The sequence below is a fragment of the Apium graveolens genome, chromosome 1 (genome assembly GCF_009905375.1).
Source record: "Apium graveolens cultivar Ventura chromosome 1, ASM990537v1, whole genome shotgun sequence".
Classification (NCBI taxonomy): Eukaryota; Viridiplantae; Streptophyta; class Magnoliopsida; order Apiales; family Apiaceae; genus Apium; species Apium graveolens.
This window is the reverse complement of record NC_133647.1, coordinates 175,504,893-175,576,981: the sequence shown is the minus strand read 5'-3', so window position 1 is coordinate 175,576,981 and position 72,089 is coordinate 175,504,893. Positions and strand designations below refer to the sequence as shown.

The following is a 72,089-nucleotide window of genomic DNA, read 5'->3' as shown; positions in this document are numbered from 1 at the left end:
ATGATATCATCTTTGGTTCTACAAATGACAGACTTTGCAAGAAGTTTGCCAAACTGATGCAGTCAAGATATCAAATGAGTATGATGGGGGAACTTAGCTATTTTCTGGGCCTTCAAGTCAAGCAGAATGAAGAAGGCACCTTTATTTGTCAAACCAAGTACACCAGAAATTTGCTGAAGAAATTTGGAATGCAAGATTGTTCTAGTGCATCCACTCCCATGACCACTGCAATAAAACTGGATAAGGATACTGGTAAATCAGTAGATATTACTGATTACAGAGGTATGATTGGCTCGTTACTCTATCTAACTGCTAGTAGACCTGATATCATGTATGCTACCTGTCTTTGTGCAAGATTTCAAGCAGATCCAGGAGAACCTCACTTAACAGCTGTGAAAAGAATTTTCAAGTATCTTAAAGGAACAGCTGATATGGGATTGTAGTATCCTAGAGAATCAGATTTTAAACTAATAGGTTACTCAGATGCAGATTTTGCAGGTTACAAAATTGACAGGAAAAGTACAAGTGGAAGCTGCCAATTTCTTGGAGGCAGATTGGTTTCTTGGTTTAGCAAGAAACAAAAGTCAATTTCTATATCAACTGCAGAAGTAGAATACATTGCTGCAGGAAGATGTTGTGCACAGATTCTTTGGATGAAGAATCAGTTACTAGATTATGGGTTAACATATTTTAAAATCCCTATTTACTGTGATAATCAAAGTACTATTGCTATGACAGGTAATCCAGTTCAACACTCAATGACAAAGCACATCAGCATTATGTACCATTTCATAAGGGAACATGTGGATGAAGGTACAGTGGAATTGTACTTTGTTCCAACAGATCAATAACTAGCAGATATCTTCACAAAACCACTGTGTGAAGCTACTTTTACAAGATTGGTAAATGAACTTGGAATGGTTTCAGGTCTTTCTCTAAATCTGCTTAGCTTTTGTTCTGATGCATCAGACTTTATGATCAGTATTTACAGAAATTACTCTCTTTGTGTATTCTGTGCTTAATTGAAAATTGCTTAAGTATTGATTGTTGTTTGATGTGAATTTCTAAACTCTGATAGTGAACTGACTGTTTCTGTGACTATTCAATCCTATGAGGATAACTGTGCTAGATGCTGACCTAGTAGTCTTTAACATACTAGAGATCCCATGTTAGAAGTAATTATTTATGTGGAAATCTATTGACATAAGCAAATTCTGATATTGAGCTTAGTCACGTTTACTTTATCTATCTTATTACTAAGTCAAAAACTAGAATAATGCTTCTCATCTGTTAAGTTCTGATGTTAGTAAATCTGATGGATGTACTAAGTGCTGATAAACCTCACTCTTCAAAAGAAAAAGTAAAAGAAAAGGGAATAAAAATTAGGTACTCCTTTGAGATCTAGAGTAAAGATATGGAAGGGACGACCCAAGTGCATTGCTGGTATTAAGTAATATGCATCAGAAAAGCAAATAATTATTTTTCTTGGTGACTTTTCACACTCTACGATTACTGGAGAAATACTCTGATAATAGCATAAATTCTGATAAGCAGTCGTGACTCACTTACACTAAGAAGCCACTGTAAAATGGAATTTCAAAAGATGCATAAAATAAGCACAAAACAGTTGAGGTGGACTCTTGCATGAACTCATTCAAAAGTAAACTTCAGAATAATGACAGATTTTTAGTAAAGTTCTTAGTTATGCCTTATTTCTAAGATGTACTGAAGTGAATCAAACTTTACTCTTTGTCTGATATTTTGCTTAATGCACGCACTTACACTCCATATGAATGATGAAAATTACTGTGGCGTTCAATGTTGTTTTAGATGAATAGTTTATGTGTCAGATTGCATAAATTATGCTGCATTTTTAAATCCTGATATATCCATATTCTGATGACCACTTTAATTACTGAGATAAATTAAGTTCTGATTTTAAAATATCAGTACTTGTTTACTTGATTTATTTATTTTTGGTCATTCTCACACTTGAATATTTTTACAGAATATTGGTTTTGCAGTGAAAATGATTAAATAAGTGGGAACAGTTTAAATTTTGAATTAAAACTGACTTACCTCAATTAATGAGATTACTTGATAAATGGAACAGTTTTTCCGTGAAAAACTGCAGGTGATAAGTAATGATTACTATTTTCCCGTGCCCATTAACTATTCATTATTGCTGCATGTCTGACAGGTGTCCAACGGTTATTTTTTTTACCATGTATAAGTAAGAGAGAGAGAAGATTATACAATCTTTCATTTACTTTTACACTTTATCTCTCTTTCTTTACTTTTACTCTCTCTCATCTCCTGACGTTGGTTTTCATACAGACATTTTATCAAATACCTTACAGGTAACCTTAATTCTCAATTTTTTATTCTCATGGCACCTAAGGATTTGATCATAGATGGAGCCAAATTCGTTCCCAACAACTATGCTGCAATCCTAAATCATGATGAAGCTCCATCTGAGTTGCATTTTGTGCAAGATCTTCTTGCCCACAATGAAATTGGGTATGCATTGACCCAGCCTTTAGTCTTTTCAAGCCAACAAGTTCTGACGTTTTGGCGGACTGGGCATTTTGATAATGGTAGTGCAACTGGTACTCCAAGCATTGTTTTCGAAGTAAATGATGATGAGCATGTAGTAACTCCTGGAACAGTTCGCAAAGCTTTATATTTACCAGAAGGCCGCACTTTCTCAACACCGGAGGAACCAGTTCTACAGCAGCTCATGGCCAGTTTGGGGTATGAGAAGAGTTTGGCTAAGCTTGGACAGTTGAAACGAGCACATATCAGAAAGGAATGGAGCTTTTTCTTCGACTGTATCACTAAAGCCTTCGGGAATAAGTGTTCCAACTTTGATGCCATTCCAATAATGAGTCAGCACATCGGGTATGCTATTATTAACCAAACTCACTTTGATTTTGCAAGTGCTGTGATAGGTTTTATAGGGGATAGGATGACAGAGTATAGGAATGTTATCTACTTTGCTAGATTCTGTCAGCTTATATATAATTTATGTTCTGCTGATGAACCCTAACCTACCACTGACTTATTTCCACCCTTTAAACTTGCAAAACGGGCTTTTAATGACTTGGTAAATGTAACACCCCCAAATTCGGGGTCAGGGATTCGGGTTGTCACGAGTTCCATTTCCCTTATCAATACTTAATCTTAACAGTCAACCAACTACTGCATACTGTGACCCCACAATATGCACACACACACCACAAGTTATAGTCTCAGAGATGAATACCAAAAAAAACACAAGTCATTTTATTCCACAATTATAAGTCATTACACCTCAAAAGGGTTTCTGAATAAATTTACATATTTTTTTGCCATTATTACAATTCATAAATATACATAAGTCTGGTACATCAAAAGTTGAAAGCCTAGCCTATTGGTAGACCCTACCTCAGCTACAACGGCATCAACGCCTACAGAAAACTGCGGAACATTTCCTATCTGCTCGCGAATTGGGAGCTTGATCCTGTTCATTATGTCTATCTGTTATTGTGTGATGAAAGAAGAAAGCAAGGGTGAGCAACAAGCCCACCGAAATAATATGTATAATAATTAACAATATATGAGCATTCTCATAGTACTCATGAAAGTCTTGGTCAAGAAGAAATGAACCAAGTTTGATATCTTAACGCGACCAAGTCTCAAAATATTAAGTATATATATATACTTTTCAAAATCTTCAAAATACTCTGCCATGCATAATATACACAGATTTCCAGTTTATAACTGTATAAAATATCGTTGCAAGGTGATCTCGTATATCTAACCTTGTCTCAACATTTTTATGAAAATCTTTGTCATGCATAAGATAATCATTAAATAGATATAAGTTGAGAAGATGAAGTTACAATATACTCCAATATACTTATATCTTTTCCGAATACTACTTGAACTACCACCATTCAAGTTATAATTAGTTTCAAAAGTTCATCACATAGATGAGACTACAAGACAAGATTTAAATAGATTCAATCTTTGAAATATTATTATAAATAATGAAGTTACGAGATACTTCATTAAGTCCCGATATATATATACACCTATATATATACATTTCATTCACTCCTTTAAAAACCTCTGTTATAAAAATTATAAACAGAGTTGCAATATCCAATGAATTTGGAAAGGAGAAAACCATGGCATAAACCTGATATCTTGCTGATCAGGCAAAGATACCAATAAGTAACCTTTTCTACTAGTAGATGGATGAATCCCCCAACGGTCATCACCCTGGCCACATAAGGACCTTGTGTTGGACCGCCACCCGACCTCTTACGCGTTGATGGACTGCCACCCAGCCACTTACACTTTGATAGACCGTACCCCGGCCTGTCGCTTATGCCGACTCAATTAGATGGACTTACTTCCCGAACGTTGGGCAAGTAATCAAATTGTTTTCTCAAAACAGCAACCACGTTGCGAATGTAAAATACACCACAGAGCCGGATCCCCCAGGTTTTGAGCGAGTATTTAAATCCCCTTTGAAAGGAAGATCTTAAATATAAAAATGAGTTTTGGGGTCCACTCTAACTTTAAAAATCATTTTGAAGACTCGAAAACATTTTTAAGAATGTTTGGAGTACTGTTGATTTATTAAAATAAATCAGTCCCGATATATTAGAAATATCTGAATATTATTATTTAAATAATATTCCCATAAGGATAATCCTTATAAAAATAATTGAAGTAAAAGTTTTAAAACTCATACTTGAAATGAATAATAAATAACCAAAGATATACTTATACGAAAGTATGATCTTTATTTTAATAATAAAAAATAAGTTTGAAATATCGAAACATTATTCTTTAATAAAATAAAGAATATTATTTAATAAAATAAGCGGAGTCATAAGTCCTCGAATGAATATTCAAAATAATATTCATTAAATAAAATAAGCGGAGTCATAAGTCCTCAAATGAATATTCAAAATAATATTCATTTATAATATAAAACTATCGAATAAACATTATTCGATTAATAGTTTTGAAAAATATTAATATATATATATATATAATATACTCGGGAACATCGCCTCCCGGTTTAGAAAATGTTCGCCTTCGGGTCCCCTATACTAAGGGTATACGCAACTACTGCTTATCTCTAGCATAGGTATTATGCAGTTTATAAGCATTTGAATCACCAATTAGATATCAATATTATGACACAGACATGCATATATACCATATCAACATGTTCCAATATATCTCAAGATTTGCTAATAACAACCATGCACTTATCTCAAGATAATGCATCAATATATTTACATCACAACAACAGTATAGCGGGTAGAAAACTTGTCTGAGTGCTCCCGGATGGACTTAAGCTTAGAGTGGGTCCGATAACCTATGAACAACAACATAAGTCGGAATTAAACCCCGGTCGCTTAAGAAACTAGACTTTAACCATTTAGAGTCCTAACGTTCGCTTTCACGCTTAATGATTCACTTAAGTCGCTCGAGTATCCTCGGCTCCACCATTTTTAATAAATTAAGCATTAATGGTTTTAAGGCGATTCTTTCGTGAGTACCTTACCAACTGCCTAATACACTTTACATAATTGTTTCATATTCCAATTAGTCATTTAAGGGCCTTAACCAAGGTTTCAAAGTAAGGCGAGGGGTAATGGTTCGGTCGTGAAACGCCATTACTTAAAACGGTCGTTTCTCCTAAACCGTACATCGGATTTAAGCGAACCACATATCAAAACGAAGTTCGTAACATGAACTATATAATCATGGCAATGGTCAAAACCTAAAAGTGAGTTCAAGGGTCCTTATGTTATGAACAAAACAGTCTAGGATAAATCGGGCATTACGACGGCTATGTTTACGCGATTACCAATTTTTTCACTACACCAAAACCTCACCAAACAACCCCCAATCATTAACACATCAAAAACTCAACTAAATAATACTATAACAGTCCTTATTCTCCAGATTCTTCATCTCAACCAACCACAATCAAATTCTATTAACTATAATAAGATTCATTCACCAAATCACTCCAAATTTAAATCAAACTACTAATAATCAAAGACCATGCTTCTCATTTAGAAAACTAACCATCAAACTCACTAATAATCAAATTATAGGCTAGGGTTGAAGTTTATACCTTCCTTGGGAGGTGTTAAGTTGCTAGAAAGCCTTAGGGAGCCTCCTACAAGCTTGATCTTTCCAAAGAAATCAAGAACACAAAGTTAGGCTTTAAAGTTTCTAAAAGTCCGATTGAAATAACTGTAAAAATGAGGGTCTTACCATGCTTATTTAGACGAGACTTGTGAACAAGAGTTGTAGGTCATCTCAATACCTTTCCAACGAGCTATAGAACACAATATTTGAGTGAGTACTGAAGGAGATATGGCAGTTTGAAGTTGCTGAGTTTGTTTTGGCCGAGAGCTTTTTGGTTGGGTGAGGAAGATGAGTTTTTCCCTTGGCTTTGTCTTGGAATGTGTGAAAGAATGCTTGGTTACAATTGATCCTTGCTAAACTATCTAGATTTTACTTTATTAAAATGCTTGCATCACCTAGATGACATCACTTCCATGCCACATATCCAAATCTTATGGTATGATGATGTCACCTTCTCTTTTAACCACATATTTTAGCTTCTCTTGGAAGCTTCCTACCCATTCTACTTGTATGTGTTTGTTCCTTGGTCATTTATTTGTTTTACGGTTCGCTTAACTCTCGTTCACGTTGATCGTGTGAAGGATTATATCCGGGATCTCATTACTTAGGTTCCCCTAAACCTTTTACAATCTTTTATATTCCTTATATGATCCTCTCTTATAATCCTTGAATTTAAATCATTTTAATCATGTTACCTTATACTCAATTCTTTCGGTATCTGGTAGATTTTCGGGAAAAATCAAAGTGTTCGAATTTTGATTCTGACGATCTTTACATACACTCATTTACTTTATGGAATACTAATACGATCTTAGAATTTCCATAACAGTACTCCTATATAGCGTGGTCTGATAATTTTCCTTAATCAGCATCATCAGCAAAAAGTTACTATTCATCAGTGTTTCAAAAATTTCAAAAGTTGGGGTTATTACAGTCTCCCCTCCTTAAAAGGATTCCGTCCCGGAATCAGATAGAAAATAGTTGGGGATGCTTTTCTAGCATTGCGCTTTCTAACTCTCAAGTCCAATTTTTTTTTCCACATTGTGGTTTACCACAAAATGCTGACTAGTCTCATAACCCTGTTCCTAAGCACTTGCTCCTTTCAATCCATAACCCTTACTGGTTGCTCCATATAGGTCAAGTCTGGTTGCATGTCCATGCGATCGTATTCTCCTATATGTCCGACATTCAGATTATGCTTCCTTAATATTGATACGTGGAACACGTTATGAATTTGCTACAGGCTCGGGGTAGGGCTAGTTCATTTGATAATTTCCCAATACGTCTTAATATATCCAAGGGTCCAACAAATCGTGGACATAGCTTTACTTTCTTTCCAAACCTCAACAATCCTTTCCAAGGGGATACCTTTAACAGCACTAGGTCCCCTATTCCATACTCTTTGTCCTTTCGAGTCAAATCAGCATACTTCTTCTGTCCATCCTAGGGTTGCTACCAGTCGTCCTCTGATTAGATCCACTATATCTTTGGTCCTTTGCACCACTTCGGGTCCGAGCATCTTGCGCTCTCCAACTTCATTCTTATACAAGGGAGATCAGTAGTTTTTTTTTGTACAGAGCCTCGTAAGGTGACATTCTGACACTGTCATATCATCTATCGTCGTAAGAAAACTCAATCCGTGCTAAGTGATCATTCCAAATTTCTTTCAAGTCTATCGCACAGACTCTCATTATATCATCTAGCTCTACAGATTTTGCTTCTCAATACCCACTCTTTTCCAGTTCGTAATCGTTACTATCTTCCGTACCAAATTTTATACTGATTACACTTTTGCTCGTTAGTGTTCTATAAGCTTTTAATAATCGCGTCAACCTTAGTATCACGAACGCGTTAGAATCGGAATACCACCGCACTGGTACCACTTCATCTCTAGCTGCCTCCATTTTCAAAAGCTTGGTCCTTCATATAGAAGTAAAAGAATTTATTGAGAGATCACTATGATCATGAACACTTGTTACATCGCATAGTTAGTACAGAAGGTGGCCAGCCTTTAGTACTTGACAAGCAATTAAACAATAGAAGGTATCCTACTAGGCTTCTATCACACAGATAGATAGTCATTCGACAATACCTCCCCTTCTGGAAGGGTTGTTCTTCTCAACTTATATGAAATGAAAAGGAGAGAAAAGAACGAATTGAAGAGAATTGTATATATATAAAATATACTGCCACAAAATATCTGGCTTGGAATCTACCTCTGAACTATAGAGGTTTGTCATAGGAGAACAAAACATATACGTATATATATCAACATCAAGTATTATAGCATCGTATTTCACATGCCTAAATATTTTTGCTATTCTGTCCATCATTCTATGGACCCATGCTCTTGCTCGAGCTTAAAAAAAATTATCTTTGAAACTCCCTCGACATTGAAAATCGAATCTGGCATTTCATTCGAGACATCATCGTTACTAGAATCCATTGCTACACCGTAACCTTCTTCGTATAGTAATACTACTCTCTATAGATAAGAAAGAATAAATATATCATAGGTAAATGATCGCCTTAGTTAGTCTAACGATGATTACTTATACATCATCATGACCCGATTAGTGGTACTCAATCTCAACGCTCATTATATTACAACTCTCACAGTTGTCATCGTCTAAATATTCATAGAATCGTTGATGCATTACTATAGTCCACCACGGACCTACGGTAGTCATTTATTTCCTTCGGAATCTTAATATCTAATCATAGGAGTCCATATCTACCGTATAAAAATCTTTTAAGGAGTTAACATAATCACCATTCATGATTCATGAAGAACACTCCAGATTTTGACGTACATTCATGACATGAAGCAGATAAAATTGCAGAACAGTTTCAATCAAAGCAACGATAGTAGGTTAATACCATTCTTAATCATATGCCTTTAATAGAAGACTTAACTCAAAGGTTTGTTTAGTCCTTTTTGAAACATGGTCCTGGCTTATTCTCAAGATAGGACCTTCTAAGATAGATAGCCTGCTCACGGCAATTATATGAATTAAATCTTTACCAAACTACTATTACGGTTGAGTATCGCACAATCATCAGAAGGAATGTCAATCTTTCACAGCATAATACAACCTTCACGACTTTAACCACCATCACTGTATTCCTCTGGCATGAGCGCCTATAATTGTCCTCTTACACTTAAAGTGCCGGCCACCTCTTTGGCCTTTCCTGATAGTAAAATTTCCTTACAATCAAAGTCATTTTAACCACCTCCAACTAAATTTTCTACCACATTTCAATCACTGCTTATGTGAAAATGCTTTTCTTAAGTCCTGGTGAGAAAAAAAATCACCATTTTTCCATAAGTCATTGCCTTAGTCTTTAGATGTGAACATTGCCACGACTGACTCTCGATCATACATAGGATGTCTCTTATCTTGGGTCCTTCTTGTTTTCACCGATCCCGACCCTCATTGGATCGATCTATACTTTCTTATGGTTCAACACGTGCCCCACCTGGCATTATTATAATTACGTCATATTTCCTTTATCAAAATTTCTATGCTTGAGAACTTTGAATACTACCTTTCTCCTTATAAAACCTCCAAGGTTATCCTTAAATCCTTTATCAGGTACACCCTAGGTACAGGGCATATCGAGATACCATTTACTAATACTAAAATCATTGTCTATATGGTTCTGAAAACTTTCTCCACTGTCCTTAAAGGTTGTTATTACCTTAATCCTTTCCAATTCATACTGTCAAAACTCATACTATCCCTATTAAGGGTGAAATTCCAACCTTTATGCATTCCCCTAGGATTCATTTTAAGTTACCGATGTTCTATCCTTAATTCCACCTTTAAAAAGGTACATGCATCCTTCCATGGATAATCAAGTCATATATCCCTGATAAGAGTGTCTTATTCAATCATTCCCACCTCGATAATATATGCCTAATTTCACAATAACATCTGTATTCAAAATGAGGTCAATCAAAATGGCCTCCAAAAGATAACAACGGTTATCCGCTTTTCTTTCCTAATTTGGTAATGATAACATGGATGTTCTGGAAGATATTGGTCGTGTTCAACGTGAACATCTTCTTAATAAATCCTCATTTTCTTTTGTTTTTTTTTCTCAACAGTCATCTCAATGTTGGGATGTCTTTCATACCTGGCGTCTCCCTTTCTGGGTATCAAGCCACCAGTCTTACACTTCACATTCTTGAAGGTCACTTCCTTCCTCCAATTCTCCTAATTTTCTTACTTCCTTGTCTCCTCAGTCTATCCGCGTCTCATTATTTATCCTTCGAACTATCTCAAGGTTTCCTCGAATCCTCCCAACTTACAGGGGATAAAATATATGTATCTCTTATGCCTTCAACCATAAATTTTAACTCATGGTGAATCACCCTCATCCTGTCGATTACATACTTTTCTATTTCTATTACTATGATTCTTTAGGGTTTCCTCATACCCAACTCCCTTATCATTCCTCAAACTCTATTGCCTTAATATTCCTTTATACTCCTTCCCCTTTCAGTCTTTTATTTTCGTTTCTATTACAACCATTTCATGAACTAACACCACATAAGCATTGATTTCAAACATCCCGTCATTCTGGATTCGTGTCCTTCAGACGAACCTTGACGACTTTCATAACCTAGATTCATGATTCATCATACTTGTTCGCCTTTGTTCTGGCTCTAAAGCTTTTACACTATATCTATAACCTTGGGAAGTACTTTCCCGAAAACAATTGACTGAACTTTAATCGGTTTATTATAACCTCTGGCCCCGTGTCTTTCTTCGCCTTTCACCAACGGGTGGCCTCTCTCTTAGGAAGGTAAGTGACAAAAATAGTCTTTTGCGCTTCATCAATCATTTAGAATATAAAATCATTCCTCTATTTCCTTTAGCCAGGCTCTTGCCTCGGCTAGGTCAACTTGTTCCTTGAAACTCTGAGAGCTTAGTGACTTAAAGGTCCTGAAAGAATTTCCCACCGCATTGTTTCCTCAGGGTGGTGTTTGGGAATAAAAGTATAATTTTTGTTTAGGAAGGTCCATGAATTGCTCCATAGGAGTACCATCCCGGTTCTCCCTATCTTGCTCGACTTCTATTTTCTCAGTATGAAATGTTTTATCCTTCTCCCATAATCAGGGTTATCTTATACGTTAAAATCCTTGTTTTCCATTTCATTATGTTATGGGTTCTTTCTTTCTTGATGGCGATCTCCTTGACTATCACATTCAGGGTTTGCCCTAAATCTTATTCCTCGAACTATGGCTTTCATCTAAGATCTCGTCCTTAAGCTCTTGAACGTTTGGAACCCAAATTCTGTAGGAATACCTCATTATTCCCTTATCATCTTTCTCGGTATTAATCTCTTCTCTATTTGTTGGCTCTCTGCCTTCATTCATCACTTTTTCTTGGCACAATATGATCTTTTCCAATAATTCGGGCTGTATTGCAATCTCAAACAGCTTTTCGGTACCGACTCCAGTTACTTTCACTTCTATTTCCATTTTCTCAAAATCTCTTATAAACTCTCCCAAAGACATTATCATCTTGAGTCTCTCCTTTTTACTAAGGGTATCAGCCACCACATTGACTTTCCCCGAATGATAAAGAATCTCCCACTCATCATTCTTGATTAGCTCTAACCGCCTCCTCTGGCGTATGTTGAGCTCTTTCTGCGTGAAAATGTACTAGAGCACTTATGGCTTAGGTAAATCTCGCACTTCTCTCCATACAAGTAGTGCCTCAAATCTTTTAGGGCAAAACTATTGCCACGAGCCCAAGCTCATGGGTGGGGATATCGAATTTTATATTCCCTTAATTGTCTTGACGCGTACGTGATTACCTTGTTGTGCTGTATAAGAAGCACCCTAATTCCTTATGCGAAGCGTCACTACACATCACAAAATCTCCTTTTTCCATCCGGCAACGCCAACATAGGGGCCGTCACCAATCTTTGCTTCAGTTCTTAAAAGCTGTTCTCGCATTTCTCTGTCCATTCGAACTTCTCAGTCTTACGAGTAAGTCACGTTAAAGGGGCTACTATCTTTACAAACTTGAACGAACCTCCGGTAATGACCGGCTAATCCTACCTCTGGTAGTCGCCCTAACCATGGTCATCAATTCCTCAGTGGTCCTTTATTCATTCTTGTCAGGATCCTCCACGGGATCCTCCTCGCCAACAATCCCTTCTAGGACAACATCCTCAATCGCTACATCCTCAATATGAATATCATCCGGTCCTGCGTTAGGACGCTCTATCGGATCCACAATCCGATCTCCAATTAGTAATAAAATATCATCGCGTTGTTGCTCCTCAACTTCAGGGTTCGGAGTCCCGTTACCATATACGATAACGAACTACGCTTCTATCGCGATATTTATAAGGGTTCCCATTAGGGTTTTAACTGTCAGTACTACGTTAGGTAGCCCGACTATGAACTTGGAAAGAGTTCTTATTATCTTAATGAACTTATTATCTTAACGTCACATCATCTCTGAGGTTTATAACGCTTAGCTCTGATACCATTTCTGTAACACCCCCAAATCCGGGGTCGGGGATTCGGGTTGTCACGAGTTCCATTTCCCTTATCAATACTTAATCTTAACAGTCAACCAACTACTACGTACTGTGACCCCACAATATGCACACACACACCACAAGTTATAGTCTTAGAGATGAATACCAAAAAAAACACAAGTCATTTTATTCCACAATTATAAGTCATTACACCTCAAAAGGGTTTCTGAATAAATTTATATATTCTTTGCCATTATTACAATTCATAAATATACATAAGTCTGGTACATCAAAACTTGAAAGCCTAGCCTATTGGTAGACCCTACCTCAGCTACAACGGCATCAACGCCTATAGTAAACTGCGGAACGTTTCCTATCTGCTCGCGAATTGGGAGCTTGATCCTGTTCATCTTGTCTATCTGTTATTGTGTGATGAAAGAAGAAAGCAAGGGTGAGCAACAAGCCCACCGAAATAATATGTATAATAATTAACAATATATGAGCATTCTCATAGTACTCATGAAAGTCTTGGTCAAGAAGAAATGAACCAAGTTTGATATCTTAACGCGACCAAGTCGCAAAATATTAAGTATATATATATATATATACTTTTCAAAATCTTCAAAATACTCTGCCATGCATAATATACACAGATTTCCAGTTTATAACTGTATAAAATATCGTTGCAAGGCGATCTCGTATATCTAACCTTGTCTCAACGTTTTTATGAAAATCTTTGTCATGCATAAGATAATCATTAAATAGATATAAGTTGAGAAGATGAAGTTACAAGATACTCCAATATACTTATATCTTTTCCGAATACTACTTGAACTACCACCGTTCAAGTTATAATTAGTTTCAAAAGTTCATCACATAGATGAGACTACAAGACAAGATTTGAATAGATTCAATCTTTGAAATATTATTATAAATAATAAAGTTACGAGATACTTCATTAAGTCCCGATATATATATATGCACCTATATATATACATTTCATACACTCCTTTAAAAACCTCTGTTATGAAAATTATAAACAGAGTTGCAATATCCAATGAATTTGGAAAGGAGAAAACCATGGCATAAACCTGATATCTTGATGATCAGGCAAAGATACCAATAAGTAACCTTTTCTACTAGTAGATGGATGAATCTCCCACCGGTCATCACCCTGGCCACATAAGGACCTTGTGCTGGACCGCCACCCGGCCTCTTACGCGTTGATGGACTGCCACCCAACCACTTATACTTTGATAGACCGTACCCCGGCCTGTCGTTTATGCCTTCTCAATTAGATGGACTTACTTCCCGAACGTTGGGCAAGTAATGAAATTGTTTTCTCAAAACAACAACCACGTTACGAATGTAAAATACACCACAGAGCCGGATCCCCCAGATTTTGAGCGAGTATTTAAATCCCCTTTGAAAGGAAGATCTTAAATATAAAAATGAGTTTTGGGGTCCACTCTAACTTTAAAAATCATTTTGAAGACTCGAAAACATTTTTAAGAATGTTTGGAGTACTGCTGATTTATTAAAATAAATCAGTCCCGATATATTAGAAATATCTGAATATCATTATTTAAATAATATTCCCATAAGGATAATCCTTATAAAAATAATTGAAGTAAAGTTTTAAAACTCATACTTGAAATGAATAATAAATAACCAAAGATATACTTATACGAAAGTACGATCTTTATTTTAATAATCGAAATTAAGTTTGAAATATCGAAACATTATTCTTTAATAAAATAAAGAATATTATTTAATAAAATAAGTGGAGTCATAAGTCCTCGAATGAATATTCAAAATAATATTCATTAAATAAAATAAGCGGAGTCATAAGTCCTTAGATGAATATTCAAAATAATATTCATTTATAATATAAAACTATCGAATAAACATTATTCAATTAATAGTTTTGAAAAATATTAATATATATATATAATATACTCGGGAACATCGCCTCCCGGTTTAGAAAATGTTCGCCTTCGGGTCCCCTATACTAAGGGTATACGCAACTACTGCTTATCTCTAGCATAGGTATTATGCAGTTTATAAGCATTTGAATCACCAATTAGATATCAATATTACGACACAGACATGCATATATACCATATCAACATGTTCCAATATATCTCAAGATTTGCTAATAACAACCATGCACTTATCTCAAGATAATGCATCAATATATTTACATCACAACAACAGTATAGCGGGTAGAAAACTTGCCTGAGTGCTCCCGGATGGACTTAAGCTTAGAGTGGGTCCAATAACCTATGAACAACAACATAAGTCGGAATTAAACCCCGGTCGCTTAAGAAACTAGACTTTAACCATTTAGAGTCCTAACGTTCGCTTTCGCGCTTAACGATTCACTTAAGTCGCTCGAGTATCCTCGGCTCCACCATTTTTAATAAATTAACCATTAAGGGTTTTAAGGTGATTCTTTCGCGAGTACCTTACCAACTGCCTAATATACTTTACATAATTGTTTCATATTCCAATTAGTCATTTAAGGGCCTTAACCAAGGCTTCAAAGTAAGGCGAGGGGTAATGGTTCGGTCGCGAAACGCCGTTACTTAAAACGGTCGTTTCTCCTAAACCGTACATCGGATTTAAGCGAACCACATATCAAAATGAAGCTCGTAACATGAACTATATAATCATGGCAATGGTCAAAACCTAAAAGTGAGTTCACGGGTCCTTATGTTATGAACAAAACAGTCTAGGATAAATCGGGCATTACGACGGCTATGTTTACGCGATTACCAATTTTCTCACTACACCAAAACCTCACCAAACAACCCCCAATCATTAACACATCAAAACATCAACTAAATAATACTATAACAGTCCTTATTCTCCAGATTCTTCATCTCAACCAACCACAATCAAGTTCTATTAACTATAATAAGATTCATTCACCAAATCACTCCAAATTCAAATCAAACTACTAATAATCAAAGACCATGCTTCTCATTTAGAAAACTAACCATCAAACTCACTAATAATCAAATTAAAGGCTAGGGTTTGAAGTTTATACCTTCCTTGGGAGGTGTTAAGTTGCTAGGAAGCCTTAGGGAGCCTCCTACAAGCTAGATTTTTCCAAAGAAATCAAGAACACAAAGTTAGGTTTTGAAGTTTCTAAAAGTCCAATTGAAATAACTGTAAAAATGAGGGTCTTACCCTGCTTATTTGGACGAGACTTGTGAACAAGAATTGTAGGTCATCTCAATACCTTTCCAACGAGCTATAGAACACAATATTTGAGTGAGTATTGAAGGAGATATGGCAGTTTGAAGTTGCTGAGTTTGTTTTGGCCGAGAGCTTTTTGGTTGGGTGAGGAAGATGAGTTTTTCCCTTGGCTTTGTCTTGGAATGTGTGAAAGAATGCTTGGTTGTAATTGATCCTTGCTAAACTATCTAGATTTTACTTTATTAAAATGCTTGCATCACCTAGATGACATCACTTCCATGCCACATATCCAAATCTTATGGTGTGATGATGTCACCTTTTCTTTTAACCACATATTTTAGCTTCTCTTGGAAGCTTCCTACCCATTCTACTTGTATGTGTTTGTTCCTTGGTCGTTTATTTGTTTTACGGTTCGCTTAACTCTCGTTCACGTTGATCGTGTGAAGGATTATATCCGGGATCTCATTACTTAGGTTCCCCTAAACCTTTTACATTCTTTTATATTCCTTATATGATCATCTCTTATAATCCTTGAATTTAAATCCTTTTAATCATGTTACCTTATACTCAATTCTTTCGGTATCTGGTGGATTTTCGGGAAAAATCAAAGTGTTCGAATTTTGATTCTGACGATCTTTACATACACTCATTTACTTTATGGAATACTAATACGATCTTAGAATTTCCATAACAGTACTCCTATATAGCGTGGTCTGATAATTTTCCTTAATCAGCATCATCAGTAAAAAGTTACTATTCATCAGTGTTTCAAAAATTTCAAAAGTTGGGGTTATTACAGTAAATGCTGACCTTAAGAAAATGGTGGTTAGACCCTTACAGATACCTCAGTCTGTAAAGCAGATCTTGGTAAATGTTGATCCTCAAACCTATAGATCTGTTTATCTAGATGTTCAACCTACCACCATATCCCAAACACCACACCAACCAGCAAAACATACCACACATACATCTATACCTCAACCCTCTCTCATAACATATCTCAAAATATATCTCACACCTTCATAGACAGCTCAACCTTCATCCTCAGCACCTACTGTGAAGCCTTCATCTTCCAAGCCCAAGAGGACAAAGACTGTTCCTCAGACATCACAGAAGAGAAGGAGGATTGTTCTGAGAGATGAGTCAGACAGTGAGGAACAGGTTTTTACATCAGAACCTGTTGTTAAAGAAGCTGAGAAAGTCTCTTATCAGAAGGATTCTGGAATTGGGGGATCTAAGCTTCTCAAAAGGCTTAGAAGAATGACTTATGATGAACCTCCCAAGGAATCCCCACATTCAAAGAGATACAAGAAACAGAGAGCTAAAAGGCCAGCTTCAGATGATGAGGAAGCAGCAGCTAAGGAAGGAGATCAGGAATCTCTGATCTCAAAAGAACCAGAATTTGCTGAAGCTACTGCATCTCCCTCTCCATTGTCCCCAACTCAGGAAGCTGCTACCGATCAGACAAACACACCATCTGTGTCTCCTGTACATGAAACTGTATCTCCTGTAGACCCAGACACAAGTGCTGAAATTGATATTCACAACCTGGTTGTGCCTGAAGTTCTCTACTTAGAAGCTCCAACAATACTTAATCCATCAACAACACCTTTTACTGATGCTACTCAAACTCCAGAATTGTAACTAGTTCAGAAGTTTATTACAAGAAAAGCACCAGTACCTTGGAGTGAAACTCCTAAAGGACAGGAGTGGACTATGGAATGGAACTCAGTTACCTTTGTTCCATCTGAAAAGATTCTTGCTGAGCACTTGGCAAAAACTGATGAAATATTAATTAATGATGATTTTAAGACACAGCTTCGAGTCACTGTATTGAGTACTAGACATCTGCAAGGTCTCCATTCCACAACTCATGCAGAGTTACGTCAAGTTAAGGAAGAATTGCTCAAGCAAGATATGACTAGGAAAATTGATAAGAAAAAATTCTTCCAACCTACCTTTGACAGAGTTGCTTACATTGAGAAGACCCAAGAGAAGCAACAGTCTCAGATTGATGATATTTTGAAAAATCAAGCTTCTCAGCAATCTCAACTCGATGAAATCCAAGCCTCAGTGGAATTGCTTGTCTCTCTTCTCTTACCTGCTGATGCCAAAAATGGGGAGAAGGTAATTAAGTCCAAATGCAAAACTGTTAAGACACTGAAGGGGAAGATGATGAAAAAGATGGCCATGGAAACTCTAGAATGGGTGGAGGTCATGGTCAAGGTAGTGGTTTCTCATCAAGAAGAACTGAAATTACAAGTCACAGGACAAGTTCTGATGTTGGAGAAAGAATTACTTCTACTACTGGTAAAAGGATAAGTTCTGATGAACTTTTGGATCTTGATGAAGAAATATCAAGACAACTATTTCTGAAAGAAAATCCAGGAATGGACTTTGAGAGTCTGATGGAAGAAGAAGCTAGACTTAAGTCAGAAAAAGTCAAATCTAAATCTGAAGTTTCTGTTGGTAAAAAGAAACTTCCAAAGGCCAAAGGCATTGTGATAAAAGAAAGAAAAAATCCTGAAGCAACCAAGGCTAAATCACAATTGCAGATAAATCCAAGGTCCAAGGGCAAAGAGAAAGTTGGTGAACCTATCAAGGTTTATGTGCCTCCTATGGATGAAGAAATTATTGTTGAAGATGCTGATCTTGCTCTGACTTCAAGAAAAGTTTCTAAGGCAACCTCTGACATGGCTCAAGTTGTTCAGAGTAAAGATTTCATTAATTCTGATATCTCAAAGAAGCAAGTAACCTCTGACATAGTTCAAGTTAACTTGATATCAGAAGATAAATCAAAGGAAACCTCTGACATTGCTCATGTTAAACCTTCAAAGTTACTCCTACCAGGATTCACCAAAGTCAAACAGACTCAACCTTTGAAGACTGATGCAAGTGGTTTTGAAGCAAGAGTGGTTACTGGAAAGGAAGCAAGAGATAAATCTGGATTGGGTAGTGCTGATGAAAGAAGAGTACAGAACACAACCAATGATTCAACTTCCTTAAGTGAACCGGGTATTGGAGCAACTCCTGAAAGATTGAATCAACTAGAATCTGTACAGATGGTTTACCATACCTACTTGAGAGAACACATCTTGTTGTACTTCATGACAGATGGTAGGGTTTATCATATAAGGGAAAATGCCATTCCACTGAAGTATTTTGAAGAATTGGAACATGTATTATTCTTACTTCAAGTGAATGACAAAATAACAGAAAAAGCTGCAAGCTATTTGAAGAGTCAAATTCAGAGACAAAAAAGGCTTTATTCTGTAAAGTCTGACAGCATATATCTTCCAAAGTACAGAGATCACAAGGGTGATATTGTTGAGATGAAGCCTAACACTGCTAAGATTATAACTACCTTTCTGGGTTACAAGGCTGTGGAATTCAATCGTGAGTCTGACAAGGCATATTTGATCAGACTGGATCAGGACATAAGGAAAGCTAAAATTAATGATCGCAGGGCTGGAATCTTTCAAACTGGTGAAGATTCTGCAGAACTTAAAGAAGCTAAAAGGAGGATGATTGATGAACTCAGATATGCTGAGAGATGTTTGTTAAAGAATTATCTCAGAACAACTCCTGACATCAGAGAGATCAGAAAGTGAAGCCAAGTTAAGATCTACAACTGCTCAAATTCTAATATGAATACAGACTGAAGTTGTTATCAGAAGTTAAAGTTGGTAAAGCTTTAAGGACTGTAAGTTGTAGTTATCTAGTCAAATTCTCATGCATTTGTACTTAATGTTTTTGACATCATCAAATATCTGTTAAACTTGTATATTATGCTAATTTACAAGTTGGGGGAGATTGTTAGATACATTTGATAATGTCATGTCTAATATGATTTATGTTTAGTTTTCAGATCTTACTTAAACAGGACAAATCAGTACTTAACTGAAATCAGCACTTATACTGAAGTCAGAACTTAAGTCATCAGTACTTAAGGTTCAGGAGATATTTATCAGAAGATAATATCAGGACTTAAAGGAAACGTTCAGATAAGGAAGGTGGCTGATTGAAAGGAAAAGAAGATCAAGACAAACGTAAGAAGAGATATGCATGAAGAAGGGATTCTATGAAGAATAGAATACTTGGAAGAAAAGATATCTGATTGATATATTTTAGGAAGCAGAATTATATTCCATATCAATTAGCGATTATCTTGTAACTGTGTAGTATATAAACACAGACATAGGGTTTACACTATAAGTGTTATCATTATCGAGAAGATTATTCATTGTAACCCTAGTAGCTCTCGTGATATTTGTTCATCACTGAGAGAGGACAATTCCATACTGTAACAGAGTTTATTGTTTTGAATAAAGTTTGTTTTCTGTTACTTGAGTTATTAAAGTTTGATTTGATTGTGCTATACACTATATTCACCCCCCTCTACAGTGTGTGTGACCTAACATCCTGTACTAACCGTTTACTGACTGTTCACATGTTGTCAGGTGTAAAGTGTATCCCATGCTTCAAAAATATAACTGTTGAGTGGAGAGAGTTAAAAGATTATCTAATCTTTTATTTACTTTTCTAATTTTCATCTCTCTTATTCTCTCTCTCTCTAATATTCTCTGAAGTGTTTTCTTACAGGACTTTTATCAAACACCTTGTAAACACTCTCTCTTTCTCACTTAATTTCTTACAGAGATGGCACCAAAAGACGTGATTTTCAATGGAGCTAAGTTTGTTCCCAACAACTACTCGTCTATTCTTAGCAAGGCTGAAGCTCCATTGGAACTTCACTTCATTCAGGACTTTCTTGCTAATTCTGATATTGGGTACGCTCTGACCCAACCTGACGCAGTCTCTGGAATCCAAGTGCTGGAGTTTTGGAGAAGTGGAGTATATGATGATGGTGGTGCTCAAGGGTCCCCAAGTATTATCTTTTCAACAGGGGAAAATGAGCATGTTGTGATATTGGCCATGGTTCGACAAGCACTGCAGCTGCCTGAGAACTGCGTTTATTCAACTGTTGAGGAGCCAGTTCTTCAAAATATGATGGCCAATCTGGGGTATGAAAAGACATTGGCAAAGCCGGGTCAATTGAAGAGATCCAACATAAGGAGGGAATGAAGTTTCTTCTTTGACTGCATTACAAAAACCTTCGCCAACAAATGTTCTAATTTTGATGCAATCCCCATACTCATTCAACAAATCGGGTATGCTCTCATTAATCAAACTGATTTTGATTATGCAAGTGTTATTTTAGGTTTTATTGGGGATAAGATGACAGAAGATAGGAATACTGTCTATTTTGCTAGGTTCTGTCAGCTTATTTATAGTTTTTATTGTGATGATAAACCCTAATCTGCTAGTGAATTAATTCCATCTTTTAGACTAGCAAAAAGAGCTTTTAATGACTTATTATCTACTGATAATAGGAAGGATGTGTTAAGACCCCTCCGAGTTCCTTTATCTGTGAAACAGGCCTTAATAACATATGATCCAGTTACATATACTGCATTATATCCTAATGTTCAATCATCTGAACCTCAACCATCATCACCTACCACCACTACCCAAACACCTCAAACTTCTCAACCACAACCAAAATCGACCATCAGGACATCTGTAAAACCGTCAACTAAATCATCTCAACCTGAATCATCTGCACATACCATCAGACCTTCATCTTCCAAACCTTCTAAGAGGACAAAGTCTGTTCCTCAACCTCCATAAAAGAGAAGGAATATGATCCTCAAAGATGAATCTGATAGTTAGGATGAAACAATTGAAGCACAGGTTTCTGCATCAGAACCTGTGATAAATGAAGCTGAAAATGTTACTTCTCAGAAAGAACAGCAGCTCAAAGTTCTGATACTTTGACAAGGAAACTTGTAAATTCTGATGCTGCAACAACAACTCCTTCTTTGGCAAGGAGATTGAAGAAAATGAAGCCTAGGAGGTATTTGGCTAAATCTTCATCAAAAGATAATGAAGAAGCAGAGGAAGGGGATCATGAATCTCTGATTTCACAAGAACCAATCATAATTGAAGCTCTGATTTCTTCAGCTCAAGCCACAGACACTGCTACTGATACAGTGGTTACCCCTCCTGACTCTCCAATAAAAGCTACAGATGGTGCTAAAGAACAAACTGATAACTCTGAGATAGATATTCACAATTTGAATATACCTCAAGTTCTTTGTCTGGAAGCTCCAACTACTGAAGCTCAGCCATCTACAGTCAAATCTCCAATCTTAGATGCTGAGATACCATCTACATCAAAGAGACCAGCTCTGAAGATAAATTCTGATGATCAGAATTTAGATGATGTTATTCTTGAATCTCCAGTTGCATCACACACTCTTCTACTGTCAGAAAATGATGAAACTTCCTCAAGTTCTGGAGACAGTATTTCTGTTGAAACTCTAGTTCTTATTCTTGGCAAGGAAGCTTTGGTGAAGAAATTTGTTAGACAGGATGCTCATGTACCTTGGGAAGAAACTCACAGGGGAATTGAGTGGACCAAGAAGTGGAATGAATCAGATTTTATTCCATGCACCAAAAGTCTAACAGAGCATGTATCAAAAGCTGATGAGTTATTATCAAATTCTGATTTCAAGACTCAACTCAAGTTTACAGCTATGAGTACAAGAAGTCTTCATGGTCTACATTCCATTACTCATGTCAAGGTTGATACACTCAGGGCACAAGCTGATAAGCTAGATCTACAGCTTAATCTTGATAAGAATAGGTATGTCAGACCTACACTTGAGAAAATTGAAGCCATTGAGAAGGTTCAAGAGAAGTAACAAGCCCAAATTGCTGAGGTTCTGGTTAATCAAGCTTCTCAGAAAGCTCAATTGGATGAAATCTAATCTTCAGTTGAACTTCTTCTCTCTCTCTTACTTCCTGATGATGCCAAAAAGGGGGAGAAGGTAGTTAAGTCCAAATGCTCACCTGTTCAAGTACTGAAGAAGAAGGATGATAAAGGTGATGACCAGGGAAACTCTGAAAAGAGCAGAGGTCAAAGAAAAGTTCAAGGAAAATCTTCTATACAGAACAAGTCAAGTTCTGATGCTGTGAATGCTCAAAATCTGAAGTCAAGTGCTGATAAACAAAGTCTGATGTCAAGTTCTGATATTCTGATTCAGTCGGGATCAAAAGACTCTCAGAAGTTTATGCAAACTCTGAAGCTAAAAGGGAAGCAGGCTACTGTTTATTACAAAGATCCTAAAATCCAGACACTTGATGAGGAGATAGTAAGAAGATTATTTCTGAAACACAATCCGGGAATGGATTTAGAAGCTCTCAAGGAGGAAGAAGCTAAATTTGCAACTAAGAAGACAAATCTTAAGTCTAAAGCTTCTGATGCAAAGAAACCTCCAAGGCCTAAGGAAAAAGGCATTGTGATCAAGGAAAAGTCAAATTCTGAAATTTCAAAGTTCAAGATTAGATCACAGACTGAGAGTGATCCCAAAGACAAAGGGAAAGGAAAAGTTGATGAACCAACCAAGTCACTAGAGATGAAAATTTCTCAAGTTCTGATGAAACCAGTGTGCAAAATGGTTCAAGTAACTGATAATAATCTTGTTGAAGATGAAACTGTTCAAATTCTGAAAAGAAGAAAGATAATTGAAGAATCTAAAACAACCTCTGACACTGTTCAAGTTGTTCAGATTGAAGGACAACAAGTTATAGAAGAAACAACAAATTCTGATCAAGCTATCAAGATATCAACTACTGACAATGTTCAAGTTGATTTGAATAAAATGACAATTGTTGATAAGAAGAAGCTGTTATGTAAGAAAGCTACTCCAGTTGAACCAAAATCCAATCTCATGATTAATCAACTCACTACATTTGGGTTGAGAGCCAAGCAACCTAGAGATAGAGCTAGATTAGGTTCTGACGAAGAGAAAATTCAAACATGAGTAGAAGTTACTCTAAGAGATCCTTTCATGTTGACAGACAAACCATATGAACAAATCAAACAAAAGCACCTTGACAAAGTGTTATCTGCTCAAGTTATGATAGATGCTCATGATAAGGAGAATCTAAAAGAGAAATTGATCTTATTTCTCAATGATGGAAGGACTTATAGACTAGCTGATACTGATGTACAAAAGAAGTCTGTCAGAGAACTTCAACATATTCACTATTTCTGGAAGTTAAATCTGATATTACAAGAAGATGGTCAGAATATATTTTGAAGGTTATAAAAGATCTACTCAGAATCTCTGGTACAAAGATTTCTCATTACAGTCCAATGATTACTGAAGATGATGGAAGAGAATTTCCTATGCTGAAGAATTCTGCTAAGGTGGAAGTAATTTGGAAAGGAAAATGCTTATGTTATAATGAAAACTCTTCACATTCTAAAGTTATCAGACTTGGTGATGGACTTGAAAGAACATCTATTCAAGCTCTCAGAACAGCCATTTATCAGATTGGTGATAGTAAAGAAGAAGAACTGATGCAGGTCAAAACACAGTTAGTTGAAGTTCTGAGGAAAGCTGAAGATAAGCTGGTGAAAGATTTTGTTAAGAATCATTATGGATTTAGATTGATCCAGTAATGTTGGTAAAGCTGGATGTTCTGTAAATTGTAATTGATAGTCTTATTAAACTCTTATTGCATTTGAACTTAAATGTTTTTGACATCATCAAATCTATTAACTTGTATATTCTTGCATAATTTACAAGTTGGGGAGATTGTTGGATATATTTGAGATGTCATGTCTAATATATTTCATGTTTAGTTTTCAGATCTTAACAAACAGGAAATATCAGTTCTTACTGGAATCAGTACTTACTGGAATTCAGGACTTAATGTCATATCAGGACTTAAGGTCATATCAGAACTTAAGTACGAAAGGACTTACAGTTAAAGAAGGAAGCTGGTTAACAGTAGAAGATCGAGACTAATATAGAAGAAGATATGCAAGGAAATAATTATAGGACTTGGAAGAATTATATAAGATATCTGATTGATATATTTTAGGAGACGGAATTATATTTCATATCAATTAGAAGTTATCTTGTAACTGTGTACTATATAAACACAGACATAAGTTTACGCTATATGTGTTATCATTATCGAGAAGATCATACATTGTAACCTAGCAGATCTCGTGATATTTGTTCATCACTGAGAGAGAACAGTTCCATTGTAATAGAGTTTATTATATCGAATACATATGTTTTCTGTTACTTGTGTTCTAAATCAATTTGATTGTATTCTACACTGTATTCAACCCCCTTCTACAGTGTTGTGTGACCTAACAGATAAGCAATCTTCTCACAAATTGGGGGAGATTGTTGTGCAAGACATGCCTAACTATAACAAGACTAAGTCAAATTGACAGCCCTAAGTAAGTTGTATGTTAATCTATATTTGCACTTTGTATTGTATTACTTGAGTCTATAAAATTGTCAATATATTATACTTGAGTATTTTTCTGTAAATAGTCTCAAGCCTAAGAATTAACTCTGGAAGAAGATCATGAAGATCATGCCTCAGAGACATTGTGAAGAAGCTTGGAGTTGAATAAATCTGTTTTGAGAAAAATATTCTAAGTTAAGAAATTTACAAGTCATAGATTAAGTCTTATAGAGAAGTCATTCGAGAACTCTAAAATGACTTATCGAGAAGTCAAGAAACAGCTTATAGAGAAGTCTCAGAGATATCGACAAGCCAAAATGAAGAAATGAAGATTGAATATATCGACAAGTCATTTATACATTATAGAACTCAGAGATATCGATAAGCCAAAATGAAGATACGAAGATTAGAGACATCAACAAGTTAATTCTACATGCAAAGACTTGGAGACCTCGACAAGAAAAGTTCATTTGAGAACTCAGAGATCTCGATAAGTCAAGATCATACTCGAGAACTCAGAGATCTTGACAAGTCAATTTCACATTCAAGAACTCATAGATTTCGATAAGTCAAAACACTTGTAGAGAACTAAGAGATCTCGATAAGTCATTACACTTGTCGAGATGTCTGTTCTCCATAGTTCAAACAGGAAATCTCGATATAAAACTCAAAATACAAAATGCAGATCAGTTAAAGATCCAAGATTGTCAATCAACAAACAAATCAATCACTGATTTGAAAAGTCTACAAAAGCAGCTTGAAGAGTACAAGATCGAAGGCCAAGATTAACTGACAAAGTAAAGTCATAGACATGCATGATTTGCAAAGCTACACTGAGCCAGAAATAGAAAGTTTTAGTTAACTTAAAGTAGGGTTTAGTACATGTTATCGCATGTTGTGTAAAACCTGTGTTTACTATTCTATAAAGTAAACATTGGATGCTTTGTCTTGGTTGTAACAAAATAGATCTAGAAATTCTTGTAACTCTCAAGAGAGAAGCTGAGTTCTTTATCAACAAAGAACCCGGAAATTTGTAGCAAGACATACTTTATTTTAATATAAAATTAAGTGAGTTTTGAAAGATAGTGCGTTCGTGTGCATGTTTTGTTATTTCTGTTAAACACATTATCTCTACGGTTAGACTATTTTGTTCACCACTTCCACAATAGTTCAAAAAGCTAAATAATAATCTAAAACACATTCAACCCCCCCCTCCCCATGTTGTATTCATTACCTAACATAAGTGTGTCTACAAGGTAACTCTACGAGCTTGCTACTTAATCCTTTAACTAAGGGACCGTTATTTTTTAACAAGTCAATTCTAGAACAAGACAATATACGTAACTCCCGCAATACTGTAATGCAATGTCTGAAATAAATTTTGAAGAAGATCATTATTCGTGCCTAAAATTCATGATAAATATATCAAAATAACATAGTCGCAATAATAAAAAAAAGTCTAAAATGAACAAATTCGAGAATTACAAATTAAACTAATTCGAGAAGTCCAATTCGATAAGTAGACAAAACTTATTTAAAAAATAACAAATTCGATAAGTTTATTACAACAATTCGAAAAGTTTGTATTGTTGCTTAGATAACTTTGCAATACCAAACATAGAAATGATGATTTAATATAAAAATAATATTCCCTCCATCTCATATTATGTGCTCTGTTTTGACTAATTAATGGTCAAATTATTCGAATTTTGACCGTAAATTATACTTAATGTATAATTAAATAAACGTCAAAATTTATATCATTACAAAATATATATTTTCTCCTCTTTAAAATATATTTTTCAATTTATAAAAACAGTAAATAAATTTATCTTAATTATCGGTCAAAATATGATCAACTTGACTATATAATAGTTAAAAGAGGACACTAATATGAGATGAAGGGAATACTTGATTAACATAAGTGGAAGAAAATGATATTCAAAAGGTTTCGATTACTTGTAAAGAGTAATTTCAATTGTATTTAAAGATATCAATTATTGAATTGAATGCCATTTTTTTTAGGGGTGAAAACCCAAAATACCCATCATTTGAAGAGAAATGCCCAAAATGGGGATTGGCGGGATGTTTCTCCCAAAAGACCCATTGAATACGCATTTGGGAGAGCGAGTACAAAATTTTTAAAATTAACAAAGGATACGCATTTTCAAATTTGGCAAGTAGTGAATATGCATTCTGAGAATGTGTATTCCTTTGAAAAAATAAAGGTTTGCACATTCTCAGAATGCGTGTTCTTTAATTTTTTTTATAAAAGTTGAATACGCATGTGCAAAATGCGTATTTAGTAGCATTTTAGGTGAAACGTGCCGACAATCAGCATTTTGGGCCGTTGTAGCTGAAAAATAGTGTATTTTGGACATTTTTTCTTAGATCCATTACATTATATCAGGCCCCCATTTACAACAATTTACGATAGTTAACCAACCAATACATTAGTTTGTGGACTGGGCTGGACATGTATGTTTGCATGTATTACACACTTTTCTTTCCAGCCCAACAGTAAAATAGTCAACACTCCCCACAAGTCCACCTTCATAACACCATTCTTCACTCCTCAGTCATTTACTCTCTTCCAAGTTCTAATTTCCTGTCTGATGTTACTCCTCGCCTGAAAAATATGACATCTGCAACTGGCCGGAGACCTGCCCGGAGCAGAGTCAAATCATCCGTCACCGACGACGACCTCAATTCCGGCAACTCAAAGTCCCCTGCAAAATTTCGCAAACACAAAGCCAGAAACAACACTATTAACAATCTAAACTTCAATCTCAAACTCTTGTTAGGGTTTGGCGTGTTCGCATTCTCGATTTCGTTATTTTTTATTTACCGTCTCGTTAATTTTACCGCAGAGGGTGATGATAAGATTCTTAGAATTGTTACTCCGTTTCCTTCCCCCAAATTAACTGATCTTCCTATGGTATAATCTCGTATTTCCTTTCGTATCGGACTCGTGAATGCTAATTATGTAGTTATGTGTGTGCAATGATCTGATTGGTTTGTTGGTAATTGTTTGGTTGTAGTTTCAAGGTGAGCATAAGGAGAGTTTGTATTGGGGAACTTATCGCCCGAATGTTTATGTTGGAATTCGAGCAAGGTATTATTGCGCAATTTTATTAAATTTATAGGAATATCGATATTTAATGCATATATTTTGCAATGTGGCAAATTGAGAACTAAGTACTTTGGTGATCAACTTTGCATAGATATGTGATCAATTAAGTACTTTTGGGTGCAATGATTCACACAACTGACAACTCAGATAACTTAGAACTATGGTGCTTGTTAATTGGAAAAAGAAGAGAAAGAGTTTCAACTTGTAGTGTGTGCTGCCATTTTGTTTATGAGCAATCGCGTTTTTCTATCTACAAATGCTAACTTATGTTTTCAAATTTTTCATTCTGGTGGATTCCTCTGCACTAATTCGTGGAAGAATTTTGTGCTTCTGGAGGTGTTTGGTTTTGTGACATTTAGCTTTTGTTGCCACCAAAGAGAGTTTAGGATTTGGTCTTCCTTGTGTACCCGGTGTCCATGTTATGAATACATAACTATATGCATGTAATAGAAGGTGAAAATATGGGATGTCCCGAGTTAAATAAATTAATTTTCCTGTCAAATACTAGTTCCAAAAGTATTTACAGATTATAAGTCTTGCTTGTGACGCCTAGGGCCAGATGAAGGATGATCTGTCGTCTTAAATATAAAAAAATCGGTCATCTTGGCCGCCACAATATATCTGTGTAACCATGTTACCACGTGATGGGGTCCTCTTCTCTGGTGCACGAAGCATATAAGCCACATTCCATAAAAATTTTTGCCTATCTACTAGTTGCAGGAACATATTGTGTGTTTTAGTTCCTCCACCTGCACAATTTGCCACTGAGATACTCGAGACTGTCGGAACACATAGTACATTAAGCAATCTACAAACTCCATGAAGGTGATACATTGAGATGTGTGTCAACATATCACATAGTTGTGGTCTACTTATCAATACTTTTATACTTTAAGGTGCAGGTGTGAATGCCAGTTACAACTGTAAAGTTGAGCCCTCAGCCCTCTGCTCTGTAATTCTTAAACATAATATGACAATCATAATCATGTCATAGGGAGTAGTCTTAATATAACATTGCAAGGATTTTGATTTTTGGTTTTTTATCTTCTCTTGTTCTTTGTATGCCCAGCTCAAGTTTGCCATCCTGTTTCTGGCTGTTAATGAAACACTGATTTTTATGCTGATACATTTTTGTTGTTTCATTAACCTTGTTATTAGTATCCTTTAGATTTATGCATTACATGTTGTGTTTGTGATCATAATAAGCATTTGATGTTGAAGGGTTCAACAGTCTTTGATTGGTGGAATGATGTGGATTGGTGTAAAGGATAGAAGGTATTTAGTTCGACATGTCTGCCAAGATTCGGATGAGCTGAAGAAATACGGATGGACTTCTCATAATGGGCGGGATTATGGGCATCAAGTTATAATTGACCAAGAAATGACATTGGAAACAAGTTTCTTGAAATACAGAGGGAAAAGCAGCGGTTATGGAGGTGATTGGGTAGTTCGGAGTAATGTGCAAGCTGAAATGTAAACTTCCTTACCTTTTATTCTAGCCTACGCTTAGTAAGCCCCAATATCAGAAATTTTATTTTCAGTAGGTCAGAGTCACAGAGTACGGTTTCTTCATGTAAATACGAATATTCATGAAATCGTAATAAGTAGCAACAAACATGCATAGGCTAATAGAATCAGTTTCCTTGGTCCTTTCTGTAGATTTTATCTAAATTTAAATTAAATTTTTTTGGTTATTTATGTAAGATGTATGCAGTATACTAGCAGCGTGTTACAGAAATTTCAATATGCACGTCTTTTATGCTATGTATTTTTTCTTTACCAAGGGACACATGCATGTGGTAGAGACAATATAACTTGTAAGTGTATATATGTTCCAGGGAATATTCTGCACCAATTGGATTTTAATAGGTACATTAACATGAATTTGCTTGCCTGGGGAAACTTAAGATCACAGTTTATGCTTTTTTACAGCTACTGTTCTTTGAATTATGTTGCCCGAAATTTCCGTTCTGTCAAAACTTAAATAAGTGATAGTTTTTGGGTTAGATAATAATAAATTTAAAGCCAAGGAGAAAATAATATTTTAATATATATAATTCTGAAGGAAACATTGCCATTAGTCAGCTATTATCAAATGTTATTCAATTAAATAACTGCCTATAGATTAAGAAGCCTAGTAGATCTTTCTTCCTTGATAGCAATCTTAATAGTCCCAATAGGGTTATAAGTAACATACATAATTGTATAAAATAAGATAAAGCATGCACTATTTACATTTTAGTTACACATGGTAATTTAGAGATCAATAATTTGTATATCAAAAATTCAAAATGATAGTAAACGATATCTGAAATGATTGATGCTATTTTACCTTTGTAGAATATTTGATGGCTTAAGCTAGAAATTCAGAGCATAAACAAGAAAATTGAGCCTTATAACTTACATAAAAATCTTCTAATATAGATTGATTATATGTAGCCGAATCCTTACATCCAAATGTTGTGTGTGCACTGTGTCATATGGACGCCCTGGTGTGCATAACCTTGATTTGCATATTATTTACTGATCTTGTTTTGTAAATTGAATCTAGACTTAATGGTGAAAATCAGAGAACTGGACACCTCTTCTTTTATTTGGCTGATGAGGGGAATAAAGCTCTGAGTCTGGGTAGAGGAGTTGTGAATGTTCATGAAAGTTCTATTCTGGCCTCAGGTTCACGAGAGGATGTCGGGAATTGGCAACTACATTTGAAATCAGTGGTACGTCATTCAACAAGAGTTGCAATCTTTATTGGGAAAGTACATAAGTTCTTCAACTAGATATCTATGATGTATTTATGACTGATAATGAATCTGGAAGCTTATTATCTAATTTATATACAAATTACTGGCACGTGTCACTGCCAGAATTATTTAAAGGACTTTTTGGTAGGTTTCATGATTTTTTTATTTATAAATATATGAATATACGAATATATGTGTGTGACTTTGTAGTTTGTTTCTTCGTTGCATACATGTTTCATGAATTCTATTCATAAAGTTTGCTAGTTTTTGAATCCAAGTACAACTAAGTAACTAACATTTATACTCTTCTCACATATGAGGATCTCAATAAGTAATACTTCTATTCAGCCTCCTTGTAGTTTTACTTGTATCTGATTGGTACATGGCTCTAGGCTTTACATTTCAACTGGTGGATAGAAGAAATATTAATAACTTCTGTATATTAGATATGCAGTCTACTTTACTTTGCTAAGCTAAAAGAAGAAAAATCATCTGTTTCCTATACATTGTTAGTTTTGTAAAAGTTGTATTTTATGCTCATAAAACGTTGGGGAAAAATGAAATAATATGTCGTTTGGCCCTATGATATGCTATATATTGGTAATGGTTAATCATTTTAGATCAATTTTTTTTGCAGAATGATTTAGAGGTCCATTATGCTGGATTCAAGACTCCTCACATTCATAATTTGTCGGACCTAGTTCTAACAACTCTTGGAGACCAAGTATGTAAGATATTTTAAAATTAGTTCCTTGTCCATTTTGTCTTACCTGTCTGGCTGGGCCAATTCCTGAGGTTGTAATTGTTGGATGTCTCCTAATTTTTTACATCCATATCCCACTGTCATTTGTATCTTTTTCCATAGTTTAGAAGATCAAGGCATTTGCATCTTCCAGATACATCCGATGCTTCTGCAAACATATTAGTGTTCCAGGTACATAATCAAACAGATTCTGAGTTTGCCCCATCTCATTTGGCTATACTACCCTCATTACTTTAATTTTAATTGTTTCAGTTAGTGTTTATACTTTCAACTTCCTTTCCGTTTCTACTGTACTGCAGATATCGGCTAGGATCCCCTTCAAATTTGACATTGCTTTTTTATCTGGAACTGGTTTTGATAGTTCTAATGTTGATGAGCGCGTTAGCAGCCTCACAGGTGCATTTATGTGTAATTTCAGTTTAGTACCTGTTTGATGTACCCACATTGAAGGCACTAGAATTCATGGTAATTAGAGTTTAGTTTGGGCCTCTGTGATAGTTTTGGTATTCATATTTTTTTTGGGAATAAAGTGTAGGGGAAATTCATAACTAGTAGCGAGTTTTGACAAAGTACAGGAAGTTGTCCACACTTATCAATTAGTTTCATTTCTAGTATTCAGATTTTTTGTCTGTCAGTTTATTTTCTTGACTAAAGTCGTAAACTTAAAGTTTTACATTAGAATCTTACTTCAGATGTTAATCATTGGATGTTTTTAGTTTCTTCCTTGCTAGTGTTAGTGGATTACCTTACTCAGTATTTCATAAGCTGTATATAAAGGATACTAATTAACTGATTCACTGGCAGTACTAAAGGATACTAATTAGCATATCCTGACAATATCATCAGGCTGTAAATTTTAATTAAAGAGAGTGATTGGGAGATTCTCAGAAGATAGTCGCTCTATAATTGTGGCATTTTGTGTGTATCTCTTGTGTATATTTTGATTCGATGTTCAATCCAAATTTGATAAATAGTACTACAACTACCTATTTCTTGCATGGCTTTAAAGAATGCAAATGTTTTATATATCTTCATTCTTTTATTCTCTTCATACATATAGGTACTCTATTGACAAACAAATTAGGCAACAAGGAACAGGAATTGGATGACAAATTCAGAAATTGCTTTAACACATCCGGGAAGGTAGTAAAAGATGCATTTTCCCTTTATTGTGAAATATGGATCTTTAAAAGTGATTGCGTTTTCTTATTCTTGCACATTAGCTTATGTATGGGAACTGATGGTTGTTACTTTTTATTACAGTACATATTACTACCTAGATAATATATTATTGCTAGTAAATGTCATGCACACAAGATATATACAAGCACAGGAATATAGCACATGTTGAAATTTAGGGATGCAAGATTAAAAAATGCACAATAACCAATTTTAAGTACTAATAGTACCTTGGACTACCTATGAGAATGCCCAAAGGAACTTTAGTTGTTTTTTACAATATCATAGGCTTTGGAAGCCCATCACCTAAATAATATCTTTTGAGTTCAATTTTTATTAGGAAAGATTATTATAATCTCTTAGAGTGTAAATTTGGTTTGAAAAATTTGTTTAGCCGAGTTGGTTTTTACAAACGAGGCAGATAAATCGAAGGATTCGATGGTTTAAAGAGGGCGATGAGATTTCCTTCTCACACGTAATTTCACCCGTCCATTTCATTTATTTAAGGAAATGGGATTCATTTTGTTCTGTAGCTAAAAGGAAGTCCTCGCTTTATCTAGATTTTTTCATACACGAGCAAGCAATAGTTGAGGAAAAACTATATTTAAGGCTGAAAGATCAAGCATGATGAGTTAAAAGTTCAGCAGGTCTAAGTGGGATAATATCAAGCTACGTCTTTAATTATTCTATATCTCATCTTCGTTGGTCAGTAACATGGAGAATATGGTTGACAATAATGAGGCGCAACCAGTCATTGTGCATGTTTCCCTTTAGAAAAGAATAAAGCTTATTTGCAAACGGATCCTATTTAGTTACAACTTACACTCTAAATTTATTATTTTAATGTTAATTTATTATTGTTGATTAAAATCCCACTTGTTCACAAGTACTCATGCGAGAAACCTCTATTCTTTAATCTTTTAATTTATCATTGTTGATTTTTAAAAGTCCAATTATCTTTTGAATGGTGTCTCATTTTACTAAATATGGTTTAACTAGAATCTTCTTTGCTTTTATTTCACCATTTTCAAAGAGTTTTATTAATTATATGTTATGTTTAGAGTCCTGCCATATATATATATATGGGTCTTACTCCAATGAGAACCCCACTATTGTGAGATATGGGATCTTATCCTATCCACCCATTTAGATACATCTTATTCATCTCTCACCATTCATTTAATAATTAATTTTTAAAATTTTTAAAAATTCACCATCTTTTTAATTCAACGACCCATTAACCACCATCACCTCCGGCGTTCACCGTTTCCGGCCACCACCAACTCCGACGACCACCAGAAAATCACCACCGTTAAACCAAAAATCACCATCGGAAAATAGAAATCGCCAACATTCGGTCACTGCCTCCGATCAAGATCAACAAATCACCAACGTTTTACGAAAATCACTACTCAATTAACATTAAAAACCATCAAAATTTGAAGTAAAAATAACCACAAGCACCAGATTGCCACTGCTTTCGTTCACCGCATTCAACATCTCCCTCCCCTCACCAACTACGGCCATCAAACATCATGCCAAAATCACCAAAAAAGGACGCAAATCATCACCAGAATTCCATGAAAATCACTAACGATATTGAGTAGCAAATCAGAAAATTGCACAGATCAGAGCAGTCATTTATAAGAGAAAGTGAGAGGGCAGCAAGGAGCGGCCGGGCTGTGGCGGTGACGCCGGACTGGTACGACAATGACAACATATTTAAAGTTGAAGTGTATTTATGTAAATGTTAATGTACGAGAAAGAGAGAGATTTGGGGGAGACGGGGGAGAGAGAGATGTGGAAATAACATGTCAGGTGGTTGGATGGCGGCAGAGCTAGAGCGGAGGCGGTGGTGATAAGGCGTCGGAGGTGGGGGCTGGTCTGGTGGGGTGGGGTGGTTGTGTGAAGTTTGATAAAATTTATTAAATTAAAGTGTGTGGTCTAGATTGAAAGTAATTACCAAAAACGTGTGGTTGAGATTAGATCTCAGTTCTCATATTAGTGGGGGTTCTCATTTGAGCAACTCCCTTAATATATATATATATATGTTACAGCTGCATATTTGAATAATTTTTTTATTATATATATAATATTTACTTATAATACTTATACTCTGTGTTTAAAGTTAAAAGAGTTCTTCCAGATGATTAGCGCTTCCAAGAAATGAGATATCGCTGCAAATTCATTGTTTCTTCTATACTATCTTATTATATATTTTTTCATTCTTTATTATGCTAACTTATGATCAATGACCGATCTCTTATGCATTCATAAATGCTTATAAAATATACTAAGAACAATGTAGTGATAACAAGAGAAATTCATATATTTATACGAAATCGCATCACATCTATAATTTTTTATTACATATGAATGATCCAAGGTTCTTGTCATTTTTAATAAGGGTCAGCTTTATATTAGAATTTTATTATGAATTAGAATATTGAACTCAAATTAGAACTTCCAATTAATATCAGCCTTCTACATTGTTAAATCAACAGGTCATATGTATTCGTTTTGTTGCAATGTTGGCTAGGGTGCAGAACACAAGATGTATTTTAGTTATAGTATACTAGCTTTAGCTTAAACCCCGTATGATGCACATACTTATTTTAAATATTGTATAATTTTTAAATAATATTGAATTTAAATTATAATGTTATATCGTTAATTTGAATTAAATTGATAGTGCGTTTCAGAAAAGGGTAATTGATTGGTTATTAATAATTATAATATCATTATTTCATTTTATTAAATATAATTGTTCATGTTATTTTTGGAAGTTTTTAGAAAAGAAGGGATTGATATTTTTGGAGGTGCTTTAGTTAGGAGAAATAGAAAAAATAACGTGTTTTAATTTAAAAAAGGTAATCGATGTTTTAGTTAAAAAAAGTAATTGGTTAGTTATTAGTAATAATAATATTATTAATAGTAAATGGGCGAAAACCAAAACTTTCAATTTTTTGGCTTTTATATATTAGTATCGATAGAACTGTAGATGGTTTACTTGTTCAGTACAAAATATTTGTTTTCTAAATTACATAAATTCTGAAAGAACAAATCACTTTTTTAAAAATTACATTTTTTAATTCTAACTTTTAGACTATTTGCATTTTGCATTCCAAAACTTTGGCTGAAATATTTTAAACTAAAATAGTTTGCGCCCCAAAGTTTAGAAACACGGTCAATAAGCATCCTTTTAACGTTTCTGACGTGAAGTCAAACGTTAACGTTATCGTCGGAGGTGTGTTTCTGGTAATGTATATTTTCAAAAAATTTATGCAAACGTAAATTACAGTCTGCATCCCATCTTTTATCTTGAATCTCATTTTTAGGTCTTTAACTTTATATTATAACAGTTTGCATCCCACAATTATTTTAAGCAAATAAATAAATTTATCTAAAATAATTCAATTTCCCTTTTCCAAGTTTTGGTATAACTTAAAATGAATTATAATAAGTCGAAGTATAATATTTCCTCTGTCCCACTCAATTCTTTATATTGGGGGACGGGGGTTCGACACCCATTTTAAAACTCTTATAAAATATAGATGGCTCAATTTTTTTTTAAAATTCTTTTCTTCTAAATAAAAATTTAATGTTCAATTTTTTATACAAAGAAAAATTATAAAAATCAATTACGGAACTATAATTTATAGTAGTCTCAATTATGAGACGGAGAGAGTATTATATTAAGAAAAAAGAGTAAACAGTCATTAGCTAAATAAAATAAGTGTAATGGGAATAATTAAATATAGTCTGATCCTAATACTTGAAAATCAATTTAAACGGTCAAAATTATATAATATTACATGATATTTACTTGTACAATACTTAAAACATATACTTAAATTCATAAATAACTTTTGCTTTTATGATTTGTAGATTTTATAAATAAAGTAATATTGTATTATAAAATTCTTAATCATCTTTCTCTCTATTTTCTTTCCGATTCCAGTTATATTATAATTATGAAAACAACATTGAATTAATTATTATTTTGTGAGTTTCAGGTGAGCCATAAAATTTATATATTGACTTTTAGAATTTAATATACAACCAAAATAGTAAAGATTCCGTGTCAAAAAATTATATACACTAAACCAAATTTACTAATGGTCCGGTTTTAAAATCCTAACCTGAACATAAAAAATAATATGACTAGGTTATTTTTTGATAATTTGAAATTACCATTATTTTTTGATAACATAAATTACAAAAATCTAGGATGCAAAGTAAGATTTGAGAAAAAAATTTAGGATGCAAACTGAAATATAAAAATGTTACCAAAAATGTCCTTCTGACAATTAACGTTAACGTTTGAGTTAACGTCAAAACTATCTGTTTTTTTATCAATGTATGTAATTGATAGAAGGGTCTTGGTCCTTAACAATTACTAGTTAGGGATTAGTTATTTAACAATCAATTCCCTCACTGTCGGATCAACCATTCAAGGGCCAGGATTAAAAAAAGCTACCTTTCCGTTCTAAATTTCAGCGGAAAAGAATACAGTTCGGCGATAAATTTTGGCGGAAAGACAGATGACACCTAAGACAACGATAAATTTTAGCGAAAAGACAGAAGAGAAGATGACACAGAAGATGACACATGAGACAACTAAATCCCTTCATATAGCCACCTATGTTTAGTTAGTTTTATCATTTATCACCACAAATATTGCGTCAAGTAAAACATGAGTATTAATTTTGTGTTTTTATTTAATAATTAAATTTTCATATTTGTGTTTTATGTGTGAGATTGTTTGAAAAATATGTTGCTACACACGTATAAAATTTAATCCATTTTAATTTAGTACTTTGCATTTTTACTACTATATTGTTATTTAAAATTTATATTTATTGAAAAGTTATATTTGAGTGGTATAAGTTTTTTGGAGTTAGATAGTTGTATGTTTTTGTTTCGGATCTTTTTATTGTAAATTTTAATGTAGTTTAGTTGAGTTTGTATAACATTCGAGTTTTTTAAATTTTTTTGGGTTATTTTTATTTAAATATTTTTTCTTTTAAGACATTTAGTTATTTGTTATAGGTTAGTAATTTGATTTTTGAGTAGGATTGATACAGGAGCTGATATGTGCACACCTTGATGTATAGGTACACACCCTTTATTGAGATCAAAACTATAATACCCTCGTGCACACACATGACTCCAACCTCTTTTAATGTTGAATAAGGATAATTTGGTCGTAATTCCAATAAAAGTGCACGCGTGCACGTATAAATGGAGGGTGTGCACCTATCAGCTCTCAATACTTAATATAATAACTTAATGGCCTAAGACCTGTAAGCAAAAGTGTTTATTATAAATAAGGTACATACTTGATACTTCAAGCCCCATGTATAAAATATTCAAGTGATAAAGAACTAATTTTTCTACTGAATAAAATAGTTAAACCATTTCACAAAGACAACCTGACAATCCACGACTAGTCTCCTCAAAGGTACCGGGCCATTGAGGCTTTTTAACGGCCGACTTATTTTTTGTGATAATCCCTCGACAACCGACTTGGAGCCGTGATAATCATGATCATCGAGATGAACATAATATTGAGTTGGATGACTTCGCTTGATTTTCATCATCACTTATGTTTTTATCTGCTTGGACATGTTTAATATTTGGTATTTAAATGTTACTCCCTCCATCCCATTGAGAAGTATACGTTTGGTTTGGGCATGGAGGTTAAGAAAAAGTGGAATGTTGTGAGAAAAACTAAGAAAAGTGGGTAAAGTGGTGAAACCAATTAATATTTAATGTATAAAGTTAGTATGGTGGAAAAAAGTAGTGGATGTAAGTGGGTGTAGTTAATTTTTTTATTATAAAACTTTTACTATTTTTGGTAAGTTTTGTAATGTATAGGATTGAATGGGACATCCCAAAAAAGAAAGTGTATAGAAATGAACGGGATAGATGGAGTATTGTGTAGCAAATAAGCTTGATTTAAACTTGTTATTATGTCATTATAACATTATTCATATCAACTGTGACATTGTTGCGTACAGTTATATTATACTTATATTAATTTAGTAAAAAATATGTATATAAACTGCTTGTTGACTTTTTACGACTAGTTCTGGAAGGTACCTGAGCTTCAAGGCTCGACTTGGCGCTGTTACAGCCATTGTTAAACTATTGACTAATAGAAATACAGTTTCCTTGTATATTCATTCCCCAACATTTAGTAACATTGTTAATCTAATTTATTTATTTTCGATATATATTTTAGTTCGTAATTGGAGGCACTCGTGGACTAGCCATATTATTTTAATAAAAACTTCTAACTCAGCCATGCTACGTACACCCTAAGTGCTAGTTTTTAAAAAGTTTATTTTGTCTTTGATATTTTCATAGTTGTACAAAATGTTGTCAGCCAGCTGCTGGTTTCAACATAAGTACAAACAATGCTCTTAATTTTACGACCATATGAAGATGACTTAACTGAAGTATCTGTTAATTTAAGCTTCCTTTATTGTCAAATATGCATTAAACTCTGAAAGCCTAAAACTTTGTTAATTTTTCAGCTTGATTCTAATACTGTCACAATTGGCAAGGCTGCAATCGGTAATTTGTTGGGGGGAATTGGTTACTTTTATGGAGAATCAAAAATCGCCTTGCCAAATGACATCAATGTAATTATCTTACTACCCAACCACAATTTTGTTATAGGCTTATAGCCCATATAATATCTTGAAGGTGAAACGCTTTGGCTTGTAACCATCCTAATCATGCAGGCTAAACTGGAAAGGAATTTTATTTCATATTGGCCAGCTGAGCTATATACAGCTGTTCCCAGTCGCCCATTCTTTCCTAGAGGATTCTTATGGGATGAAGGTTTTCATCAACTACTGATCTGGTGTAGTTTCTGGTGTACTTTATGTTTACTTTACTGATTTTCCTTCAGTTCTGACTTCTCTAACATGTCAACAAATTGACTTGTCTGTTTAATAGGCGATGGGATATCTTCATCAGCTTGGATATTGTTGGCCACTGGCTAGATTTAATGAATATTGATGGATGGATTCCACGTGAGCAAATTTTAGGTGCCGAAGCTCTTAGGTAACGTTTTTCCCCGTGTGGGTGGGGGTGGTCATGACTCATGGCCAACTTTCTACGTCATGGTTCCAATGGTGCTATTTATGCGATTTGCATAATAATAATTTACCTTTTCTTATGTTTGCAGTAAGGTACCAGCTGAATTTGTTCTCCAGCATCCAACCAATGGGAACCCCCCAACTCTATTTTTAGTTTTACGCGGTACATTTACATTTTCTTTTTGCCGCTCTTGGATAATTATGTTTAAGAGTTTCTGCTTATTTATCTATTTTATTGGTTAAAGTTACTTGTTCAAGAAGCTACATTAAAAATAGTAGTGTTAATATTACTTTTAGGAACAAAAGGGTTCATTTCTGTGCAAGTTTAAGTGTCCAAATTTATGAAAAATAGCGAGGAAAGAAGAAAAGATGTGCATGTTGACCATCTTAGGGAAAATAGAATAGAGTATGGTGTTGTAAATGTGGTCCTTTTACTGAGGGAAAATAGAATAGAGTATGGTGTTGTAAATGTGGTCCTTTTACTGAGTTGTAAGCAATTAGGCAAAACAGAATATTTCTGGACGCTTTGTTTTTAAATACCATTATGGTGCATGTGACTACTGATGGTTCGTTTGCAGTCATGTCAGTACTTGAGACTTCCTCCATCCTCCACCTCTGTTTCTCTGCAAACAGGTGTATCTCTCATTGATTGAAATAATGTAGATTGTAGAAAAAAAATTCGTTGATTCACCGTATTCAGTTGATTATAATTATTTTGAATATTCTTAACTACGTTTCAGAGTACCCATGCACAATTGTCCATCACTCGTATCCTAGAATTGGTTACAAAAACTAAATTCCTTGCTTTTTGTACAACTACATATCATTTCTCTTCTCGTCAGAATGATGAATAGCCAGGGTTCAAGCAATTGAAATATCATTTAGTTTCAATGGTATTCTCAGAGTTTTAACATCACAACATTCTATTTTATAATTTGGTTAGAAGGTGCTTTCTTGCTTGTGATAATGGCATCCTTTATGCTTCTCTTTCCCCAGATCTGGTTTGCAGCATGAAGAAGAAGAATTTCAGTGATCTTGAACAGACAAAGATCTCTTCCTTTCTAGAGAGGGCTTTTGTTCGTCTTGAAGCATGGTTTCAGTGGTTTAACACTACACAATCAGGTTTATATGTGTTTTGAAAGTATTTATAAGCTGTTTTCTTGCATCACATGATGTGAATAATGCTGTTAGTATTTAATCTATTGTCCACACATCTTGTTATATCTGGCATGGTGGCACCTCAATGTAAGAGCGAATCCATCACGCTCAAATCAAGCCCCATTGTAACAGCAACAATGTCGAGTCGGACATGTTTTATATCCCTCTACACAACTTCAAAAGTCAAGAGATATATACAGATTAAGAAAATCAAGAACAAGGGCAGGATTCCATATTTTAATAAAAAAAAAGTTGCAGTTACTCTTTAAACTACAGCTAGATTCTAGAAATACGATATGTAGACCTAAGAGCAGTTTAATGAAAACTAGAATAGAAACTAACACAAACGCTGCTGTTCTTACTGAGAGTACAGAGGAAATATATTTGAAAATGTTCTGATTTCTTAATTCTGAAAGGAGCTGTCCACTGTCATAATTGCTCTGTTTTACGTGTATCCCTTTTGCAATAAAAGGAAAGAACCAGAGCCACTTCTGTTCTCTCGGTTGAAAAGCAAGTTTTTCAATCAACAAAAATTTCGTCCTTGCTATTAATATTCCTGCATTTCAACATATTTTGATCTACAGAACTTCTTTATGTGTTCAGGCTTACCCCCACCATTTCAGGCTTTACTCCTTTAAGCCACAAATAGGCTTTCCACTATTTGTAGCTGCTGTTAGCACCTTCTCTGTCGATGATATCACAAAGATCTTGAATAAGCATTTATAAGCATCATATATTGTTAGTTTCTGTTAGTCAAATCACCATGTCAAACTGATTTGAAGAAGCTGCACCATTATTTTCCATATATTGGGAAGAAAAGAGGCACCAGCAATAGCACTTTCTCTGGCCTTCTTTTGTAGCAATCAGCCCGCACAAAGCACACAACAGCTCTGATACTAAGTTAAGAGAACTTGATTACTCTGTAAACTGTAGCTAGAAACACTAACTGCAGTTCCTCATCAGTTTATTGAAACTACACACACAAAAATTGCTCTTTACTACTTAGAGAACCGGTAAATTAATTCGTAATATATTCTGAAATCTGATCTGCTACATACTGGCAACTGCAGGGTACAGTTTATAGTAGCAGTAGAATTATTTTAAAAAACACGTGTCTAGATAGATTTGAAGTACTTATATCAATGCGGTACATATTCATGAACCTTCTAATGCATGATTAACTCTTAAATTACTTCCAGAAACTTCAAGAAGTTTGCACAAATTTCAACAATAAAAATTAAATGACATAGGGTTGATATCATTGTGCTTTAATTTTCAACCTTTGCCTTTTTTCTACAGAGTTTAAAATCAACCCATAAAATTATTGTATCTTGATTTCTTTCCAGTTTCCACTTTTTATGAGTTAATTTAAAACTTCGTATGATGATTTTTACAATCAAGTTTTCTTTCATAGGTAAGGAAACAAATACCTACTTCTGGCATGGAAGAGACAGTGCAATCATCCATGAATTAAATCCGAAGGTCCTACTTTATAGGCTTTTAAAAATATTGATAAACGTAGTGTGGCAATATTCTTACTATAATGACATTTCAGACGCTGTCTTCTGGATTTGATGATTATCCACGTGCATCACATCCAAGTGACGAAGAACGTCACCTGGATCTTAGATGTTGGATGTTTCTTGCAGCAGATTGTATGCACTCTATCTCGGAGCTTTTTGCGAAGAAAACTGAATCGGGAAAGGTATGTATCTGGGTGGAATATCTTTTTTAAGGTTGCATTCCTTTTTGGGTTTTGATTTATCAAACAAAAATTGTTTGATGCAGAAATATGGTTTGACGTCCAAGCTGCTCTCAGATTTCGAACTTCTTAATAAGGTTTGTGCTCTTTATCAGAAGAATCAACATTGTAAATACCTAGCAAACACTGGTTAACCCAATAAATGGAACACACCATTTTATTACAATATTCATTATACGATTAAATACTAAAATATGATTACTTTGATTGTTTGTTACTTCAGATGCACCTTGACAATTCCCACGGGACTTATTTTGATTTTGGAAATCATTCAGAAAAGGTATATGGTTAGATGTCTTATATTAAATGTTCCCGATTGTTGCTTTTGTTCAGTCTCTGTGTAGCATGTAAAAGTCTTTGATAGAATTTCCTCTCTCAGGTTCGCTTAGTGTGGCAGCTTGTGGAGGAATCTAATGGTTTCCCTAGTCGAAAGCTTGTCCGAGAGGTGTCCAAGGAACCAGTATTAGGATTAGTTCCTCATATTGGTTATATCAGCCTTTTTCCGATGATTTGGAGAATTATTCCTCCTGTAAGTTGCATATGAGACCATGTAAAGATTTGCTATCAGTGACATTTGCCTTTTTCATGTTTCTCATGACATGTCGGTGACATTTGCTAATGTGCATACAGCAATCATGGGTTCTAGGAAAACAGCTTGACATCATCTCAAACAATTCCATCTTGTGGACTGACTTTGGACTTCGTTCTCTGGGAAAAACAAGGCAAGATGAAGAATTTATATCTGCTGCGTACAATTTGTGTTTGAAAACCTAATGGTATGCATGATACTATTTGTAAATACATCTATTCAATGGTGTGCAGCTCGATGTACATGAAACGCAACACAGAGCATGACCCACCTTATTGGCGAGGTCCTATATGGATGAACATGAATTACTTGATTCTTTCCTCGCTACATCACTACTCTAAAGGTAACACATCAAGAGCAGGTGGCTGGTCACCCTTTTTATTTTTATTTTGCTGATGGTTTTTTTACTTTATGTGTCTCATTGTAATTTATTACCTTTAAAGTTCTTTTCTGGATTTCAATTTTCAGAGGATGGCCCGTATAGAGAAAGAGCTGAAAATATTTATAATGAATTGAGAAGCAATTTGATAAGGTAGATCTGACGTCATTCATCCCCGCGATGCATCTTAATTTCATTTAGTAGTTTTTGTTTCCGGGTATATAGCTAAGTATTTATCTCATTCTTTTCGTTCAGAACTGTTGTTAAGAACTATCAGCAGACTGGGTATTTCTGGGAACAATATGATCAAAAGACCGGGAAGGGAAAAGGTGCACGTGTATTTACTGGCTGGACATCGCTTGTGCTGTTAATTATGGCAGAAGGTTACAGTGAATGTTAAAGCACTGGAACTCTGCAAGTTTTTATGGAAAAATGCGGCAGAAGAATGACCTGTTTAAATTTAATTTAGCTGAAAAGGGCATGTTTGGCATAGCAGCTTTAAGCTTACAAGTCAAAATTAGTTATAATTTACCAACTAAAAACAATTAAAGGTTATAGCTTCCCGGTTAAATTTCAAATGGTAGAAAGAATTGAGGCTTTGTTGCGCTACGACCAGTGTTTTAAAAATTCTCGATTAATTTTTAAAAAATATTTGACCGATCTATTTTTTGAAATGCGATTAATATTTATAAATTATTTTGAATTATATATTTCATATTAAATAAAGTAAATATTTTAAATATTATTAAAATATTTTTAAATATATTTGATTTTTGTTCCGATTAATTTTTGATTTGCCGATTAATTCTTAATCGGTACCTAAACTGATTAGTACTGATTACCAATTTTTATCATGACTACAACACAAAAATAATTACTCCTATAAACATTTAATCAAATCTGTTATTTATTTCCTTTGCGTAGCCGCGTTATCTTTTTTCAAATTGTACTAGTTTTGTAATTTTCTTGTGTTAGAGTGAAATGAAATTTGTATTTTTAGACTAAATTCTGAATAGAATGAATATGCAAGAAAAAGCATTATTTTCAAATAAAATTATTTGTATTGTGAAGAAAGTAAAAAGATAGTTATGCTGTAGTTATAAAACGTTTATTTAATTTTTTTAAGGGCATTTATATAATGCTGCCAATAAATTATTAAAAATATGTAATGCTGCAAACGATACTTTTCTAAGTTAAAATCGAAAACTTAAAATATAATAATTTTTAAACAGCAATTTATATTATTATGCTTTGTTTACAGATGATCTAGTCTTATAGACAGACCCGCTTTAGTTGTGTAATTAGCCGGGATGAACGGATTGAATTAATAATATGCTCCTGGTACTCAGTAAAGCACGTTTAACAAAACCGGGCCCAAAAAAATGAACCAACTCGGTTTGGAAACAACTCTATATTTGGTATGGTTTTTGGAAACCTAGCATTTCTCTACTATCTGTGTAAACACTTGTTGCACTGGGTTGGGCTGATTTAAACCCTAACCCTAGCAGACTGAACGACGCATGCATGGATAATCTTCCTGTACATGTTTTCCTTGAAATTCTTTTACTTCTACCAGTCAAATCTCTCCTTGGTTTAAAGTTAGTATGCAAATCATGGAGATCCCACATCTCAAACCGTGAATTCGTAAAACGGCATGTCCTCAGGACGAGGAACAACCCTAATAATGACTTATTCATCATTGTCAGTTTAAGTGCTTCTTCTGGTCCTTATGCTGACAAACTTTCTGTTAATAATGTAAATTTCGTCGATAGGGCTATAAGTTTGAACATCCCTATACCTGTTTCTGATGATATTTATGACTTGGATTATGTTGTTGGATCATGTAACGGCTTACTTTGCCTTGCTTACGTATGCAACCCACCAGAAACATCGCAACATAAACTATATCTTTGGAATCCTGCTACCACACAAATCAAGGACATACATAGGTACACAATTGAAGAAAGCCCTAATAATATTCCTGATTATATTGTTTCTTTTGGGTTTGGTTTTGATTATGCCACTAGTGACTACAAGGTTGTTAGGATTGTACAAAGTGTCGTGAATCGAGTTGAGGTGTATTCGTCAAATGAGGATTTGCTTCTTGTGAATCGAGTTGAGGTGTATTCGTTAAATGAGGATTCTTGGAAAGAAATTGAGGTGGAGTTAGAGTTTGGACGTATCGAGTGCCCGCTTATTCCAGCGATTGTGGATGGATCCATTTACTGGATGTTAGCAAGAAACGATTTTGATGACTATGGTGTTGATATTCTTTCCTTTGATCTGCAAAGTAAAAGATTTTCCAAAATTTTAGTGCCTGATAGTCTTGAGAATCTGTGGTGTCATGAAGAGGAGGAACCGTGCAGTGAAATTCTGGTTTTTGAGTATAAGGAATCTGTTGCCATTACTTACACAACCTTGAACAAAGAAATGTGCATATATTTCATTCTCCACTGTAAACATTTCTTCCTGGGATTCCCGACCAATAAAAAAGATAATGACAATTGTTGGATTAAGAAGGTGAGTATCAAAAGTTTAAAAACGTTACATGGATGTCTGAAGACGGGTGAATTTATTGGATGCAATTCTTGTGATGAAATAGTCTTGTATGACCCTGTTAATCAAGTAGTAAAGCCCATTCAACACAAACCAAACAACTTTGAAACTCACTGTTATACTGAGAGTCTGTTCAATCTAAATTAACCAAGCAGCAGTATGCCGGAATCCTTGTGAGTCTATTGCTAAACCTTTTTAGAATCATTTACTTTCCCAGTTATCAATGTATACAATTTCGTAATTTTTTGGTAAAGACAGGTACTAGGCGTTGTGGCTTTTTCATATATATACTTCTAGTTTTTACCAAATTATAAATCAAATGCAAAATTATAGTACCAAGTCAGCAAATTTCTGATATATTGTGTCATTAGGCTTTGTATAGCCATGGATAGATGAGTGTTACTTATATACCAATTCAAATCTGTATTGTATGGCAATGGACAGAGTCTGGGGCGATGGAGTACCAATTAAGCACTCTGGTACTCAAATACTTCTCGCCCAACGTTGAACCTTCTACACTTGGTTGTCTATGGTAATGATCTAGGTTATAGGACTAGATAATGCGTTTATATTGACCATAGGAGGTGCTATTCACTTTGTGAAATACATCTTGCAAATTATATCGGAAAAACTAGTGTGTTTTGTAGTTTTTGTGAATGAACGAGGCGACTGTTACAATGTTAATCTTAGATAGTCCAATCTCATGATCTCTCTCGACCATAAGATCCTGAAGTATTGCAGTAGCAGCATCCAACGTGCCTTGCTATGTAGGCTAATTAATAAAATTGCACTTGCTCATGTCCTGCAATTATCTATGCCTGGAATATTGGAATTTATTTTCACATTAATTTCATGTTGCTTTTTGCAAACAGACGAAACGTAAACTGGTGGTGCTCCAAAATCTAATCTCTAGTGGCCAAAACACGTCGTTGCAAGTAAAAACCAACAGATGAGATGACCCCATTGTTTGTTCCGTATTTCTCATCTCTTTTTAATGGCCACTGCTGTAGAAACACTTGTAACTATGAATGTATGTGTCCCTCGTGAGTAGACCTGGCCACTTGTGCGGTCCGTGCGTGCCGGGCCGGGCCGCACACAGGTTGAGCACTGGAGATATAAACACTGAACCGGCCTGCTTAATAACGAACCGGGCTCGGGCCGGGTTTGAACCGTTAAAACAAGACTCGTAACCGAACCGAACGAATTGCGCGAGCTGGGCGAGCCGTGCGTGCGGGCCTGCTGTGCGCGAGCTGGGCGAGCCGGGTTGAATTGTGTGTGCGGGCCTGTGCGAGTTGAATTGTGTGTTCCAGCTTCCAGGCTTCCTGATCGAGCAATAATTACTTGTATTTTTTAATAGAAAATTCGAAATTAGTATATCAATGTTTATTAAAAAATAAATAATAAAATGTAACATTATTTTCTATTATATCACATAATTTATTCGAAATATTATAGTTGTAATCAATTAATTTTATTATTTTAAATTTTTGGTTAAAAAGAGGACGGTACCTCTTATAAATTTTATTAATTTAAAAAAATTACAAATGATGTGAGAGGACTCCTCTCTCTCTAAAAAACGGAACAAACCGCATCAAACATTAAAAAATTACAAATCAAATGATATTAAAACTTTAAAAAAAATTACATTAAATATTTGTTCTAAAGTTGTTCGCTAGTTGAGGTTCCCGATTCGGATGAAGTATCCATTGTCATCCATGGCTCGTCGTCATCGCCGGAGTCTTCTTTTCTTCCTTGTTGTCTTTTATCGGCTTGATCCCAATCTTTTTTGTAAACTAAAATATTACAACGTCTGGCGCAAGACTGGATCTCTTCTCATCTAACACTCTTCTGTCTGCACTAAAAGCGGACTCGGACGCAATTGTAGAAGCTGGGACAACTAAAATATCCACTCTTCTGCCTGCACTAAAAGCGGACTCGGACGCAATTGTAGAAGCTGGGACAACTAAAATATCCTTTGCATTTTTTACTAAAACCGGAAATTGTAACTCATGATTCTTCCACCATGTTAGTATATCAAAATCATCATTTAACTCATAACTATATGAAAAAAAATTCGTGAACCATACTAGTGGCAGAAGAAGGTACGGTAGATGACTCAGAAATTTTACATTTTTGTTTTTTGGTTAGTATAGATGAAATGGTACTACTAAACCTACTAGAAGTATTAATACTCTTTGGTGGTATAGTACTTTGAGTTTTTGGAGCATACATATCTATAAGACGAAACAACAAATTTAAACAATTAGTTACATATAAAACATGATTATATGAAACTCCTAACACAGCATAATAATGTTCTAACATATTTTCTAAACCTTCCTTCCTAACACCGGGATCAAGAAGATATGCAATACGATAAATATACGGAAATTCGGTAAAGTATTCGATCCATTTAATTTTCATATCCTTAATAATATCACTAAAATTATCATTTTCTTCGTATTCCTTTAAAGTAGTAACAATACTAACACATTCAATGATACAATGGTGTACATTTGGTTCATAAACATGAGAAAAAACTTTAGTAGCATGCGCAAAACAATAAAGTATGTCACGTACTGTAGATGCTAATTCCCAATCTTCCTCGGTAATAATTTATCCTTCGTATTGGTGAATTGGATCGTCGTTATATAAGATGGTAATAATGGGTTTATATTTAATTGCTTCAACAAGTAATTTATATGTCGAACTCCATCTTGTAGGACAATCGATATTCCATTTTTTCGGCCTTAGTCCATTTTCTTTACACAATTTCTTGTACCTAGACCTATATTTACCCGCCAAACGTAGATACTTAATTACCTTCCTAATAGGTTCTAATAAATTAGTTATTTGTTGAATTCCTACTTGAGCCGTTAAGTTAACTATGTGAGCACAACATCTAATGTGTAAAAATACTCCATCTAAAACTAAAGGAATTTCGGTCCTAATATAATTAATACATTTGTTGTTATTAGCAGCATTATCTAAGGAAATTGTGAATACCTTGTTAAACAAATTAAATTCTTTAATTGTATCTAAAATTCTAGACATAATATTATAACCGGTGTGTGATTCGTCCATAACATCAAATGCAATAATTCGTTTTTGTAACATGTAATCGACACCAATCAAATGAACGGTAACGCATATATAAGGCTCACCTTGACTCGAACTCCAACAATCACTAGTTAACGAAACCATACCATCTAATTCTCGAAAAAATTCAATTAATTGTGCTCTAGCGCAATGATATTGTGTTATTGTGTGCCGTTTTAGTGTGTTTCTAGGAATTTTTCTAAATGTCGGATTTATCGTAGTTTTCATCATATATTCTAAATTATCACTCTCACCGTGAGAAAATGGTAACTCGTCTAGTGTAACAAAAGTAGCAAAACTTTCTATCATTCTATCTCTACTATAGAAAAAAGGCATACCTCCACCTCCCGTTGATGTCATAAAATCACCGAGTTGTGATTGTTGTGGACCTCTTCGTGCTTCTCCACTTTCGTGACTCGCCTTCGTAATAGAGTGAATATTCTCCAAATGTCGGCTTAGTGTTCCCGTGCCGGTCCCTCGAGCATAACTAAATAGTGGCTGTGGTCTACCATTTTGTACACAAATCAAACAATGTACTTTAAATCTATTCGGATTATCCGGCATAGCTTCTTTCGAAAAATATGTCCACACGTGCGATGATTGTCTCGAACTCGTAGCACCTACAGAAATTAAAAAATGAATAAAATTAAAAATGAATAAAAATATTATAATCTATTAAAAAAATTACAATAATCAATTAAAAAAATTACAATAATCAATTGCGAATGGGGATTGAATTGTAAATTTTATATTCGAATGGGTTATGTTTGTAGATGGAGAAAGGAGAAAGAAGTCGGAGAAAGGAGAAAAAAGTCGGAGAAATTGAGATTGAGAGAAATAGAGAGGTCGAAGAAACTGTGAATAAAAGTGTTGTTTGTATGTATATATTTATAAGGAAATTAGAGTACAGTTGGAGCCTTGAAGTTGGAGGTGGAGTCAGGTGTAACGTTAACCTGCAGAAATCAGAGTGTAACGTTGCAACCATGGCAGAAAGCAGAGCAGGAAGGAAGACGTTGGCGCGTGAGGCACACCCGCGGGCGTGCTGTGCGAGCTGGCTGGCCGTGCGACTCGTGCGGGCTTGGCTCGTGCGGGCTCGTGCGGTCCCGGGTTCTAAAAATTGGTATTCGTGTTCGATTCACCTAATTTACCGAGCTGTGCGGGTTTGAACCGGTCATGTTCGGTCCAAATTTTTTACGATTTCCGTACGAACCGGCCCTGAATGAGCGGTTCAAACCCGCCCATTTGGCCAGCTCTACTCGTGAGCCTTACTACTCCCCACCGGTATCCATGAATTCTTATTTGCTATATATCTTTCTGACGATAACTCATCGATACTTCAAAATAGCAAGTCTAACTTAACCACTTTACCTGATAGCGAACAGTCTGATTGTGTTGCACATTTTCTCCCAACCATTTGATAAATCAAGGGAGGGAAGTAAATACTAGGCTGTTCTCACACCTTTTTATGTGGCTGTGGCTGCCAGATTCCTCATTAACTTCATCGCCACTGATTTCTCCACCTTTTAGTGGCCTGCCACTAGTGTTTAGTTGGGGTGTTCACTCTCACTCTTTTAACCGAAAACCCAATCGAATAATCAAAATAATTTTGATTCAGTTAACCAAATATTAAATTTTGATTCGCTTTCCAGTAGTAAAATTTTTGAATTTCGATTTTTTAGTATTTTGATTTTTAACCGCGGTTAATCGATAAATCGATATATATTACCAAATTTACAAAAAATTTATGTAAGTATTTAATAGTATCAAGTTAATATACTGAATACTCAATTTTAATATTAATATTACACACGGACAGAGACTCTACTCTCACCATCCAGACCGACCCGCCTATGGACTTTCTCCTCTCTCCATAGATTCATAGAGCTAGTCCGCTCAATTTAGAGAAGCAAGAGCAAGCCCCAATTTTTACGAGGTAAATCCACTAGTCTCTACTCAATTCTATTCCAAAGGCTCGACAGTGAAGTGAGAAGCAGCACCGGAGAATGGAGTAGATGACTGTCAGCACTAGCAGAGTAGCATGTTTTATAGTAATAAAATTTTCATTAGACACTTTGCAACTTTTATCATGTTATACATATGAAGCGCCTTCAACTTTTAATTTCTGAATTTGGTTCTGCCAGTTTTTCTTTAATTTCGGGTTTAAAAATCGATTTTCAGTAATAACCGAAAATTTAATTTTGAGTTCAGTTATAAAACCGATATATTTTAGTTCAGTCTTTGGTAGCTTGTTTTTTCACAATTTGGTTTCGGTTAATCGAAAAAAAAAGTTCGGTTCACCGAATGCACACCCAGTGTCTAGTCATGCTTTTTATAGTGATGCTGGTGCCTGGTAATACATTAAAAAATCTATTCTGCTAAAAACATAGAAAAAACTTGCGATATAAAACAGGTTTTAGGAATAAAATAAACCTATCTAGAACTATCTAAATTAATAGATAGAACTATCTAGAAAAATTCTATGATCAAACATAGCTAATAACACTTGACAGAAACACTGAAACAATTACAGCTGAACATAAAACGATGCCACCCAAAATAACTTTCCTGGTTTAACCATCTGTCTCTTCTGCCATCATAATTTCCATGTCCCGCATGTCTCTCTTCAACACACTACCCATCCTAGCAATGGCCTCCGTCTGCTGTTGCAATACCTGCACAAGGAAAACAATTACCACCCACTTAACATATAAATATAAAGTGAATACATTCGTCGAGTTCACCAGTGATGAACTATACCACTCATTTTTTAATTAGCATCTCATCAAGGATTCTAAAAAAAAGAAATATTGGAGGAAGTTTAGAACCTTACCGTGTTACCGGATATGTTCAAGTGTTTTACTAAAAACTACTTCCTATTGTGGGTGCCCACTCACCTAATGGAACAATAAAGGGGTGGGGGAGCTTTCTTTAATTGATTATGACATTATAAATATTCATGCAGTAATATGGTTCTAGTCAGAACTTTGAGGTATACAGAAAGTAGCTCTGTTAGAAGTATGACTAAAATTCACTTCTATTTAGAGGTATTAAATACTTACCTCCTGCATACTAGCAAGAGACTGTTCATGAATTTTAGTAGATCCTGGTAGAAAAACAGAACCACCAAGATCATTTGCTTGAACACGCGCTAGAGTAAGAAGATTTTGGACCCTTCGAGAAAGTTCTGCTCCAGATCCTTTCAACTGCACGCATTATATATAAAGAAGTAAATTAAAAAGATTCTGGAGCAAACACCTTAGATAACATTAAAGAGACGTTGACAAAGAAGACCAACCTGTCTAGTTATAGAAGCCAGCTTCTCAGCTAATTCCACTTCACCTTTCATCAATGGTAGTCGGAATCCCTTTCCTTCCAGAGCTTCTACCATTCTCATAACCTATTAAAATTCCAAAGTTAAGTTAAATACCGATTAATGACAATATTTTATAGGGAACTGGAAGTGGTGAAGTGTAGGCTTTAACCTAGGAAAGGGTAATCTTGGGGCCTAGATTAATATCTTCTTGGTCATGATACTCGACAAAAACATGGCAGCACGGTAAAAGTAGATGATGCAAAACTAAAAATGTACAGAAATTCTGCCAGGTCCTACATCTCTTAAATAATCATAGTTATCCCAAATAAAGGAAGTTCATAGGAGATTGTCAAGCACAGAACAGTGAAAGAGCCACAATTACAATATAGAGGACCAAACAATCTAATTTCAGCTTATATAACAAACCAGGTAAATTAGAATAATTCTAACCCTTAAGAGTCGTCTTTGAATACTATGCTCTTTCTGTCTCATTCTATCAATTCGAGGAATAGTATCTGCTTGAAAGTGCCTTTGAAGCTGTGAAGAATAAAGGTCAGAAATGTTAGTTTTACATCCAAGATTGCATTATTTATCGATTAAGGTCCTGTGAGCACAGAAGTCCATGTAAAAGAACACAGGAGAGATGGAATGTACCACTTTCACATTGCTTTGGGTGATCCGTAACCTATCAGCATCTGAAACTAGGATTTCATCCTGCAGCTGCAATGGTATTACAAGGCCACCGCAACCAATTAGTATGACTTTCTAGCAGATATTCAACTGACGAGGAAGTTCATGATACTTGTTGGTTAAAAAATATGAGATATTTATACTAATAACACACAAACAAACGAACATGCATGTATGCTCAGCATTACCGTCTCAATCACATTAGGCATACTTTAAGGACACTAAAAAGTTATACAACCTCATTACTCTTCCAACCAATTCTTCAATGAAGATAACACAAGAATCTCTTACAAATATTGCATATTATAAGACAAATTTAATCAAAATATCTCAACCCTCAGTGAGCTAAATCTAATTTCTCCTATCACTGTGAAAAACTAAAATCTGCAACACACAATTTTCTTGTATTTTTAGCACCTCATATTTGGTACTTCCCTAAAAATTACAATTACAGAAATTCTTTCGGTTCAATTCGCATCTGTCATACTTTGTGATTTACCTAGTTTCTTTCTTCCCAATTTTCCAGTCTCACAGATTCCTCAAAGTTTGTTACAGAATTGACACTAAATCGAGACAATAACACAGCGAAAGTTGGCAATGCCTACTTTAACATATATATACATAAGTCTTAAAGTTCACATTTTCAACTCGACGGACTACATCTTAAACGCACCTCTATGAAAACTTATTTAGCTACTTATTCTGAATACAGCTTCTGATAGATACGAAACTTTAGAGAGATAAATTTGCATGATGAGGATGAGTAGTCCAAGATGAAGTAAGCGAAATATTTGACGGTTCGCGGCTCAAGTTGACAAAACTCTATATCCTTCGAGGCTTTGTATTGTGGAGGAGTCAAAAGTGATGGTTTCAAATATTATTACAACTCAGAACACTTTATGAGGAGATTTATTTGTGACAAATAGCTTCTTTTTCCTACAAATTGATCTCTATGCTCTTCTAATATTTTTCAAATTACAAGACAAAATGATGGAAATACTGTAGATGAGCATGCCAATGTTTCAAAATCTCTCCTTGTTGATATCAATGGGAGTTGACTAGTTGTACATGCTAATTTTGATATATCTTATTAGAATTAGATATATCTGAATTTCACGATTTCATCCCGATAATTACTCAGTCTTGCACTATCATGCCCTTATATATGAAATCATATTTAAGCCTTCTGGATTGTTTTTCGTTTTTTACCTCAAGGTCGATTATCAAGTCAGTTCATTAGTTTACACTACTATTAAGGTATTTTTAAAATATATATTTATATTATCTATTCTAAAATATTCTATAATTTAGAGAAAAATGGTAAAATACCGGTCTATTTGGAATCTAGCTATTAATTAATATTAGTTCTTTTTTAATTTAGCTTTTTTACTAATCCTCTGACTTCTAAAAAATTATATTTAAACAGATATAACCTATACTATATCACTATTTAACAAAAATAATAAATGATTAGATTAACCACAATCGTGTTGAAACTGAGTAAAGCATGATGTCAAGTCTTAATGGTTCTCATTGTTCTCAACTTCTCATTTTAGTTTATCTTTATTAGTCTATTAGATAAGCAAACACATATATAACTAAGATTCAGCACATTTTGTGATCTAAACTGGAGCTAGTCAAGTTCCGTAAAAAACATAGTATCCCCAATCTCGGGTGTGACGAATATCTTTAAGGACTTCAAAAGTTTACATGTATGCATAAACACAATACTAACAAATAACTAATAAGGGACGATGATCACAAAGTTGCAATGTCTGACAATAAGGGCAATTGAAAATCAGCTTTTAGGTCTAATAACATAAATAAAATCATGTATGCAATTATTTCACATACTATCTGCAACCCTTATATCCCCTGATACAGATATTATATAAGCTATTATTATAATGCTATATAACTAAAGCATATCTTCTGATCATAATTACTTATAGCCTTTCATGCAGAACATAAATCATATCTACCTTGAGACGCTGGGAAAGATCTTTGAAACCGTGAACAAGCTGTGGCCAGAGGCGCTCTCGTTTCGAACTCTCCATACCTTCCAGCTTCCCCATCGCCTCAGCCCACATAATCTGTCCATGCAAAATATAAACCAAACACGCTAAGAAAACTGAAGCAAAAATCACAACTAATATGGACCAAAAGTAGGACTACAGAAATATAGAGTTTCTAATATAGTTTAAAGAAACTCACATCCGATACACCAGAAGGCTTTGTTCTGTATTGTGGATCAGTCACGCTGAACAATAAATGCTGTTGAACCAACATAAACATATCAATGTATAACATACATGACAACAGATAAGTACACATACATCAATCTATCTCATCACATAATCATAGAACTGGAACCAACACCGCAATATCTCAAGCCACAAACAGTTCTGAGGGACCGAAGAAGAGGGAAATAACCAGGTGAAGCAAAAAAACAAACCTTGAATGCATACTTGGTGTTTCCGGGCTCATCCTTGTAAGCTTCTAAAATCCCCTATACAAGCAGAAAGATATTGAAAATCAATAAAAGATCAAACAGGTATCAATATTGGCGATCCTGTAGCCAAGAAGGGTAAAAAGGTTTTATAAGTTAAGTTTAAAAATTCACAGAATATCAACAATTACAGAGAAGAATAAGGAAGAGTGAGACTTCGAGGAGAGAAGGTAGTCATATATCATTTATGACTTCCTCAGTAGCTTGTTACAGCATTAACAGGAATATCTTGACGAGAAAATCCTTAATTTTTGTTATTCTAAATGATAAATGGATATGTGTGAACCACACAAGCAGTGCAGTTTGCAACTCTTAACTGCATCACAAAATAATTAGGATGAACAGTGCCATTACACAACACTGTTGGTAGACTCAACAACAGGATCATCTTATTAGGTAAGAATCGCCAGTGTTATTCATCCATGTCTGTCATTTATGTAGTTATTAATATAAATCAACTACACTGTTAAAAGTCCGAAAAAAAATGGTGTAATAATACAAGCACAATTTGAACCGGCATGCTAAAAATGTCATAGCTACTAATTAACTACAGGGATGCAGGGAAAAATGCAGTGAGATCACAATAGTTATTGAGCTAAGCATGGGAATAATTAAATCGATGGGCAATTAAGAACTAGGGTTAGTGCACAAGACAATAACAAATTGTAAAGAATGAACAGAAAGCACAAAATTAGAAATGAATTGGGAGAGGATGTTAGACCTGAATGTCGCGATCTGCGAGGGAGAAAGGGAGAGGAGCAACAGGAGCCATTTGAGTAGTAAGTTGTGTATTAGCGAAAGGAGTAATCGCAGCGAAAGGGGAAGCCTGAGGCTGCTGGTGCGGCGTGGTGTTAAACATATTGGAGAATCCAAATGCTGAAGTTTGTTGTTGTTGTTGTTGTTGCGGAAACAACGAAGTGGACTGAGTTTGTTGTTGTTGTTGAGAGAAGGGAGTGTTGAAGAGAGAATTACCAAAGCCAGTATTAAATGAAGATGATGAGGGAGTTCCGAAAGCTGGCGTGGAGGTCGCGGGTGTAGCGAACGGGTTTGGATTGGAAGTTGCGGGTGTGGCGAACGGGTTAGGGTTAGAGGTTTGGGGAGTGGCGAATGGGTTAGGGTTAGTGGACTGGGGAGTGGCGAATGGGTTTGGATTGGTGGTTTGAGGAGTGGCGAATGGGTTTGGGTTGGGGGTTGGTGTGGAAGTTGCGGGTGTGGCGAATGGGTTTGGTGATGGATTAGGTGTGCCGAAGGCAGGGGTGGAGGTCGCCGGTGTTCCGAACATTCTTACGGTGGAGATAATTAATTAATTATAAACCCTAGATGAGAGAATTTGGGGGGTTTAATTTGATTTCAGGGAGGAGGAAACACAGGTATGTAGGCCCGCCAATTTCACTTTTTTATGACTCGCCTAATCTCTCTCCTCTCTCTCTCATTCTTCTCGGTAACCTTTTGAATTCATTTACTCCCTCTGTTTTAATATTTTTAAATAAATTTCTTTTTTATATATTTTTATTCACAGAAAGATAAAATTTAAAATTATTATTCTAACTATATGCTCAAAGATCTTATAAGTATATCCACAAAAGTCAAACGGCATATAAAAAAATAGGGAGAGTGTTTATTTTAAAAATGAAAATTACAAAGTTATTTATCATAATAATTTTGTTTTTCTTAAAAACAATTTTTTTTCTAATCAATTACACATTTACATGTACACGTAAAAAGTCAAACTCCTGACCTCACAATAATTTGATCACTGCACCAATACTTTATGACTAAGAATATTTTTTTGTAAGTGCTACTTTTTTTGAGTTAATGACCTAATTAGTCAATGTATTATTAACAAATTTTTAATCGCAGCACCAACCCAAAAAAGTTTTCAATCACTCAATTGTACAATTATTTGTTTCTGATTATAAAACTATTTTTAAAGCATTTAACGATTGTAAAAAGTATGTTAACTTTAACGGAGAGACGGTCAGTTCAGCATCACGTTTATAACCCACCTCAGCCAAATCCATAAAATTATTTGTTATGCCCAAATATTGGTATAAACATTATTCAGAATAAGATTGGATAAAATAGTTAAAATTGAGGTATAAATGTCTAAAATTAAGGAACATATAAGATTACCTTCCCTATGGAAGGAAAGTAGGCGCGTCCTATCTATAGGAAGGACGCGCCCTGTATTTTGAAAGATTGATGGTGAAAGTGCTTGTAGATATAGAAGGCGCGCCCTCAACATAAGGGGAAGGAGCGCTCAGTTATTGTGAGAAGGATGAAGAATTCTCTGTTAGCTCCCCATTTGTGGTAAATCTTAGGGCACGCCCTAAGTAAGTAAGATGTTTTGGAAAGGATTTCAACATGAATGCTTGGATGGCCTCCTTGGAGGATTTGAGGAAGATGGAGATTATTATTACTAACCTATTTGATGCAAGTATTCTATTGAAAAACTCCTTCCTGTAGTGCATCTACAGGAAGCCGGTGTCCGTGGTCAGAGACCTCCAGGGGGATGTCTGGACAGAATGCCTCCTCTTGTAGTCAATGAGTGTCCTCATTGGGGATGTGGGGTGAATTCTGGTATGTGCTTTGGGAGCTTTGTCTCTGTAGTCAACGGGTGTCCTCGTTGGGAGACTTTGGAGTATCCTGCACTTTGCACCCAAAAGCTTGGGATCATTTGTCATGTAATCTGGTAGGGCTCCTTATCGGGGGAGAAGGATGCGTCCAACATTCGGGGTGAACCCCGGCTATACTTGCGTCCACGAACTAGAGAAACAGCTGGTAACGGAGGGTTATCCTTGGCCAGGGAGATGCCTTATCTACGAAGTCTCGAAACCGCGTACGAGCCTTGTGCCTTTGTGGTTGGGCCTCATCGGCGGACATTCCTAAAGCTAGTAGAAGACGGTTTTCAGTGGGTTTCCCACTGGGCCTCGGGACAAGAGATCTAAGCCCATTAGGTTTCTTGTTCCCCAAAAATTACGTTGGCTTGATTCCCTATAAGTAAGGATACGTAGGCAAATTGCAAGGGGTCAGAAGCGAGAGCGCAAAGGAGCCACCACTAACCCTAAACGATCTCAGCCACCAATAATCACCACCAACAAATACTGTTCATATTTTCCGACGAACACTGTTCATCAAATCCGCTGATTGTTGCTCCCAAATTCCTCCGTCAACATATTGGCGCTAGAAGGAGGGGCTAATCAAGATCTGCATCTAGGAGGAAAGATGTCTCACTACCGTGATGGAAGTTTTAATGATGGAAGTTCTGAAGAAGAATCCGATCATGTCTATGATCGCCATGAACCCTACGTTCCACCCATGACTGATCGCCCCACTCCAGATGTTGAAGGTCAACCGCCTGTGCTGATCAGTAACGCTGACTTGCTGGAACAACTATATCGTATGAGAGATGCTTTGAACAGTTTCGACTCAAGGCTGAGCAGCGGGGAACGACGCAAGACCAGAAAGGGCATTCGCCATAACCATGCTGCTCACGCACCTGAGAAGGCTCATATGACTAATGGAAATGCCTTGGTCGGTCGCGGTCGAACTGAAGGTGGACGTGTGCCAATAACCCCGCGACGTTTGAACTATTCAAATGACGTAACCCCGATCATCAAGCTTATGGACGAAGATGCTGATGGTCGAGAAATACTGCGGGTAGATAACCGGGGAGTTACTCACTCGCACCGGTCTGGGTGTAGTCTTGAGGAATGTCGGAAAGCGGAGTCCATGCCGGAGAATGAACAACGAGGCTTCGCAGCTTTAAAGGATCGCTTGGGGATCATCTAGGGCGACAATGATTTAAGGATGTTGTTGCTGGAATGGAAAAAAGAAGCCGGTCGCGGAGATGTGACGCCCCATGGTGTAACGCGTGTGCCCCTGAATTCCAATGAGAATCAGGAGAGGCACCGCGATCATGAGAGAGCTCCGCCCTGTGGATCGTTGGACCGGTATGGTCGAGGATATGGGAATGACCGGTGTAGAAGACCTCAATGAAGGGGAAGAGGCGGAGGTCGAGGTAGATACTTAGATGGATATCGTCGCGACAACTATTGTGGTCACAGGGATACCCGCTGGTATAACTGAGCAGAAAGTGATAGCTATGCCGAATATGACGGTCATAGAGATGTGGCAAATTATGATCACGAGATGGCTCGGGGCCGCGACCGAGGTCAAGGAGAGAATCTGGGGGGAGATCAAGGTCGAAACCCAAAAGTGAGTGTGGTACCTAAGGATGCCCAAAACACCAACCAACAACAAGCTCCTCCAGGTGGAGATCAGGCAGTACTACCTCCACCTCGGCCCCAAGGTCCACAACTTCACATGCAAACTATCCCAGGTGTGAGAACCTTCAATGTGGATGATCTGAAGAGGCTGTTAAACCACTTGGAAGGCAGAGTAACAGCCACGACCGAAATTCCTTCCTCATTCTTTGTGGCAGTAAGAGAAGTGTAGTTGCCGGCCGGATATTGTAACACTATCAGCGATCTCCGTTTCCATGGAAGTTCAGATCCTGTGAAATTCTTGGGCCGATTCAATACAGAGATGGACATGTATCAAGTCCCAGACTTGGCTCGATGTCGGCTCTTGGCGGCAACTTTTAGGGAGAGCGCCCAACAGTGGTTTCAAAAACTCGGACCGGGAGTGATCACTTCCTGGGACCAAATGAAGACTATGTTCTTGACCAAGTTCCAAGCCGCCGTGAGATATGCTCCGTCTGTCACAACTCTTTCCAACATCAGGTAAAAGGAAAATGAAAGCTTGATGTCCTACTTTAAAATGTTCAACGCTGAGTCCACCGCGTAAGAGGTGCTTCGGACGAAGCTTTGAAGACTTTTTTAATAGCACGACTGAGGGTCGGCTCGGATTTCTGGAAGCATTTGCAGGGAAAAGAGCCGGCTACTTTGGCGGATATCTTTTCTTTGACGGAATCATTTAAGGCCATAGAACAATCTCTGGCAGAGGTACAACCGACTTCGCAAACAAGTCAGAGAGGCAGAGCAAGAAAGAGAGACAGATCTCCAAGCCAAGATACTGAAGGAGTAGTCGAAGCCCGGATCGAATAAATGCTATGACTACAAGGAGGGAATCGAGCCCTCCCTCGAGCTATGACAACAGAATGGGCAGATACACGCATTTGGCCGCGTTTATTGAACACATATTTGAGGTAAACAAAAATAGAGGGATGTTTAGAAAAACTGAGGCTCTGTCATCTTGGCAAAGCAAAGATAAGAAGAAATATTGTGAATACCATGAGTCATCCGGATATAACACATATGAGTGTCGGCAACTAAAGGATGAGATTGAAACCCTTATCAAGGAAGGATATCTTGGCGAATGGGTGGTGAAGGAAGTAAGGAGGCATAAGGATGGCACCGACAGAATAAAGGAAGAAGGAGGTCGAGCCCCTCGGGGGTCGAACAATGAAACCCTGGAAGAAAATAAGTTTGTCAGGGATGGCAGCATCCGAACAATCTACGGAGGAGATCCTGAGATGGAATGCAGTAATAGAGCCTTGACAAGGTATGTAAGGGAATCCCAGTTCATACCTCTAACCGACATTCATAGGGTGGAAACTCGGCCACCCAAAGTATTTAAGGGTGAGTCCGTGGACATCACCTTCAGAGAAGCAGATGTCTGGTGGGTACATCACCCCCACAATGACGCACTGGTCATTTCCATCCAGATCGGGACCAAGAATATCCATAGACCATTCGTAGACAATGGAAGCTCGGCAAACATCCTCTACTACAGCACCTTTAAGAAGATGGGGCTACCTGATCGGGATATGTCGGGAGAAGATTCTTGGGTCTATGATTTTTCTGGCGCAGGAGTTAGAGTTATGGGATCAATTCGATTGCCGTGCACCTTGGGGGAAAGTCTGTTGTCTGTGACAAAGATGCTCGAGTTCAAGGTTCTAAATCAGGAGCCATCCCACAATATGCTGCTAGGACGACCTTTTCTTAGGGAAATGAGGGTCATCATTTCAATCCACCGCCTTACCATCAAGTTTCCAACCCCAAATGGTGTGGGCAGCATAAAGGGCTCTCAATATGACTCTCGAGAATGTTACAGGCAAGCTATGAGGGGCTTTAGGAGAAAGGATACCCACAGCGAAGATGCGTTAGATGATGAGCGAGAAAAAAACATCGAACAGCCAATCGAGGAAATTCGAGTCCATTACTATGTCAAGCAAGAAAACGAGCGCCCCTCTAAATTACCTCCAGTGACGTTGTTCTTAGAAGACACAATCAGGATTGAAATGTTGGAGGAACAAGAGCCCCCAAATGACATAGTCCAAACAAACTTCAACGGGGAACGACTCGAAGGAAGATTTGATGTCTTACAGAGTCTTGGACAAGATGTGCATAAGGTAGATGCCCTTCTCCCTAAGGGCGCGCCCTTGTCTTCGGGAAATTCAAAGGAAGTTGATGCCCCTATGACACCAGGTGCGCCTTCTAAAGAAGTTGATGCTCCTCATCAAGAGAATGCGTATTCTATGTAAAATGATGAGGATCGTAATCAGCTCGATTTAGATCCACGGATACCAATGCCAACGGAAAAGATGGGGCCAACGGAAGACATAATTAAAATCCCTGTTGATGAATAAGATCCAAGTAAAGTTCTGAGAATTGGATCTCAGTTGACTCCAAGATTGAAAGAAGGGCTTTCAATATTTCTTTTGGCAAACCTTGATGTATTTGTGTGGAACCATTCGGATATGGTGGGAATTGACCCGAAAGTTATGTGTCATCGTTTGAACATTGATCCCATGCATAGGAGGATCCGGAAAAAGCGGAGGGTCGTAAGTGGAGCAAGGGCTGTAGCCTTGGCAGAAGAAGTAGATAGACTCTTGGATGTCAGACTAATCAGAGAATCTTTTTACCCATATTGGTTGGAAAATCCGGTGTTAGTGAAAAAACCTAACGACAACTGGAGAACATGCGTGGATTTCACCAATCTGAACAAAGCATGTCCAAAGGATAGCTTCTATTTGCCAAGAATTGACCAGTTGGTCGATGCTACAACAGGGCATGCCCTGCTGAGTTTCATGGATGCATACTCTGGCTATAATCAAATCCCCATGTACGAGCCTGACCAAGAGCACACCTATTTTATTACTGATAGAGGGCTCTATTGCTACATTGGGATGTCGTCTGGTCTGATCAATGTTGGGGCCACTTATCAAAGATTAGTGAATAAAATGTTTAAGAGGCAGATCGGGAAGACGATGGAGGTGTACGTGGATGATATGCTTGTAAAATCTAAGAGGGCAGAAAATTACATAGCAGACTTGGCCGAGATGTTCCATATTTCGAGAAAATATAGGATGAAGCTGAATCCTCGGAAATGTGTATTTGGTGTGGAATCAGGGAAGTTCTTGGGTTTCATGGTTAACCACCGAGGGATTGAGGCGAACCCGACAAGAATCAAAGCTCTGCTGGATATGAAATCTCCCACCAGCGTTAAGCAAGTACAAAGCCTGACGGGAAGGATTGCGGCTTTGAATCGATTTGTTTCAAAGTCTTCGGATAGATGCAAGGAATTCTTTAAGGCAATTAAAGGGACGGGGAAGGATTTCGTGTGGACCTCGGATTGTGAAGAGGCTTTTCTGAAAATCAAAGAGCATTTGGGAAATCCTCCTATGTTGGCCAAACCAGAGGATGGGGAAACGTTGATTCTTTACTTGGCAGTCTCAGAATACTCCGTCAGCACGGTGTTGGTGAAAGAGGAAGGGAGTCACCAGTCGCCCGTAAACTATGTGAACAAAAGGTTGTTAGAGGCAGAGACTAGATATACCAGCATGGAGAAATTGGTGTACACCCTTATACTTGCGGCACGAATATTAAGGCCATACTTCAAAGAACACCGAATAGAGGTCCGTACCGCTTATCCTCTTCGGCATATTCTACATAAACCAGAATTATCGGGAAGAATGTTAAAGTGGGCGATTGAGTTGGGATAATTCGATTTAGAATATTGCCCTCGTACAGCGATCAACGGACAAACGTTGACTGATTTTATACTTGAGTTTGACTCCGAAGTAGACAATAAGGCTATAGTGTTGGCATAACCTTCCTCACAAGGAAATCCTCTTGTTGACGTGAGAGAAAAGTTCCCACACTGTTAGGTCCCAATGTATTTGTAGAAGGGGGGGTTGAATACAAACAATACCGAATAATCGAATTAAATGTGGAATAAAAAATATGAAACAAAATTTAAGTTAAATAAAAATATTATTAAACTTGAAAGGTGTTACAACAACTGTATCGATTACAAGGAATTAATCTCAAATTAATTATCACAAATTTAGAATAAATTCGACATGAACTTTTTCTATTTTTGCAATAATTAGAATCAAATGCTAAACGCGATTTGAGATTAAGTTCTAGGGATTTTGATCCGCTAGATTGTTACACAAGAACAAGAGAATGATTTCTAGTTGATTGGATTTAACTTTGCAAAATAGAAATTTGATCTTGAATTTAGCAGAGAAGATATAATGTTTCAGAGGCGGCTGCTTTGTTCTTGAGTTGTGTTATGTGTTGATTGTATGACTTCTGTTCTGCTGCTTTCCTTTTTAACAAATCAACAGACTTGAATAGAGCTGGCATGACAATCCTTTTAGCTGGTAGGACATTCGGTGAGATTATCCTTTTGAACTAGCAAGACAATCCCAATAGCTAGCAAGACTATCCTTTGAACTGGAGAGACTTTCGGTATGACTATCAAAATGAACTAGCAAGACTATCTCCTCCCAGTGTAACTTTCGGCAAGACAATTATGTTAGATATATTTGATAATGTCATGGCTAATATAATTTATGTTTAGATTTCAGATCTTACTTAACAGGACAAATCAGTACTTAACTGTTGATCAGTACTTATACTGGAAGTCAGGACTTAAGGATATCAGTACTTATATTATCAGGAGATAATCATCAGAAGTTAGATATCAGAACTTAAGTGCTGAAGGACGATCAGATAAGGACAGTAGCTGATTAAAGGAAATAAGATCAAGATAAACATAAGAAGAGATATGCATGAAGAAGGAGTTCCGTGAAGAATGGAATACTTGGAAGAAAAGATATCTGATTGATATGTTTTAGGAAGCAGAATTATATTCCATATCAATTAGCGATTATCTTGTAACTGTGTAGTATATAAACACAGACATAGGGTTTACACTATAAGTGTTATCATATTCGAGAAGATTATTCATTGTAACCCTAGCAGCTCTCGTGATATTTGTTCATCACTGAGAGGTAACAGTTCCATATTGTAACAGAGTTTATTGTTTCAATAAAGTTTGTTTTCTGTTATTTAATATATTAAAGTTCGATTTGATTGTATTATACACTGTATTCACCCCCCCTCTACAGTGTGTGTGACCTAACAAGTGGTATCAGAGCTAATCTGTTAACACACATACAGTTAAAGATCCAAACACAATCATGTCTGACACAGAAACTCCAACTAAGCCTACCAAAACTGAAGAACCTCCAAAGACACAAATTCAAAGTCGGTATGAGACTATCAGAATTCCCATACCGAGACCATCTGAATATCCCATATGGAAGGTAAGGATGACCATGTTCCTGGAAGCAACAGATCCAGAATACCTTGATAGAATCAAGGAAGGGCCTCACAAACCAACCAAGCTCGCAGTTGCAGTTGCAGGTGAAGCAGCAAAGACCGTACCAAAAGAGAAGAGTGATTATACTGCTGAAGATATAGCATCAATTGCTAAGGATGCTAAGGTACGACACTTACTGCATAGTGCCATTGATAATGTAATGTCAAACAGGGTAATCAACTGCAAGACTGCTAAGGAGATATGGGATGCTCTGGAAACAAGGTGTCAGGGAAATGACACAATTAAGAAGAACAGGAAGACAATACTCACTCAAGAGTATGAACATTTTGACTCAAAGACTAATGAGTCATTGAATGATTTATATGATAGATTTGTCAAACTTTTGAATGATTTGTCATTGGTTGATAAAGAGTATGATCTTGAAGATTCAAACCTTAAGTTCCTGTTAGCTCTTCCTGAATGCTGGGATTTGAAGGCAACGACAATAAGAGACAACTACAATCTTGATGAAACAACTCTTGATGAAATCTATGGAATGCTCAAGACTCATGAACTTGAGATGGAACAAAGAAGCAAGAGGAAAGGAGGAAAGTCAAGGACAGTTGCTCTTAAGGCTGAAGAAGAATCCCCCAAAGCAGCTTCCTCAAGGAAAGACAAGGGTAAAGCTCTTTTCATAAAGTCTGAAACTGAGTCATCAAGTTCTGAAAGTGATGATGACTCAGATTCTGAAAGCTTGCCTGAGACTGATGCTGATGAGGAGATGATGAAGCTGTGTGCTCTTATGGTGAAAGGAATCACAAAGATTGCATACAGGAAGTTCAGGAAGGGAAAAAAGTTTTCCAGGAAAGGCATAAGTTCTGATAAGAAGAATTTCAGAAGATCTGAAGGCAGAGGAGGAAAGTCTGACAGAGGAGATTATACAAATGTTAAATGCTATAACTGTGGTGAAAAAGGCCACATATCTCCTGATTGCAAGAAAGCAAAGGGTGACAAAGGCAAGGCTCTTGTCACAAAGCAGAAAAGCTGGACAGACACCTCAGACTCTGAAAGTGAGGAGAACTATGCATTGATGGCAAATGCTGATAAAGAAAGTGCTGAGAGCAGTTCTGAAGCTGCTGAAACAAAGTACCTCAGACTACTTATGCTTTTCATACTGATGATATTAATGAGTTGAGAAGATATCTTAAAACCATGTTTGTTAGTTATAGAGATCAAACTTTAACATGTGAAAGATTAACTTCTGAAAATCTTGCTTTTAAGAAAAGAAATGATTTATTAGAAAAAGAGTTAGTCATGTTCCATCAAACTCAGAAGGATAGAGATGATGCTTTTTATGTTAGGGATGAAGTGCTAAAAATGAATGAATCTCTAAAAACTGAGTTAAAAAAGGAAAGAGAGATTATCAGGACTTGGACTAACTCTGGCAAAATAACTCAAAATTTGCTAAGTAGTGGAAACTGGAAAGAGGGCTTAGGTTATGGAGAAGATAAGAATGATAAAGGAACTGAAGAAATTAAGCCTGTTGTTAAACAAAAGCCAAAGTTAAAAACTGTTAAGTTTGTAACTGTAAAGTCTGAAAATGAGAAATCAGAAGTTAAAGAGGAATTAACTTCTGACAAACTAAAATAGGAAAAGACAGCTGAAGTGAACATAGGCTTAATGACAAAGAAGCAGCTTAAGCATAAGCTGAAAGATGTTAAGAATGCAAACAAGGTAAAATCACCTAGGAAAAATAGGAATGGAAAGGAAGGTGTGAATAAAAGCAATGATTATAAACCTGTTCCTGATGCTCCTAGGAAAACATGTCATAACTGTGGAAGTTCTAACCATCTGGCTTCTTTTTGCAGGAAGAATAAGAATATTAACTCCTTATCTTCAAAATCAGGAGTTAAGAGTCAGTCTGTTAGATACAAACCACAAAATCCTTGTTTTCATTGTGGTAGTTTATGGCATTCCATTTATACTTGTAAGGAATATCATAGTTTGTACTATGATTATTATCAAATAAAACCTTCTTTGAAGAAAGTTTCCATTGTTCCTTCTAGTGTAAATTCTGATTCAAAGTCTGATAGTGTAAGTTATGATAAGAAAAATGTTAACATAAACTCTGATGCTAAATCCGCTGTAAATGTTAACAAACTTAATAAGGCCAAAAGATCCAAGCAAGTTCGGGTCCTTAAAACTAATAATTAGGGGTCTTTGTGATTGCAGGGCAACAGGAAAAATATTCTAGTTCTGGACAGTGGGTGTTTAGGACATATGACTGGAAATAAGGCCCTGCTATCAGACTTTGTGAAGAAATCTGGCCCAAGTGTTTCTTATGGAGATGGCAAGATTGGAAAAACATTGGGATATGGCAATATCAATCTTGGAAATGTCATAATTAAAGAAGTAGCTCTGGTCTCAGGACTTAAACACAATCTGCTGAGTATAAGTCAAATCTGTGACAGAGGTTATCATGTTGATTTCTTTGAAGAACACTGTGAAATTGTGAGTAAATCTAAAGGCAAAGTTGTTCTGAAAGGATACAGGCGTGGTAACATTTATGAAGCTAAGCTTTCAACAAGTACTGATGGTTCTGCAATTTGTATGATGAGTAGAACATCAATTGAAGAAAGTTGGAATTGGCACAAGAAACTCTCTCATTTAAATTTCAACAATATAAATGAACTGGTCAAGAAAAATCTTGTGAGAGGACTGCCAAAGTCAGTATTTGCTCCCGATGGCCTTTGTGATTCCTGTCAGAAAGCCAAACAAAGAAAATCTTCTTTTAAGAGCAAGACTGAATCATCAATTCTTGATCCTTATCATCTACTATATGTTGATCTATTTGGTCCAATAAATGTCATGTCTTTTGCAAAGAAAAAATATGCGTTGGTCATAGTGGATGAGTTCACCAGATACACATGGGTGTATTTCTTGCACACAAAAAGTGAAACTGCATCTATCTTGATTGATCATGTCAAATATTTGGATAAATTGGTCAAAGATTCTGTGAAAATTTTAAGGAGTGATAATGGTACCGAGTTCAAGAATTTGATAATGGAAGAGTTCTGCAAAAACCATGGAATAAAGCAGGAATTTTATGCTCCTGGAACTCCACAGCAAAATGGAGTTGTTGAAAGGAAGAATAGAACTCTCATTGAAGCTGCACGTACAATGCTTGAAGAAGCAAAGCTTCCAACCTATTTCTGGGCTGAAGCTGTGCAGACTGCTTGTTTTACTCAAAATGCAACACTCATTAACAAGCATGGAAAAACACCATATGAGATGGTGAAGAAAAAGAAGCCAAATCTGAAATACTTTCATGTATTTTGATGCAAGTGTTTTGTTCTCAAGACTCATCCTGAACAGCTATCCAAGTTTGATTTAAAAGCTGATGAAGGAATCTTTGTTGGATATCCACTTTCCACAAAAGCCTTCAGAGTCTATAATTTGAGAACAAAAGTGGTCATGGAATCTATCAATGTCTCTTTTGATGACAAGAAGATTACTGGTCTTGAAGATTTCATTGACCATGATCAGCTGAGATTTGAAAATGAAGATTCAAATTCTGATACTGAAAATCCTGACAGTCTAAGTCCTGATACTGTAAACTCTGATGGATTAAACTCTGATGTTATTGAAACTGTGGTGACTAAGTCAAAGGAAGATGCACCTATGCAGGGGGAGCATACTCAAGATCTTACCACATCTCAAGAAACATCAGAACATACATCTGGCTCTTCAAGTTCTGATTCGTCAAGTTCTGATAAGCCAAGTTCTGATAGTGCTGAAAATCTAAATACTGAAGAATCCAACTCAGAGAGCATAGTTTCAGGGGGAGCATCAGAAAATGAAAATGAAGATAGCATGGATCATGGGGGAGCATCCAGTTCTAGAGAAAACCTTCCATCTGTAAGGAAGTGGACAAAATCACATACACCTGATTTGATAATTGGAAATCCTGATGCAGGTGTCAGAACTAGAACAGGTACTTCAAATGAATGTCTCTACAATTCTTTTCTCTCTCAGACTGAGCCAAAGAAAGTGGAAGAAGCTCTTCAAGATGCTGATTGGGTGCAAGCAATGCAGGAAGAGTTAAATGAATTTGAAAGAAACAAAGTCTGGACCCTAGTGCCAAGACCAAAGAATAGATCTGTTGTTGGTACAAAGTGGGTATTCAGAAACAAAACTGACAGTGATGGCATAATTACAAGGAATAAGGCAAGGCTGGTTGCAAAAAATATTCTCAACAGGAAGGAATTGATTATGATGAAACATTTGCACCAGTTGCTAGGTTAGAAGCCATAAGGATATTTTTGGCTTATGCTGCTCACAAAAAGTTTACTGTCTTTCAAATGGATGTGAAAAGTGATTTTCTCAATGGAGAATTGGAGGAGGAGGTATATGTTGAACAACCTCCAGGCTTTGTAGATTCCGAACATCCAGATTATGTCTACAGGCTTGATAAAGCACTTTATGGACTTAAGCAAGCTCCTAGGGCATGGTATGAGACTTTAGCTCAGTTTCTTCTAGAAAGTGGATTCAACAGAGGAACAATAGACAAAACACTGTTCTACCTCAACCATGGAAATGACTTACTTCTGGTCCAGATTTATGTTGATGATATCATTTTTGGGTCTACAAATGACAGACTTTGTAAGAAGTTTGCCAAACTAATGCAGTCAAAATATCACATGAGTATGATGGGGGAACTTAGCTATTTTCTGGGCCTTCAAGTCAAGCAGAATGAAGAAGGCACTTTTATTTGTCAAACTAAGTACACCAGAAACTTGCTGAAGAAATTTGGAATGCAAGATTGTTCAAGTGCATCCACTCCCATGGCCACTGCAATAAAACTGGATAAGGATACTGGTAAATCAGTAGATATTACTGATTACAGAGGTATGATTGGCTCTCTACTCTATCTAACTGCTAGTAGACCTGATATCATGTATGCTACCTGTCTTTGTGCAAGATTTCAAGCAGATCCAAGAGAACCTCACTTAACAGCTGTGAAAAGAATCTTTAAGTATCTTAAAGGAACAACTGACCTGGGATTGTGGTATCCTAGAGAATCAGATTTTAAACTAATAGGTTACTCAGATGCAGATTTTGCAGGTTGCAAAATTGACAGGAAAAGCACAAGTGGAAGCTGCCAATTTCTTGAAGGCAGATTGGTTTCTTGGTTCAGCAAGAAACAAAAGTCAATTTCCACATCAACTGCAGAAGCAGAGTATATTGCTGCAGGAAGCTGTTGTGCACAGATTCTTTGGATGAAGAATCAGTTACTGGATTATGGGTTAACATATTTCAAAATCCCTATTTACTGTGATAATCAAAGTGCTATTGCTATGACAGGTAATCCAGTTCAACACTCTATGACAAAGCACATCAGCATCAGGTACCACTTCATAAGGGAACATGTGGATGAAGGTACAGTGAAATTGCACTTTGTTCCAACAGATCAACAACTAGCAGATATCTTCACAAAACTACTGTGTGCAGCCACTTTTACAAGATTGGTAAATGAACTTGGAATGATTTCAGGTTCTTTCTCTAAATCTGCTTAGTCTTGTTCTGTATTATCAGACTTTATGATCAGTATTTACAGAATTTAATCTCTTTGTGTATTCTGTGATTAATTGATAAATGTTTTTAAGTACTGACTGTTGTCTGATATATGTTTCTAAACTCTGATAAGTGATTTGTCTGTCTAAGTAACGATTCAATCCTATGAGGATAACTGTGCTAGATACTGACCTAGTAGTCTTCAATAAACAAATGATCCCATGTAAGAAGTAATTATTTCTGTGGAAATTTTATGACACAAGCAAATTCTGATAATTGAGCTTAGTTGAGTTTACTTTGTTTATCTTATTACTAAGTCACAAATTAGAATAATTCTACTCATCTGTTAAGTTCTGATACTAGTAAAACTGTTGAATGTACTAAGTGCTGATAAACCTCACTTATAAAAGAAAAATCAAAAGGATCAAAGAATAAAATCAGGTACTCCTTTGAGATCTAGAGTAAAAATATGGAAGGGAAGACCCAAGTGCATTGCTGGTATTAAGTAAATATGCATTAGAAAAGCAAAATATTTTCTTGGTGACTTTTCACCCTCTATGATTACTGGAGAAATACTCTGATAATAGCATAAATTCTGATAAGCAGTCGTGACTCACTTACACTGAGAAGCCACTGTAAAATAGAATTTAAAAAGATGCATAAAATTAGCACAAAATAGTTGAGGTGGACTCAAGCATGAACTCATTCATCAGTAGGTTTCAGGATAATGACAACTCT

The 72,089-nt window shown here is 35.9% G+C and overlaps 3 protein-coding genes across 4 annotated transcripts; 2 read left to right on the top strand and 1 right to left on the bottom strand.

Moving 5' to 3' along the window:
- Window positions 1–27,745: 27,745 nt before the first annotated feature.
- Window positions 27,746–44,641, top strand: LOC141671689 (mannosyl-oligosaccharide glucosidase GCS1-like). 2 transcript variants are annotated; one of them, XM_074477996.1, is made up of 22 exons: window positions 27,746–28,150; window positions 28,254–28,327; window positions 29,567–29,818; window positions 30,897–31,065; window positions 31,727–31,813; window positions 31,955–32,023; window positions 32,152–32,248; window positions 32,913–32,995; window positions 39,574–39,681; window positions 39,784–39,905; window positions 40,001–40,108; window positions 40,233–40,306; window positions 41,140–41,265; window positions 42,716–42,783; window positions 42,857–43,006; window positions 43,090–43,140; window positions 43,287–43,343; window positions 43,443–43,592; window positions 43,694–43,785; window positions 43,886–43,995; window positions 44,121–44,184; window positions 44,287–44,641. In XM_074477996.1, the coding sequence occupies exons 1-22, from the start codon at window positions 27,851–27,853 to the stop codon at window positions 44,429–44,431; spliced, it is 2,556 nt and encodes an 851-aa protein (XP_074334097.1). In that variant the 5' UTR covers window positions 27,746–27,850; the 3' UTR covers window positions 44,432–44,641. The 2 variants fall into 2 exon arrangements, with proteins under 2 accessions (XP_074334097.1, XP_074334108.1); XM_074478007.1 differs by having other exon boundaries at window positions 28,086–28,150; window positions 29,577–29,818.
- A 914-nt stretch (window positions 44,642–45,555) lies between these two features.
- On the top strand, window positions 45,556–47,861 carry LOC141711735 (F-box/WD-40 repeat-containing protein 1-like). Its single transcript, XM_074514399.1, has 2 exons — window positions 45,556–46,760; window positions 47,460–47,861. Exon 1 carries the CDS (start codon window positions 45,556–45,558, stop codon window positions 46,732–46,734), a length of 1,179 nt encoding a protein of 392 aa, XP_074370500.1. The 3' UTR covers window positions 46,735–46,760; window positions 47,460–47,861.
- A 4,219-nt stretch (window positions 47,862–52,080) lies between these two features.
- Window positions 52,081–57,631, bottom strand: LOC141671680 (nuclear pore complex protein NUP54). The gene is made up of 9 exons (XM_074477985.1): window positions 56,920–57,631; window positions 56,145–56,198; window positions 55,904–55,963; window positions 55,672–55,782; window positions 53,654–53,719; window positions 53,450–53,536; window positions 52,982–53,083; window positions 52,746–52,889; window positions 52,081–52,358 (listed from the first exon to the last, which is right to left on the bottom strand). Exons 1-9 carry the CDS (start codon window positions 57,478–57,480, stop codon window positions 52,257–52,259), a joined length of 1,287 nt encoding a protein of 428 aa, XP_074334086.1. The 5' UTR covers window positions 57,481–57,631; the 3' UTR covers window positions 52,081–52,256.
- Window positions 57,632–72,089: the final 14,458 nt, after the last annotated feature.

Excerpts from the sequence above, each read along its gene's own strand:
- LOC141671680 (XM_074477985.1), bottom strand. The coding sequence starts at position 57,480 with ATGTTCGGAACACCGGCGACCTCCACCCCTGCCTTCGGCACACCTAAT. Across the intron at positions 55,783-55,903 it reads AGCCTTCTGGTGTATCGGAT|ATTATGTGGGCTGAGGCGAT; the intron begins GTGAGTTTCTTT and ends TTGCATGGACAG. Across the intron at positions 53,720-55,671 it reads ATCTTTCCCAGCGTCTCAAG|CTGCAGGATGAAATCCTAGT; the intron begins GTAGATATGATT and ends ATACCATTGCAG.
- LOC141711735 (XM_074514399.1), top strand. The coding sequence starts at position 45,556 with ATGGATAATCTTCCTGTACATGTTTTCCTTGAAATTCTTTTACTTCTA.
- LOC141671689 (XM_074477996.1), top strand. The coding sequence starts at position 27,851 with ATGACATCTGCAACTGGCCGGAGACCTGCCCGGAGCAGAGTCAAATCA. Across the intron at positions 29,819-30,896 it reads AGTAATGTGCAAGCTGAAAT|ACTTAATGGTGAAAATCAGA; the intron begins GTAAACTTCCTT and ends AATTGAATCTAG. Across the intron at positions 43,007-43,089 it reads AGAAAACTGAATCGGGAAAG|AAATATGGTTTGACGTCCAA; the intron begins GTATGTATCTGG and ends TGTTTGATGCAG.